Below are 72089 nucleotides of genomic sequence, written 5' to 3' on the forward strand. Positions count from 1 at the left end.
TAGAAATGGAGACTAGACGCCACTTACTACTTTTACATTTTGAGTTTATAGGAATTCACTGTAATCCAATCAATTTACTATAAAAAGAAAGGTAAATAAAGTCATATTAAGAACTAAATTGAGGGGCGCCTGGGTGGCTCAGTGGGTTAAAGCCTCTACCTTCGGCTCAGGTCATGGTCCCAGGGTCCTGGGATCTCACCCCACATCGGGCTCTCGGCTCAGTGGGGAGCCTGCTTCCACCTCTCTCTCTCTGCCTGTCTCTCAGCCTACTTGTGATCTCTGTCTGTCAAATAAATCAATAAAAGTCTTTAAAAAAAAAAAAAAAGAACTAAATTGAAAGATTCGATTTTTGTGTACTTGCAGTTTAATAGTACATTGTCTTGAGACTTATACTCAATTCTTATCACCAAGAGAAAATCATTATAATTGGTTTTAATTTTCCTCATATCCATGCTCTTCAGCATCAGCTTAACTAAGGAAGTGAAATACTTGTATACTGAAAAGTAAAAAAACAGTGATGAAAGAAATGGGTTATAAACATCTCTGTGCAGGTTTTTGTGTAACTATACATATTCAGCGCCTTCGGGTAAACATCAAGGAGTGCAACTGGTTGATCATATGGTGAGAGTATGTTTAGTTTTATGCAGAACTGCCAAACTGTCTTCCAAACTGGCAGTGCCCTTTTGCATTCCCACCAGCAACACATGAGAATTCTTAATTGCTCCAAACCTCTTTGCAATCTCATGTTGTCAATGGTTTGTATTTTGGTCATTTTTGTGTGTGTCATGCAGTCTCATTGTTCTTTTAATTTGAAGTTCCCCGATGACATATGATGCTGAGAAACTTTCCATAAGGTCATATCATCTTGAGTGAAATATCTGTTCAGATGTTCTGTTCATTTAATTTAATTTATTTATTTATGCATTTATTTATTAATTGAGAGAGAAAGCAAGAGCAAGTACAGGGATGGGGGAGGGACAATAGGATTAGGGGAGATAGAATCCCAAGCAGGACGGGGGCGGGGCGGGGGGACAGGCTAGATCTCACCACTCTGAGATCTTGACCTGAGCCGAAATTAAGAGTTGGTCACTTAACTGACTGGACCACCGAGGAGCCTGGATCTTCTGTTGATTTTCAAAATTGGGTTATCAGTTTCCTTCTTCTTGAATTTTAGCTGATCTTGGTATATTTTAGATGCAAGTCCTTTATCATATATATGTATTGTATTCTTTCCTGGTCTGCAGCTTATTTTTCCATTCTCTAAAGGCATCTTTCATAGAAAATGTTTAATTTTAATGAAGTCCAGATTATGATTTTTTTTCTTTCATGGATTGTACTTTGGTGTTGTAGCTAAATAATCATCACCAAACACAAGATCACTTAGATTTCTCCTATGGTGGCTTTCAGATATTTTGTAGTTTTGTGTTTTACATTTATTTTTTATTAGATTTATGATCCAATCTGAGTTAATTTTTGTCTAAATTGCAAGGTCAGTAATGAGATTCATGTTTTTGCATGTGCACATCCTGTTTTTGCTACACTAGTTATGGAAAAGACTATCCATTATCTATTGAACTGACTTTTCTTCTTTGTCCATGATCAATTTATTAAGTTTGTGAGGGTCTATTTCTGGGATGTCTGTTCTGTTTCATCGATCTCTTTTTCTATTCTTTTGCCAGTAACTATGCTGTCTTGACTACTATAGCTCTGTAGTAAACCTTCAAGTCAGGTAATATTAGGCCTCTAATTTCGTTCTTCTCTTTCAGTATTGCGTTGGCTATTTGGGGTCTTTGGTCTTTCCAATCTTTAATTTTTAAGAAATATTTTGTTTATTTATTTGACAGAGAGAGAGAGCATGTGCAAGCAGGGGTAGCAGCAGAGGGAAAGGAAGAAGGAGGTTTCCTGCTAAGCAGGGAGGCCAACCTGGGGCTTGAACCGAGGACCGTGGGATCATGACCTGAGCTGAAGTCAGATGCTCAACAGGCTGAACCACCCAGGTGCCCCTTCATGTAAATATCATGTCAATATCCACAACATAACTTGTTGGGATGCTCATTGTGATTGCATTGAATCTATAGAAAAATTTGGGAATAACTGACATCTTGCTAATATTCAGCCTCCCTATCCATGTGTATGTCCACTTACTGAAATCTTTGCTTTCTTTCATCAGAGTTTTAGAGTTTTCTCCAGATGGATCTTACACATATTCCATTAGATCTATACATAATTATATCAAATTTGGGGTGTTAATATAAATAGTATTGGGTTCTTAATTTTGAATTTCAAATTTTTATTGCTGGTACCTGAGAAAAATATTAAAAGTTGCATAGTAACTTTATATCCTGAAATCTTGCTATACTCACTTTTTATTTCAGGAGGGGTTTCTTTGTGTTTGTTTGTCTGTTTGTTTTGTTTTGTTTTTTTGAGTTGTCATTTCTTTGGGATTATTTACATAAATACCCATGTCATCTGCAAACAAACCAGTTTTATTTCTTCCTTGCTAATTTTCATATATTTTCTAGCCTTGTTTTGTCTTACTGCATTAGCTAAAATTCTCAGAGCAAAGTTGAATTGGAGAAGTTGAATTGGAGAAGTGAGCTGAGCACGAACATTTTGTGTTCCTGATCTTAGCAGGGAAACATTGTCTTTCTATGCAGCTATACGCTTTTTGTAGCTGTTCTTTATCAAGTGCAGGAAATTCTCCTGTATTCCTAGTTTGCTAAGAATTTTTATTACATATGGGTGTTGGATTTTATTGCATGCTTTTTCTATGTCTATTGATATGATCATGTGATTTTTCTTAATTAATCTGTTAATGTGATAATTTTTACTATAAGAGCAGCCTACATACGTGGAACAAAGTCTGGTAATGGTGTATGCTTGTTTTTAATCAGTATTGGATTCAATATGCTAATTTTTGTAAGCCTTCTTTTTTTCTCAAAACATATGTTGGGATTGTATCTTTTGCTACTGTTTAAACTTATGGGGGGTGACATTTTTATATTTGGGTTGAAAAATGGGACTTCATAGTGTTTAAATGTTCCTTAATTGTATATTCCACCAAAAATATTTGAAAACCCTACTTTTACTCTCCATTGCAACTGGATTACTGCCCATAAACCCTTCCTGTATAGAATTATAATCTTCTGTTGCTCCCAAGGAAAAAAAAAAAAATGCCTTTGTTTAGAATTGCTGATGACTTCCGGATGGTTGCACATCGTCTGTGTGAGCCAAATGAAATCAGCAGAAGTCCTGTCTTTGTAAAGTGTAGAGGAGGGTAAGCTTGAGACTTGGAAAGAATGGATGGGGTTTTCAGTTTAAGGGTAAACAGTAACATTAGATGACATGAAGTGAAGAAACATATATAGAAACAATTATAGTGTTTGCTTGGTTTCTTCTTTTAATGATAGTTTTCTTTTCTTTCACAGAGGTTGAAATTGTACTTTCTTCCTCTTTCTGGACTTGACACTGTCTTATGGAGATTATCTTACTGAGACAAAGTCAATCTATATGGTTTCCTTGTACCCAAAACAAATAATAGATTTCAGTCTTTTGTACTATTTCAAATAGGATTATTAGAGTTCCTAACTATGAACTGTATTAATTCTGCTATAGCTAGAAGGTTTGACAAGTGTTTTTTCATGAAATATGACATACCTTATTAGGTTTATTACTTCAAAAAATTGAGATATAAATGACATAAACCATTATATTAATTTTAGGTGTACAACATAATTACAACATAATGATTCTATATTTGTATATACTGCAAAGCAATTACCAAAATAAATATAGCTAACGTATGTCACCACACATAATTAAACATATTTTTCCTCGTGATGAGAACTTTTCAGATCCACTCTGTTAGCAACTTTTAAATATACAATACAGTATCAATTAATGGTAGTCACCATGCTGTGCACATCAGATCCCCAGGACTTGTTTCTTTTATAACTGAAATTTGAATTTTCCACCTTTGATCACCTTTCCACCTATTTTTCTCACCTCTATTCCTGACCTCTAGCAACCACCAATCTGTTTTCTGTATCTAGGAGTTCATTTTTGTTTGCTTGTTTCTCTTAGCTTCCACATATAACTGAAATAATAAAATATTTGTCTTTCTCTGCTTGACTCCTTTCCCTTAGCATAATGCCCTCAAGATTCATCCGAGTTGTCACAAATGGCAAAATGTCCTTTTTGTGTGTCCATATAATATCTCATTGTATATATGTAATTCTCTTTATCCATTTAACTGTCCATGAAAATGATTTTTGCATCTATATTTATGAGAGATATTTATCTGTAATTTTGCTTTCTTATAATGTCTGTGTCTGGTTTTGGTATTAGGTAATGCTGGCCTCATAGAGTAAGTTATAGAAGAATTATATTTTTAAAAGGAAAAAAAGATTAGATCTATAAATTCTCAATGATTATCCTTAGTTAAGCACTCTCAAAATTTAAAATATAATGACATACTCTTAAACTTATATTATAGATCAAGTAGTTATTAAATGTACTTAATCATTGATTATAAATGCATTTTAAATTTAGCTATTCTATCATGCTTTTAAAAACATAGATTGAATTAAAATCATATTCCTGTATGAGAAGTTTCAAACAAAATTAGAGTGCATAACCATTGTTAATTCCTAAGACCTGAATCAGCATATTTATAATTCTCTACCATAAACTTGTTCATAATAATTTATTTTTCTATTAGAATTATTAATTACATGTATTACTTCAAAGGGATTCATGTTTGAATTACTATAAATTTAACTAAAGTCTTTTTTATATAATTTTTAAAATTTATTTAGTTTTAGTATAACAGTATCATTATTTTTTCACCACACCCAGTGCTCCATGCAATCTGTGCCCTCTATAATACCCACCACCTAGTACCCCGACCTCCCACCACCCCACCACTTCAAACCCCTCAGATTGTTTTTCAGAGTCCATAGTCTCTCATGATTCACCTCCCCTTCTAATTTACCCCAACCCCCTTCTCTCTAACTCCCCATGTCCTCTATGCTTTTTGTTATGCTCTACAAATAAGTGAAACCAATATGATAATTGACTCTCTCTGCTTGATTTATTTCACTCAGCATAATCTCTTCCAGTCCCGTCCATGTTGCTACAAAAGTTGGGTATTCGTCCTTTCTGATGGAGGCATAATACTCCATAGTGTATATGGACCACATCTTCCTTATCCATTCATCCGTTGAAGGGCATCATGGTTCTTTCCACAGTTTGGCAACTGTGGCCATTGCTGCTATAAACATTGGGGTAGAGATGGCCCTTCTTTTCACGACATCTGTATCTTTGGGGTAAATACTCAGGAGTGCAATGGCAGGGTCATGAGGAAGTTCTATTTTTAATTTCTTGAGGAATCTCCACACTGTTCTCCAAAAGGGCTGCACCAACTTGCATTCCCACCAACAGTGTAAGAGGGTTCCTCTTTCTCCACATCCTCTCCAACACATGTTGTTTCCTCTCTTGCTAATTTTGGCCATTCTAACTGGTGTAAGGTGGTATCTCAATGTGGTTTTAATTTGGATCTCCCTGATGGCTAGTGATGATGAACATTTTTTCGTGTGTCTGTTGGCCATTTGTATGCCTTTATTGGAGAAGTGTCTGTCCATACCTTCGCCCATTTTTTGATATGATTGTCAGTTTTGTGTGTGTTGAGTTTGAGGAGTTCATTATAGATTCTAGATATCAACCTTTTGTCTGTACTGTCATTTGCAAATATCTTCTCCCATTCAGTGGGTTGCTGCTTTGTTTTCTTGACTGTTTCCTTTGCTGTGCAGAAGCTTTTGATTTTGATGGAGTCCCAAAAGTTCATCTTTGCTTTTGTTTTCTTTGCCTTTGGAGACATATCTTGAAAGAAGTTGCTGTGGCTAATATCGAAGAGATTACTTCCTATGTTCTCCTCTAGGATTCTGATGGATTCCTGTCTCACATTGAGGTCTTTTATCCATTTTGAGTTTATCTTTGTGTATGGTGTAAGAGAATGGTTGAGTTTCATTCTTCTACATATAGCTGCCCAGTTTTCCCAGAAACATTTATTTAAGAGACTGTCTTTTTTCCACTGTTTATTTTTTCCTATTTTGTTGAAGATTATTTGACCATAGAGTTGAGGGTTCATATCTGGGCTCTCTACTCTGTTCCACTGGTCTACGTATCTGTTTTTATGCCAGTACCATGCTGTTTTGGTGATCACAGCTTTATAGTAAAGCTTGAAATCAGGTAACAAGATGCCCCCAGTTTTATTTTTGTTTCTCAACATTTCCTTAGCGATTCGGGGTCTCTTCTGATTCCATACACATTTTAGGATTATTTGCTCCAGCTCTTTGAAGAATACCGGTGGAATTTTGATCAGAATAGCATTAAAAGCATAGATTGCTCTAGGCAGTATAGACATTTTAACAATGTTTATTCTTCCGATCCAAGAGCATGGAATGGTCTTCCATCTTTTTGTGTCTTCTTCAATTTCTTTCTTGAGTGTTCTGTAGTTCCTCGAGTACAGATCCTTTACCTCTTTGGTTAGGTTTATTCCCAGGTATCTTATCGTTCTTGGTGCTATAGTAAATGGAATCGATTCTCTAATTTCCCTTTCTGTATTTTCATTGTTGGTGTATAAGAAAGCCACTGATTTCTGTACATTGACTTTGTATCCTGTCATGTTGCTGAATTGCTGTATGAGTTCTAGTAGTTTGGGGGTGGAGTCTTTTGGGTTTTCCATATAATGAATCATATCATCTGCAAAGAGAGAGAGTTTGACTTCTTCATTACCAATTTGGATACCTTTTATTTCCCTTTGTTGTCTGATTGCTGTTGTTAGGACTTCTAATACTATGTTGAACAAGAGCGGTGAGAGTGGGCATCCTTGTCATGTTCCTGATCTCAACGGGAAGGACACAAGCTTTTTCCCATTGAGGATGATATTTGCTATGGGTCTTTCATAGATAGATTTTATGAAGTTCAGGAATGTTCCCTCTATCCCTATACTTTGAAGCCTTTTAATCAGGAACGGATGCTGGATTTTGTCAAATGCTTTTTCTGCATCAATTGAGAGGACCATGTGATTCTTCTCTCTTCTCGTATTAATTAAAGTCTTTTGACACATTTATTTTCTAAGCCTCCCTAAGTGCTGTTTAAGACACTACATTTTTGAATAATTTGTTACATAGCAATAGGCTAATGATACATTCCCTATGGCCATCTACTTAGGAAATTGTACCTACTGTTAGATATTTTCTGGTTTGGATACATTTTGTGACTAGACATGGAATATGGTAGCATGCATTTCTCTTGGACTCTAGGGACTGAAGATACATCACTACCCACCTCTACTTTAGGAGTAGCTTAGAAACACTTTTTACTAACACAAATGTCTAAAATCATTTATTTAATATGAATTCTGTAACAACTACAATATGCTTATAAATTGCCTGATTTAAAATAATGTGAGGTTGTGTGTTCATCTTTTGTAAACCTTCCTTTAATACTATTTGCTCATTATTTTACCAGCTTACTAATGATTTTCATTAATTAATTTATCGTTATAAATGTAGCTGTAGTTTCCTCCTTGGTTTTATTTATTTTTAACTTAAAACACATTTATAATGGTCAAAATATAATTTTTACATATATTAATTTATCAACTAATTTAATGTTCAGAAAGTCTTTTACTGAATCCAAGATTATCCAAATTGTACCATACATGCCTTTTTGCATTAAAATAAAAGGAAAATAAATAACATTTTAATCCTAGAATTGGGCGCAGTATATAATTTCTATAATTTAGATATTGGTATTCATACCAATACCCAGGATCCCAAACATACTCCCAAACACATACACACACATAAATTAGCATGTTGCCCTGTTCTGTGAATCATAGAGAGAACTTTAGGGAAGAGGAATTAAGAATGACCAAGGGGGGAAAAAAAAAAAAGAATCACCAAGGGACCTGACACCAGATTTTGCCCTTTGGAGTAAATTCCAAATGGCAACTAATCATAGCGATTGGTACTCATGAGAGTAAGTGTTTATAAGGTTTTGGAGGTGGTGGTGCTTAGTAAAGAGGAGAGTATAATATAAATAAATGATCTACTCTCAATGGAATAGTGCGATTGGGAAGATAATTTTAATATAGATATATTTAATTTACAGAATAAGGCCTACTATTAGTTTTCTTAAAAATCACAATTCATAGTTCTTAACCAAAAAAATATCTGTAGTAGAGCTAATTCTATTTATGGTAAAATCAGGAGACTTTCATAGTCCTAGAGTTCACCACCCACTTCTTGCCATTTCTGCATAGGGATGTTTGGATCTGGAATTGTGGCCTTGTAACATGCAGACCAAGAAGAGCTTTCACCAGCTGGGTTGGTAGACTGGATTCTAAAGATTTATCTCCCAAAGATTACAGTTCCCTTATTATACAAGTTAACGCTAATCTATCTACTGCTCTAAAGGAATTTTGCAGATTTAACTAAGGCTGCTAGTAAATTGACCTTAAAATGGTGATACCAGGGGTGCCTGGGTGGCTCAGTGCGTTAAAGCCTCTGCTTTGGGCTCAGGTCATGATCCCAGAGTCTTGGGATCGAGCCCCCCGTCAGGCTCTCTGCTCCGCGGGGAGCCTGCTTCCTCCTCTCTCTCTCTCTCTCTCTGCCTACTTGTGATTTCTCTCTCTCTGTCAAATAAATAAAATCTTTAAAAAAAAATGGAGATACAATCCTAGATTAAGCATGTAGGCCCAATGGAATCATAAAGTGGAAGAGGAAACAGAAGAGTCATTCTGTGCTCAAAGTGTCCGGAGAGATCCCAAGTATGAGAAACAACCAATATACTGACACTGGTTCTGTGATATACGATCCTATATGCCAGGACCTGGGAAAGATGCCTCTAGTAGGGCCTGAGTGGCAGCTAACCGATAGCCAGCAAACAAGTGGGGACCTCAGCCTCCATACCAAAAGCAGCTCTATGTGCTGACAACCTGAATTGAATTCTCAGAGTTGGCTAGTAAGAGCTCAGCTGCTGATATCTTGATTTTGGCAATGTGAAACCTAAAGCCAAATAACCAGCTGTGCCAACCTAAAATTTTGAACTACAGAATTGTGAGAATACATTTGTGTTGTTCTAATCCACTAAATTTGTGGCAATGTTTATGGTAGCAATTGAATATTAATATATTTGGTGATCTGGTGGTCAGGAGACATATGAACCCACGCCCCAATTATTTGATTCAGTTTTACAGTTCCTGCCAAAATGAGCCTGTTACTCAAACTTATCTCTACCTATAGTCCTTTTTGTTGTTATTGTTGTTCATTCAGGGGATAAGAAACACATTCTACTGATATCAACTGAAAAGATCATAAGAGAGAGTACTTATTAGCCATCATGAAGCAAAGAATTCTGCAGTCAAAGATTAGGCATTATTTGATATCGAAAGTAGATCATGGGAAGTTAGAAATAAAATTATTTAAGAAAAAATGACATTTTGGAAAACAATACCTCTTCCTCCTTAACTTCTCTGAAACATCACTTCAGAGGATAGAGCTCAGTCTTTTGTACTGAGAAACAGGCATTTCTCTGACTCTAATGGCAAGACTCATCTGCATTCCTATGCATGAAGACAATAGAACCAACTCTTCTGAATGTTTATGTAGCCATGTTTACACACTTGAAGCAGTCCTTACCAGGATCTGTAATCTAAAGGGGAAACTTGAAACAGACTTCCAGCAATGAAAGACAAGCTTTATATAGTAAGATATAGTAAGTTTCCATATTTCAGTGGCATTCCAGGTAATACAAATAAAGGGATTAAATATAAATTTTTAAAATAAGTTTTAAAGTTTTAAAAGATTTAAAGGATTTAAAGTTAAGAGATAGAAAGAAATAGAAATAACAAGGAGTAAGTATAAATATGTGTTTATGTGGGTTCTTCTATTCTGTGTCATTTTCTCAGTTATTAAAAAAAATTGCCTCCATTAAATAAATTCAAACAAAATAGAAAATAATACATTTAGAATATGGCATAAAATGGATGCTTACTATGTCGTTATCAAATAAAAAGCTTTCAAGGGAATTTGTTATGCATCATGGTGCATTAAAATGAGTGTCTCATAAATTGGAGCTCTAAGCTCTATCAATATGTTTTTCAAAAAGAAAGGAAGTGATGGCTTATGTATTCATTTGATTGTCTCTATGAAGAAAATTCAGATCCTAGATATTTCTCTTTTTTTCATTGAAATTCAATTAGTCAATGTATAGTACATCATTAGTTTTTGATATACTATCCAATATCCATTTATTTATTTATTTATTTATTTTTAGAATTTTATGTATTTATTTGACAGAGAGAGAGAGACCAAAAGTAGGCAGAGCAGCAGGGAGAGGGAGAGGGAGAAGCAGACTCCCTGCTGAGAGGGACACACACACACACACACACACACACACACTCCCCACACACACACCCTCCACCCGCTGATGTGAGACTCCATCCCAACATGACCTGAGCTGAAGGCAGAGGCTTTAACCCACTGAGCTGCCAGGCGCCCCTATTCAATGATTTATTAATTGTGTATAACACTTAGTGTTCATCACATCATGGGCTAGGTACTTCTATTAACCATTTTGCTTAATTCCCAAGTTCAAGGCAAATATATTTAAAACAGAACAGAAATAATAGCAGTAGTTTGCCAGTAAACATTATGCAAAAGTTATATATATTTTTCTTAAACTGTTAAAGTTTAATCATTGCTAGGTTTTAGATCTTATTAAATTTTATTTCCTTTATCATTGGAGATTGTCATTTTTTCCCATTAATATTAATTTTTGTAAGTTATATTGATAAATGTTTGAATGTTAAACTTTTTAAAAATATTAAGTCCAAATTTTAGATGATGCATTACTTACTCACTTACATAATGCTGGAGCTAGAATAATAACATTTCATGCAAAACTTTTTCAAAACAACCATGTGTGACACTAGTCTATAAATTTTCTTTTTTGAAACTTCACATCAAGGTTTTACCTTTAATGATATATTGGACTGTTTATTCATAGAAAATGTCTGTTTCTTTTTTAAAAAGAGGATTTCTCTCCCTAAGATTTCCCTTTTTTTTCTTTATAAGACATGCACACTTTTATAAATGATTGTAATAAATTTGCTTAATAAATATATAGGACTATTTATATTTTTCTGAATTCTCTATTTCATCTAAAAAAACTGGTTCTCTATCTGATATTTTATTTAACCAATTTCTGTCTTAATTTTATATTTACTTTCTTCTGCACTATTATGATTTAATTTGTCCATGTATTCTTAAATTGTTGAGATGTACGTTTAGTTTTCTGAATTTTATTTAAACTTTCTTTTTTTCCAATATATCTCTTCAGACCATGAAATTCCACCTAGGCTTGGATTTGTTGTACCTCACATATTTTAGCACATAGGAGTTTTTATTATCATCCACCCAAACCATTTTCTTTCTCTTTGCTTTAAGAGTTATTTAGCAGTATCATTCTTTTTCATTTATTTATTTATTTATGAGAGAGGGAGAGGGAGAGACAGAGAGTGTGTGAGCGTGGGGTTGGGGGGAAAGAGGGGAAGACAATCTCAAGCAGACTCTGAGCTAAGCATGAAGCCCTTGGATGCCTAACAGACTGGGCCACCTAGGCACCCCAGAAGTATTATTTTTAGTTTCCAAATATATATAGGTATTTTTTTCTTTGTATCTTTATTCCACACAACCGTGATGGGATTTAGACATAAATAATAAATTTTTGCTACATTATCTTCCCTGGGATAAAGGTACCTCAAGCTCATGTCAATATTTCCATAGGCACCTATGTTTTTCTACTGTCCCAGATTGCAATAAATCGAATTGTTTTTCCTTAATTTTACTCAAAGAGTGATACACAAATGGAATTTTTTTTTTACTTTTTACTGTGACGTCTTTTCCCCATTCTTTCTGAATTTTGTTTTATGCAGGCATATATTAATTTCAAACATGAAAAAGTATATATTTATATACATATATGAAGTTATTACTCATTAAATCTAATATATAATATAATTTACTCATGAATTTGTCCTAAATACTTCCTAAACACTAATTATGTCATAGCTTACTGGTAACTAATGAAAGTAAGTCAGGAAAGAATCTAAGTTTTATTAAATTATAATTATAGGAAGACATTGAAAGTCACAAATATTATTTTTAGATTTCTAATGAAAGAAAATCTGATGCTTCCTAACTAGCAAATATATTAGTTATGAGATAAAAGTGAATGAAGACTGAAGATTTAACCAAAGAAAAACCAAATGCTCAACCAATAAGCTTTGAGTCATATTTCATGTCACAAACAGTTGACTCAAAATTAATAAAAGAACATAGAGCACCTAAAAGTATGAAACTATAGAAAATGTATAGTAGAGAATCTTTGTGATCTTGTGTTAGGAAAAGATTTCTTAGCTATGGCTTCAAAAGCACTATGTAATGAAGAAAACTTTTTTTTTTCGTCTTTAAATTGGACTTCATTAAAATTAAAACTAGTGCTATTTGGAAAGACATTTTTTAAGAAAATAAAATATTGAGGCTCATACTAGAAGAAATATTTTCAGGTAACACATTTGACAAATGACTTGCATCCAGGATATGCTTTAAACTTTTTGTTTGTTTGTTTGTTTTTAATTTAATTTTATCTTTTCAGTGTTCCAAGATTCAGTGTTTATGCACCACACCCAGTGCTCCTTGCAGAACTTAACAACTCAATAATAGTAAATCAGTAAATAAGAAATGGACAAGGGGAGACAACATGAAGACTCAACGAGAAGGTAGCCATCCACAAGCAACGGAAAGAGTCCTCAGAATTAATCAATTGATAGCAACACCTTGCTATCAGACTTCCAGACTCTAAAATTGTGAGATAATTAATTTCTGCTATTTAAGCCATCCAGTCATTGGTAGTGTTAATGGCCGTCTCACAAACCAATATAAAGGTGAGACATATAATTAGCATCTTGATTGAAATGGTAGTTTCATGGGTACATAAAAATTACAAAACTTTTCAAGTTGTGTAGTTTAAATGTGCACCATTTAATGTTTGTCTTTTCTTCCATAAAAGCATTTAAGACTTTAGACATTGTAAAGAAAATCTTTCAAGTAAATAGCCTCCTCTCAATTTTTACTCAATATGTTAAAATTATCATTTAAACTTTTCTATAAATGCATTGATTATTTTGATAAAGCCATATGGAATATAAACTAAAAGTGAAAATCTAAACCTCTCCTTTTGCAACTAACAGCTAAATACCATCGTTATGTTTAAAATGTTATCAAATTGCCAATATGTCAGGATTTTTATGTACAGGGAATGAAGCACAAATTCTGGAGCCAACTAGGCACAGTTTCAAACTTTGGTCTTAACCATACTTTTTTATAAGGACCTGAACAAGTGATTTTTTCAGATTCCTCATCTTTTGTAACATGAAATGTAAAATGCCTATCAAAAACTGTTTAAGAAACTAACCATCAGAGGATTTGTTCTTGTTGCTCAATGATAGTTTCCTTTTCTTTTACTCTTTCTTTTTTCTATTTCCTCTTTTTCTTAAAATCTTTTTTTTTTCTTATTCTCTTTCCAATGCCTAATGTTTATGAATACTGATTTAATTTAATTTCCTCAGAAGAATCTCATTATATCTGCCTCTCTTCTGTTTTCTAAGCAAGGTACATGTACATCTTTGGAAAGCATCATATAAAGCATTGATTAATAAGGCCCTTAGACTTTAAAATGTCATTAAAAAAAGATAAGTGATGAGAGTGATCCATTTTTAGTTTGCAATGTATGGAAAGCATTTTAGTTTATTCAATAGTAATCAACAGTCTCTGCACTGTTATTTACTGATTGCCATTACATCTTCCTAAGGGGCCTGAGTAGAGATTAAGTGCTTCATAGAAAAGTTACACAGCCTGAGCCTGAAGGCATTTCATAATGAAGGTAAAATTAGAGAGACAGTATTTTTGACATCTGTAGGAATCACATTTTGCAAATATAGCTTAACATTCTGGGATTTTTTTTTTTCCTTCAAATTCAGTTTTGCCTCAAACCTCTGTAGATACTGTAAGAGTAAAACTGTCAGCATGGTTGGTTTTCTCAGAATAAATCCAAATCTCCCTTCTGAGTTTCTGACAGACATGTTTTTCATTTTCTCGTGGACTGAAATAGGTAGAAACCACAACACCTTTTCCCATTAGTATAAATGTTATCTGATGACTCTTGGGTTCACATCCTTCTTTAGCAAAGATAAAGAGGAGAAAAGGAATACTCTCAGGAAAAAATCCAAACTGAATGCAAACTTTCTATCTTTTTCTTGATCCCTGCATACCTTTTTAGAATAATGCAAATAACTATTATTTCAAAATCAAATGGAAAACTGGGGCAGGAAATAATCCACATGAACCCGAACGTCTTATAGTTCCAAAAAATAAGATCATACTCAAAAATAAAAATGAGAAAACAAGCATCTTTTAATGGGGGCATGTCAAAAGGTTTCATTTTCAGTTTAAAATGATCTATTAAGATTGCCTTACTAATTGATATAAATGAAACTTAGTAACATAACATTTTAATAATTGGGAAACTAGGTGAGGTGTATTTGGGAAGGAATTCTGCTATCTTTGTAATTTTTCCACAAATGTAAACTAGTCTAAAATTTAAAAGTTTAGTATAAATAGAAACAAGTGTATTTAAACACACAGATTTTTAAAAATAATGTTTGCATTGGGCTTATCGTTAAATCTAGTATTAGTCAATACATACATAAATTTTTTTAACTTGGGAAACAGGATTATACATACATATCCTCTACAGACTTAAAGAGAATATACCTGTAATTTTCAAGTGTTCCTCTAAACAAGTCAAATTCATTATTATTATTTTTATAAAGGAGCATTAACACTTCAAGATAGAGTAAATATTCTTTCTTTTGCCCATCATTTTTCATTTTTTGTTTTCTGTGTAAGAAAAGGATTATGATAATAGAAACATTCTCACTATTTATGGTTCAGAAGGACCTGCAGCAGAAATGAAGTACTAATAGGTAAAATTTTTCTGAATCCTCTAGGGCTTAAAATATACTCATTCATAGTGGTTTTATTCATTGTGGCACACTGAATAATGTATATGTAAAAAAGTAGTTGATTGGAATAGGCCATAAATTCAGTTCGAAAGCCTAATTTCAATAGTTATGGTCCAAACTCTGAGAAAGCTATGGAGACTTTATTATTTGGAAATAACAATATGATAAAGTCTAAGCTTTTGGAATGTGTAATCCATAGAACAGAAGTCTTCTGAAATGCTATATATTACTTTTTGGATATCAGAACCACATATTTTTATATGAATAGGTCCTAGGACTCTTACATTAACAAAATCTGTGTGTAACATTGTTCAGTCCAATATTTCCCAAACTGATTTAACTATAAAATGCTTTTTCACTCAATAGTTATTAACCTTGTACAAATATGATTTTCATGGAACATGACTGGAGAAATGTTACCATGTTGGAGAACTCATGGGCTTTAAAAACTGAGAGACTAGAAATGACATGTAATACCTTTTTGGAAATGAGAAATTCACTTACATATTCCTAGCGTTAGCTTAATCAGATGTAAAATGGATATAATAACACCTATCACAAAGAACCATGAAAATAATTTAATAAATGCAAAGATATGCAAATAAATTTATGTCTCTGTATGTCTATATATTTAAGTGTTACTTATATTAGGATTAATGGTATTTTTAAAAATCATATGTATGAAAATACATATACACTAGCATTTTGAAAGTGAAAATAGGATAGACATTCTTAAAAATTGTCTAATTTTCATGTATGTGAGGTGCCAGTATTTTATAATTGATATAGATTTTCCATCCTATTTAATTATCCTGAATTCAATATATGTATCTAGCAATTTTTCTTCTGTCTTGTACTCTAATGTTTATTGGCTAATTTTCCCAAGCTGCAGTGGTTTTTTTTTTGGAATTGATCATAATATCCAAAGACTCACCAATTACCTGGTGATCTTTGCCTTCTATTCTGTTAAACATTTCTTTGCATTTATGTGAACATTCTGTGTGAAATGCTTCCTGTGTTTCACTGAGGTAATCTTATCAATTACATTTGTGTCAGCCACTATGAGTGAAAATTATTGGTTAAAATAAATTTTTTTTATTTTACTACTTTGATTTATTTTTTTACTACTTTGATGTAGCTACTTAGCAAAGAAGCCAGAAATTGTAAACAAAACATATTGTTGGTAATTCTGAACTCATGAAAGTGTTGAGAGCATTTTGAGTATAATGTGTGAATGATAACAATATAAAAATAGCATAATTTTTCTAGTTCCCATTAACAAAAAAGTAAAAATACAGAGAATCCACAGGGAAAATGTATCAAAAGTGTTTTAAGATTACCTATAAGATTATCCTTCTACCTGACTATCCATCTATTATTTACTTACACATACATGAATGCATATGTATATGTGTATGTATGCATACTTTATACTTAGTTATATTTAGAAAGATATAAGTAAATATGTATGTACTTAACATTCTCCCCCTCTTTATAAACATTTCAGGATTTGGACTATTATAATGAATCAGATGGCTAACGCTGTCTGAGATTGTGCTAAATGGGGTCTATAGATATCAATTTTTGTTACAGCTTTTATAATTTTCAATTATTTAATAAATAACGTATTCTCAATGTCGCAAAAGTCACAGATCTAGAATTGGAGATTCTGTTAATTTTGATTACCCTAGACAAAGGAAATTGGAAGAAAAATTGTAGTAAACTAAAATGGCAGTGTTAGATGAAAATTAAAAAATCATCAAACGTATCTTCTATGAAGATATGTTTAGATCTTGATCTCTAAGTTTGTAGAAATAAAGATAACCTCAGTTATCTTGTGTTTGAATGTATCCTGGTCTTTAGGTATGTCACACTGAATTTATCCTATGTGGGTAGAGAAAATTACTATTGAGTTAGGAAAAAAAAATTCTCCATAATCAAGCTAGATTTTGTAACAGAAGAAATGATATACTATAATATAAAGATTTCAGTAAAATCCAGATGTGAATACTGTGTCTCACTTAATGGCTACATGTCCTCCATTAACTTATCCATCTAAACCTTCTTAGCATCATATTTAAAATAAGTATAATAATAGATTAACCTCTTAAAGTATGGCTGTAATGGTGAAAATAGACACAATTTAAAACGGGCTTAGCTTAATAAAATGTGTTGTATGAAATGAATTCCAAATAAATACCATTTCTAAAAATAATGGTGAGAAAGGTAAGTCAATTCAGCTACATTTTTATGAAATTATTGAAGGATAAGTATAGAAAGTGCTTTAGAGATCGTTTCATATGTGAATTCACTGTGAACTATAAAAATAACCAGGTATGATTAATCTCATAAGTCAATTTTACTAAGTTATGAGTTTTTTCAGACATTTGACTACATACTATTTTGGGGTGTGTCCCTAAAGATGCTTCCTAATTGATTTACAATTCAATCAGTGAACTCAGTAAAGTGGCATTTAATCCACTGGGTGGGGCAGTTGAGGGCCTGAAGTAGAGGAAGGAAGAATTCACCTATTGTTCTGCAAGACTTATTGAGCTGTGACAGCAGTCTGACCTCAGATTGGGATTTGAACCATCAGCTCCTCTGTTTCTTAAGACTTTGAGGTTTGAGAACTTTTGGGGTTTCTTTGGACTTGGACTAAATTTCACTATTGGCTTTCCTAGGTTTCCTGCTTGCTTTTTAGAAAGTTGACTGTGCGATTCTCAGCCCCCATAACCACATGAGCTAATTCCTTATGATACTCGTTCTCTGCGTGTATTCTGTTTTATCCTGCAGAATCTTGACTAATACAGATTTTGATGCCAGGAGTGGTTCTAGAGGAACAGAAGGGTAATTTTTAAAGTTAGGTTAATAGGGTTCTAGAATAGATGCTCTGATTAGAGTTAAAGAAGATAATGACTTTATTTTTAGTAGTAAAGAGTTCACTAATAGTCCATATCTGCATCTAACAATAAATATATGCCAAATGTCTGCATTGGATGCTACTAATCAACTACTTGTAAGAAGTAAGGAGCAGGGTAACTTTGTATATGATACTTTAGAAGATTTTTAGAAAACTAATATAAGTTTGGTTGTAATGGAGGATAGTCGGAAGAAAGGCTGACAGGGGCAAGGGAATCCATTCTAAGAGGAAACTACTCTTAAAAGGAAAAAGACCCCATCCTGTTTATTCTATACCACCCTGAAAGGAGCTCTCCATCCTTCCCAACCTGAGAGGTAGATGAGTGGGTGGACAAAGACCTGATTTGGTGACAGACACATGGAAAGTTAATCAGATTAAAGCAGCCCATCAATAATCTCATAAAAGCACTAGACTTAGAAAGACCCAAAGACAACCCTCTTAGGCCCCTTTCCTCCCTCTTTGGGAACTTTGTACTATATCCCAATAAACTTTGCTTTGTTGCCCATCACTCTTGGTCTGGTCGACCTCTTCATTCTTCAAAGTGGAATGACCAAGAACCATGGACACTATAGAGAAAAAAAAAAAAATCTTGAGACACTGGTGGCCTCTAATGTCACTGTACAGAGTGGTCAAGATAAGAATGAGTTCAGGGATTCAAATTCCCAGGTAAAGCACTAGTAAATGACTTAAGAGTTTCTATATGTGTCTTGAAGATCTTTACCTCCTATGTGGCTGAGATTGTTAATTATCAAATGCAAAAATGTCCCCTCAAGACTGGCTAAATGATAGGCCAAGTTGAGCTTCCAGCTTCACAGAGTGTTTATTATCTAAGTGAGGGCATTGACTGGGAAAGAATGGATCATTCTAGTTGGAATGGGATTTATCGGAAGACTCTGATGAGGCCAGGTACATCTAAATTCTGACAGTGGAAGAAACCTCTCCACCTTCAGTAGAACCAGCTTCCCCATCCCCGTCAGAAGTGATGTCCACAGCCTCTCCACTCTTCTGTTCACTGAAGAAACTGTAATGGCATCCCCTGAGTGAGTTACTTTGTAGGACAATGAAGATTCTTCACAGGATCCCTGCCTTACTATCCCTCTTTGTTTTTAGACCTTTTGTTTTGGATTCCAGTCTCAGCAAGCCCCTAAAGTTAAAGTACAAAATGTGACCCATAAAGAGTTGTTATACTTTCCACAATAACTACTTGAGTTTTCAAATATATAGAAGTTAGGAAACCAGGGACCATATATGGGGGTGGGGATATAATGGTGTGGTATGATCCTGGAAAGAACATAAAGTTGGATCAGGCTGAATTTATTGGTATGGTCTCACTTAGCAGAGATTCTGTGTTTAATGTTGTAGCTCTGGAAATTAGAAGGGCACTAACTATCTGGTTGGTTGGCTGAATATCGTGGGTCAAATGTGAGAAAACTGGAAATTTCAGACCTGCCTCAATTTGACATAGAAGAAGAGATTCAGCTTAATGAGATTGTAATGTTAAGGTGGACTTGTCATCTAAGGCCTACTCCACCACACTGGAAAGGTCCAGAAAAAATACATTTGCCACTGATAAATGGCACTGATTAAAAAAAAATACATTTACCAGTGATAAATAATTGCATGAGGGGAGCAAGTCCCAGAATCCTTGAAGAGTTCACTCTTCTCTGCAGGCCAGATCTCAAGAAGGTAACTGCAATCACTGAATTGGGAAAACAAAATGCAATAAAAGTAATTAGATCCCTAGGTATCAGCGGCCACGTGGTGAAACTCAACAGACATAGGCAGGAAGGATATGATTTATCATAATAGACAGCAGAGTCAAAGTAGAAATCCAAAGAGTCCAGCTCTCACAGACCTCTGGCATTTGGTATTTGATCATGGTATCCCAAGAAGTGAAATAAAAAGCTCACTAAATTATTACTTAATCTGTATAAGCATTAAAGTTCTATGTCAAGTGAGCAAAAATCTAATCTGAATTATAAAAGCAGTATCATGATCCCTGACTTGAACCAGTTTACCACCTAAATGTCCTTGAATGAAGGGAAGGCAAGGACTGTTAGAGAAAGGACCTCATTAAACTGCCAAAAATTTATACTGTTCATCTTTCTCCTAGCCTTTGCCAAAGACACCTACAGCCTTTACCAAGGACACTGCGCATTGGGGAAAAAGGAAAGAATCAGAACTTTTGGGAACAACTGGACATTATGAACTGAAAATAATTCCAAAAGACTCCAAAACATCACTGTGGCCCACCAGACAGAATAGGGTCTTAAAGCAGCCATCAGTGGAGTTTCAGCTCAGGTCCACCTCACAGTGGGCCCAGTGGTTTCTAAGACCCTTCCTGTGTTGTTTCTCCCCCTAGTTCTAGAATGCATAAGTGAACAGACATGCTCAGCAGCTGACAGAATTCCACATTGTTTCATTCATCTGTAGAGTGAGAGCCATTATGGGAAGGAAAATGAAAGCCACTAGAGTTCCTCTACCTAATATATTAGGTATATATAGGAAGGAATATATACCTAATATATTAGGTAGAGGAAGCTCTAGTGGCTTCCACTTTTGGATATATATATCCAAAAGCAATAACTTATTCCTGAATGGACTGCAGAGATTAGTACCAACTTCCAGGATGTGAAGAATATGACCCCATTTCCATTTAACTCACCTATTTGGGCAGTGCAAAAGACAAAGGAACTTTGGAGAATGACAGTAGGTTAACCAACTGGTGACTACAGTTGCAGTTGCTGTACCAGATATGTTTTCATTTCTTGAACAAATTAACACCCCCTTTCCCCCAGTATATGGCTTGTAACAAATGACCTGGAAAATGCCTTTTCCTTCATCACTGTCAAGAAGGTCCTCAGAAGCAGTTTTGGTTTCATCTGATGATGCCATCAATACACCTTTACTGCCCTACCTCTAGGATATATCAACTATCCAACTCTATGTCATAATTTAGTTTTCAAGGATTTTGATCTTTCTCTTCCACAAGATATCACACTGGTTAATTACATTAATGACATTTTGACACTTTGCTGATCAGATCTAGTAAGTGAGAAGTAGCAACACTCTAGACTTATCAGTAAGATACTTGCATGTTACATGGTAAGAAATAAATCCAACAAAAATTAATGACTTTATACTTCAGGTAAATTGCAAAGGGATGTCCTCTCTAAGTTGAATGAAAAGTCATTGCATAATGTCCCTCCTATAACCAATAAAAGGTGATAGTATCTCATGGTTGTCTTTGAATTTTCAGACAACATAGTCCTCACTTGGGCATGTTACTCTGTCCATTAACTGACCAAAAATGTTGCTAGTAGTGTGGCCCAGAACAGCAGAAGGGTCTGCTAGAGATCTATGCTGCTGTGAAAGCTGCTCTGCCACTGGGCCATAAGATCCGAAAGATCCAGTGGTGCTTGAAGTGGCAGTGGCAGATTGGGATGGTTATTTGAACTTTAGCTAAACCTTTGTAGGTGAATAAAATCTCAGGATTTTAGTTCAAAATGTCCCATGCTCTGCAGATAACCACTCTCCTTTGAAAAATATCTCTTGGCCTGTTACTATTCCTTAGTAGAAACTGAATGCTAACCATGAGCCATCAAGTTCCCATGCAACCTGAGTTGTTTGTCTTGAACTGAATGTTTTCTGACCCATCAAGTCATAAAGTTGGAGCAGCATTCCATCATCAAATAAATGGTGTATATGTGATCAGGCCCAATCAGGCTCTGAAGGCACAAGTAAATTACATAAAGAAATATCCTAAATATCCATGGTTCCTTATTCCTGCTACAAGGCTTCTCTACCAGCCAGTAAGCATGATCACATGGGAATTTCTTACTGGTCAGTTGGCAGAGAAAGAAAATACTCCAGCCTAGTTCACCAATGTTTCTCTGTGATGTGTGGGCACCACCCAGAAATGGACAGCTGCAGCACTACAGACCATTGCTGGGATACCTCTTAAGAACAGCAGTGAAAGGAAGTCCTCCCAGTGGAAAAACTTTGAGCAGAGCATTGAATGTTTACTTCCCTTGAGAGGATGAATGGCCAGATGTGGCATTATATATTGATTCATGGGCTATGACCAATGGTTTGGAAGGATGGTCAGGGAATTAGAAGGAAAATAATTGGAAAATTTTTGATAAGGTTTGGAGAAGAGAGATGTATGAATAGACCCTTCCGAGGGGGCAAAAAACATGAAGATATTTTTTTCCCATGTGAACATGCACAAAGGACTTATCCTAACTGAGGAGTATTTTAATAATCAAATATAGAATGCCCTGTTCTATGGATACCAGTCAGTTGCTTTCCCCATACTCCTCTGTCATTGCCCAACGGGCTCATGAACAAAGTGGCAAGAATGGAGATTATGTATAGATTTAGCAACACTTCCATTCACCAAGGATGGCCTAGCTAGCACCCAATACCATGTGCTCAATCTGCCAGCAACAGAGACCAACACTGAGCCCTTGATATGACATTATTTCCCAGGGTAATTGGTCTACCACCTGGTGACAAGTTGATTACATTGGAATACTCCCATCGTGGAAAGACAGCATTTTGTTCTTCCTAGACTGACAGACTGGATATGGATTTGCCTTCTCTGCACATATGGTTCTGCCAAGCACATGTAGCAAACTTAAAGAATGCCTTATCTACTTTCACAGAATTCCACAAAGTATTGCTTCTGAACAAGGAACTCATTTCACAGCAAAAGAAGTGTGGCAGTGGGTCCATGCTCTTGAGATTCATTGGCTATACTATGTTCCACACCATCCTGAAACAGCTAGCTTGGTAGATGGTGGAATGGCCTTTTGAATACTCAGTTACTGTAATAGCTAGGTGACAATACCTTGTAGGGCTGGAACAGTGTTATCTAGAGGGCTGCATGTGCTCTGAATAAGAATCCAGTATATGGTGCTCTTTCTTTTTTTTTTTTTTTTTTTTTTAAAGATTTTATTTATTTACTTGACAGAGAGAGATCACAAGTAGGCATAGAGAGAGGCAGAGAGAGAGAGAGGAGGAAGCAGGCTCCCTGCTGAGCAGAGAGCCCGATGCGGGACTCAATCTCAGGACCCTGAGATCATGACCTGAGCCGAAGGCAGCGGCTTAACCCACTGAGCCACCCAGGCGCCCTATGGTGCTCTTTCTTATAGCCAAGATTCACAGGGCCAGCAGTCAAGGGGTGGAAATGGGAGTGGCACTACTCAATATTATCATTTATGATCCACTAACAAAATTTTTGCTTCCTACTCTCCTTGCCTAGAGACCTTAGTTCCAGAGGGAGAAATGATACATTGAACTAAAAATTAAGACTGCCACTGGGACACTTTGGGTTTCTCACACTATTGAGTCAACAGGCAAGGAAGAAAGTGACTGTGCTGTTTGGATAATTGGTCATGTCTACCAAAGAGAAATTGGACTACTACTGCACAATGGAGGTAAGGAAGACTATACTTGCAATATAGGCGATCCCTTAGAGAATCTCTTAATATTACCATGCCCTATGATTAAGGAGAATGAAAAACTACAATGATCCAATTCAGACAAAGTTACTGAGGGCTCAAACCCTTCAGGAGTGAAGGTTTGGGTCACCCCACTAGAACCATGACCAGCTGAGGTGGTTGATGAGGGCAAAGGGAATTCATAGCTGGCAGTGGAAGAACATAGTTATAAATACCAGCCACAACCCCATGACCAGTTGCAGAAACCAGGATTCTAATTATTATGAGTTATTCCTCCTTAGTTTGTAATGAATACAATTGTGTGATGTGTGTGTGTCTGTGTATAAAACAAATAAATGCCTTTTTCTTTCCACTCTTACTTACTCCCCAATCATATATAACATTAAAGTATTAAACTCATATAACAGTTTTTAATATTATTTTAAAGATTCATTTATTTATTTATTTGAAAGAAAGAGGAAATGAGTGGGGTGAAAGGCAGAGGGAGAGAGAGAATCCACAGGCAGACTGCCTGCTGAATAGGGAGTCTGTCGTGAATCTTGATCCCAGGACCTGGAGATCATGACTGGAGCTGAAACCAAGAGTCAGCTGCTTAACCCACCGAGACACCCAGGCACCCCCAGTTTTTAATATTTTTAATTTTACATCATAATATTCAAGTTTTGCAATATCAAAGAAAAGAGTGAACCTCACAGAAGGACTTTGCCTTCTTTTCTGGATAAGGTTTTAGTGCATTTTCAGTATGTAGATTAATTGTCATGATAGACAAAATTATGACCTTGTTGTTACCTTTATTTGGAAATTAAGTATAATTGAAGAGGGAGTGTGTGGGCTCCAAGTTGAAAAGAAATAGACTTGTGACAGCTAATTTTATGTGTCAACTTGAGCAGGTTACAAAATACCCAGTTATTTTGCTAAACATTATTTCTGGGTGTGTCTGTGAAGATATTTCTAGATGAGATTTGCGTTTGAGTTTGGTAAACTCAGTAAAACAGACTACCTCTCCTGCTAGGGAATGGCGTCATCCAATCCACTGAGGGCTTGAATAGAATAAAAGGTGGACAAAGAGAGAATTTATTTTTTCTTCTGCCTAGCTAATCAAGCTCCAACGTCAGTCTTTTCCTGCTTTCGAGATGTGATTTACACAATTGGCTCCCTATTTCATAGACCTTTAGACCTGGACTGAATTACACCATTGACTTCTCTTGATCTCAGCTTTCCTTCTAGACAGCAGAATGTGAAACTTCTTGGTCTTTCATTATAATATAAGCTTATTTCTCATAATTATCCATTATCTGTGTATCTATGTATCTATCATCTATCATCGATCTGTAGATATCTCCTACTGATCCTGTTTTTCTGGAGAACACTGACTAATATCTACCTAAGGTACATGATAAAATGATTTTCCAGAATCTTTTCTGGTGGTTTTGTTTCAGAATACATTGAGTGGAAGCCAGAGATACATATTTTAAATAAGTATCCAAGGTGATTTTTATAATCACTGTGTATTCCAGTTGAGAACAAAAAATTAAGAAATAGGTAAATTCAACTATCAGATTTAGTTGTCAGAGAGTTGTGGGTAAAATTCAACTTACTAGATATTTGAATATGGGTATGGCACTAAATCTCTATATCCATAACATGGGGAAAATTATGCCTATTTTATAGAATTATTATAGGAATTGAATGAGAAAAAAGTTCATAGCGAGGATGCAATGAAAAATATTGGTGATTTGGTTCTTCTCTAACACAGAAACCTCTTTTTTAAATCTCTGTCACCTATCTATCTATCTTCATCTATCTACCTATGCTGGAGTTTTCTAACCATAAAAGTCCTAATGTTGATGTAATTGACTAAGAGAAGTAAATATCAGAACTCCATGTAACTAAAGGCGATTCATGGCATGATCACAAAATTGATGAATTGTATTTTTAGTTTCTCTTTAATAATAAAAGAAAAATTTACTGAATGAATCTTCAAAAAAATGATAGAAATCAGTCTTATTTCCATAACTCAGATACAAAAGTGTTAACATTTTTTTAAAATGAGTTTTCTCTGCTTGAATAGGTTGTGTTTATCACATTATTTTTTTATTTTAATTTTTGCCAAAAAGAGAATTTCCACAGCGTAACTGAGCAAGTGATTTTTTGCTCTTTCATTATTTTCTCCTTTATAACATATATTATGTACTTATAAATTTTAAAGCCTATTTATATGTATGTATCTGTGATTATGTACATTTATATATTATTTATAATTAAATTTACATCATTAACATACCAGCCCAAGCTGTTAAAATATAAGACAAAATTTTTGCCTTATTTGAAAGAAATGTGAGATATGATAAAAATTAAGTGAACTAGAAAACATTAAATATATTTGCTATATTAGCAATCAAAAATAAATACCTTCTTAAGTCTAAATTAATTACTCTTGGGAAAAATGATTTTAGCTGTCATCTAACTGAATGCATTACTGTTCATTTTCTTATTCAAAGATACAAGTTATGCTAGAAAGAAATAACTTTTATCAGCACATTGCAGTACAAACTGAAATTTGAAAAATACATTTTTTAAAGATTTATTTATTTATTTGACAGATCACAAGTAGGCAGAGAGGCAGGCAGAGAGAGAGAGAGAGAGAGAGAGGAGGAGGAGGAAGCAGGCTCCCTGCTGAGCAGAGAGCCTGATATGGGGCTTGATCCCAGGACTCTGGTATCATGACCTGAGCTGAAGGCAGAGACTTTAACCCACTGAGCCACCCAGGTGCCCCTGAAAAATACATATTATTAATGGTATGCTGTTGGCATTTGTTATTCCATTTTCAAATTCTGAAGACCTATTGCCCTTGAGGGACTTCGAATCAAGTAAGTAATCTTTATTATTTGATGAAAGTTTCTCTCTGAGTCTCTGCTTCTTCTGTAGTGGATTTTTTTTTTTTCTATTTTTCTCTTGAATCTACAATAAACAATAGTTTTCAGTATCTCCAAGCTTTTCATTCTGAAGTAGAGACCTACTGATTATTGGCTAGCAGAGGAGACATAGGTGACCACCAAGTGCTCTCAGCTACCTCTTACTTGCCCACTGACTTGGTTTAACTAAACTTTAATCAGGTTTTACTCTGGATGACATATACTTGGATTTAGATTGCCCTTAATTTTCTGGATTTTTCTTCAGATCCTATGAATCTTTCTTCTTTTAGAATTGCTCCTAAGCTTAAAGAAGAGCTAAGATACAGAACATTTTCCCTTTACAGCTCATCCTGAAAGCAGACTGATTCCAGGGGGAAGAAATCCTGTTCAACATCCCTCATAACACCATCTGTTCCACCCCCGACCAGCTATAAAGTTCTACAAAGTTCCTGTTAGCCCCTCAGAAGGCTACCCTACCCTACATTAAACAAAAAGTCTTTCTTTGCTTTTTTTTTCCATTGTAAATTTATTTATTTTTTTCTCATCTTATTTTTTAAAAATATTTGATTTATTTATTTATCAGATAGAGATCACAAGTAGGCAGGGAGGCAGGCAGAGCGAGAGGAGGAAGCAGGCTCCCTGCAGAGCAGAGAGCCCAATGCGGGGCTCAATCCCAGGACACTGGGATCATGACCTGAGCTGAAGGCAGAGGTTTTACCCACTGAGCTACCCAGGCGCCCATATCTTCTTCTTCTTTTTTTTTTTTATTTTTTTATTTTTTGTATTATGTTATGTTAGTAACCATAGAGTACTTCATTAGTTTTTGATGTAGAGGTTCCATGATACATTGTTTGTATAAAACACCAGTGCTCGTTGCAATACATTCCCTCCTTAATACCCATCACTGGGCTAAGCCATCCTCCCTTATCCCTCCCCTCTTCGCTTTGATTTTGAAACTGCAGATCTGTGGTCAGAACATTCCTCTTATTACTACAGCCTTTCTGAGTAAGTCTTTCCTTTCTTGAGTTCAAACTCATTATTTAATTGACAGTTCAAAAACACAAGATTAGGATAGAAAAATAAACCTAAAAATAATTACAGATATGGGTAATGTGAGAAGAAACCTCACAAAAAAAGAGAAATACCATTATCTCTAGAAAGAGACAGAGAAAGAGAGGAAGAAAAGAAGAATGAGATCTCAAATGCCCAGATTCAAGTGAAAGCCTTGAAATGTGAAAGTTTCGTAAGTAAATATTTGCATTGCTTTCATTTTATTTTACATTTATTCATTAATTAAATGCTCACAACAGCTTTGTGTATTATGGACTATTATTATTTCATTCTCTATACATGGGTTAAATGAGAAACAGAGAAACTAAGTAATTTGCTCAAGGTCACAGTTTTGAAATGAGATGGAGTTTGAACCTTAGCTGCCTGACTCGGGGTCTCTCCTTCCAAACATTCACATTCTCCACATCATTCTATTGGTGATTTAAAAAAAAAAATCCAAGTTTGAATCATCAGAACATGGCAACTGATTATTTCTAAAATAGTACACATAAAAATGGAAGCTAATTATCAATCGAGTGGCTCAAAATCCCTCCATAAACTTTGTCTCAAGAAAAGTAAGGAGATTTTGTACTTGATGCAGCTTTCATTTAAAAAGGGAAACACAATCATCTCTTATGATTATACCTACTTTTTTTTTTTTTTGGTCAGTTTTTTTGGGTGCCCAGTTGCTTTCTTACTACCATTCTAGACTTCTACATCATCATATAATTAGTACTGCCACATTGAAAGCATTATCTATAAGTTATTAATGAACTTATTTTAATTTCCTGGACCACTAATTCTTTTGAAATAAAAACAAAGAAAATGTTCTGTATAGAATCAATGCTCCTGAAAACTAACAATCTTGACAAAAGCAGATGTTTCCATCTCATTCTTAATCCCTTTATAAGTCAATTCAAATGTTCCTGATTCTCTGAAATTCCAAAAATAATTAGTAAAAAAAAGTGCTTGGAAAGACATCCAACTTCGATAATATCATAATCTTTCTCTTGAGATAAATCTGACTAAGACTGGATCCGAACAACAACTGGCAATCAGTGACACATTCTGTATTTTCATAACTTAAAATGATGTCAACTCTTTTTGTAACTGAATTTTAAAAATAGTAATTGAAAATGGCAGACATTTATTTTTTACTATTCCTTTTGTAGGTTTGAGTTTAGGAAGTCAAATTAAAGTACTGAAAATCAGCTCTTATGATCACAATTCCTTCAATTTACATAAATAGTTAACACTTATCATTAGGATAAATTTCTCTAATATTTAAACCAGCTTGCATTTTACTTCTGAGTAAAGCGCTTTCTTAGTTTAGCATCGTGTCATGTTTCTGTCTGAGTAGTAGTATGAGAGTATACCTTATACTTTATTGAATTCTTCTTTCTCTCTTTCCCTTTATTAACCACTTGACATTTGCAGATATCCTGCCACATTATATACTTTAGAATGTATCTCTAGAAGACTATTACCATATCATCATAATACAATTATTGCACCAGAGACTTAATAATGTTAATAATATAATCTTGGAGTGCCTGGGTGTCTCACTCAGTTAAGCGTCTGGCTCCTGATTTTGGCTCAGGTCATGATCTCAGGGTCATGAAATTGAAATCTGCGAACCCTGCATGGGGCTCCATGCTCAACAGGAACTCATCTTGAGATTCTTCCCCTCCCCCTCTACCCCCTGCCGCTTGTGTGTGAGTTCTCTCTCTCTCCCTCAAATAATCAAATTGAAATCTTTATATATATATATATATATATATATATATATATATATATATATAATCTAATGTATAGTCCCTTTTTAAATTTGCTCAGTGTATATTTTATAGCTGTTTCAGTTTTGTTCACTTGACTTTTCAACCGAGAACCCAATAAAAATTCAAACATTGCATTCAGTTATGTGACTTGAGTCTCCTTTGATATTATATGCCCCCTCTATTATTTGTGTCTTTCATTATACTGACAATTTGGAAAAATCCTGTTGGCTTGGTAGGTTTGTGTTACCATCTTTTTCGTGGAACATGTCAACATGTCTTAATTCATTTTACCACTTTATAACAGAGAATTTGTGTTAGCCCACAGAATTTTCTGACTTTTTCCAAAGGATAAGAAGGAATTAACATTTATTGATTGCTTACAATTTACCATGGAGGGGTGCATGGTTGGTGCAGTAGGTTAAGCGCCAGACTCTGTTATTCTCTGCTCAGGTCATGAACTCAGGATCTTAGGAAAGAGCCTCCCATGGGGCAGAGTCGGTTTCAGCATTCTCTGTCTCCCCTCTTCCCTCCCCCACTTGCTCACATGCTCTCTCTTTCCAAAATAAATAAATCTTTAAAAAAAGCCCATGTAATATATTTTCTCAAATTTTGTTACTTATTTGTAAGTATATTATTTATATGTATATGCATATATATTTGTGTGTGTATGTATATATGTGTGATATATATGTACATATATACACAAAAAGAGCATAGCATGCACATATGGATTTTTTTTTTTCTTTTCTCACAAATGTTCATCTGTAGTAGTTCTTTACAGGTAAATGGTATCACTATTTTTGTTATGAGATAAATGGAGCTTAGAAGTAAGCATGTTATTCAAGACCACTTATATGTAGAAGCCAGAGTTTTACCTCAGGCTCTTTTCATGAAAACATACTGCTTACTCATTGGGCAGCATGTTAAGAGAGAAAATCTGTAAAGTATCATTTTTATGTTTTAAATCAGGAGTACCCTACTGGGGAAATGAGATACAAAATATCCTGTAGCTGTTGGGGCAACTAAAAGTAGGGATGGGCATGTGCAGGTGAGCCTTTCTGTTAAACAAATCCTACTCACTTAACCTTTGTCACCAATCTTTTTAGAAATACTCTTTTCAAAAAAGAGTATGCCCATTCTTTTCAGTTTGATAACGATGATGGTATCAAGTATTATAAGTAAATCGTCTCACTTCTGTAATGTATATAATTGAATGGAGTAATCTTTTAAGTTAGAAGTATCTCAGCATTATTTTACAAACGTACATCAATACAAATGTATTTATATTCTGAGACTTAAATGCCCTCGAGGTATGTCCTTACAAATGTATTTATATTTTGAGACTTAAATGCCCTCGAGGTATGTCCTTCGATGAAGTGAAATCAGTTTGCAACCAATGTTTGCAACCAGAACGTAGAGAAGAGTTCATGTAGCTAGACCTGCTAGTTGAAACTCTGTTCCAGACTGAGTAGGAAAAAAAAATAATAATAATAATGTTTCTTGTCTTTGACGTTGCTTCTGAGTCCTGATACAACTTTTTAATCCAAGGTTTCTAATTAGAGAATGGATTTTTTTAAAGATTTTATTTATTCATTTGACAGACAGAGATCACAAGTAGGCAGAGAGGCAGGCAGAGAGAGAGGAAGGGAAGCAGGCTCCCCACTGAGCAGAGAGCCTGACGCGGGACTCGATCCCAGACCCTGAGATCATGACCTGAGCCGAAGGCAGAGGCTTTAAGCTCCTGAGCCACCCAGGTGCCCCGAGAATGCATTTTTAAAGATGTGTTTTTTTTTAATTTTATTTTTATAAAAATTATATACATTTAAGATGTATACATGATGCTTTATTATACATCTACATAGTGAAATGATTACTATGGTTAGGATGATTAATGCATCCTTTTTCCACATAGTTACTTTTTTTTTTTTTAATTTAGGAGAACTTGTTGAATTTGTTCAATTTGTTTCTTCAAAAACTAGATGGAAATGTGGCCTTCAAAATTTGTCTTTAAGAACTACAGTAAATTGAGAATCCAGCTTCTCAAAATAGGCTCACTTGGATAGACTGCGTCACAATCACTTAGGATGTAAAAGTGGAAGATTCTAGGCCCCAAATCCAAGTTTCCTTCCTCCTCCTCTGAAAGTCTGGAATTTGATCCTGATATTTGTATTTTAAAGAACAACCTCAGCGTTTTGGTCAGCATTAAAATTTAGGGACTATAGGATTACAGGAAGTTGCCCCCCTCCCCACTGCCCCAACCGAAAGAAAAATACTTTCTGGGTTCAGAAGATGCACGTGAAAATGATTTCTTAAATATATATCTTAGGTCAGAAAAAAATCACTGCAATGATTTTGGTAGTTTCCAAACTCACAAATTCTTGCACAGTTCTACGGAAGCAAAAGTGCCCATCTTTATGGGCTCAGGACAAATAGGAAAAAGATTAAAAGATAAGTTTCTCCAGCTCTGAGTGGTGGACAGAGAGTATTTAGAGATTCTGGAAATACAGCTGAACAAGGTTGCTGTCACTGAGAAAAGGGAAAAAAAAGAACCGAGTTTTGGAAATTAGAGAAGTTACAGGCTGGCATTTCCACCGACTTGTCAACAAGGTAAGGTTGTACAGCTGGGATAATGTCAAGTATCTGGTTTCCAAGAGCCACTAGTAAAAGTTTTCTCAAAAACCAGAAAGAAGATTAGAACAATAACATCTCCAAGAACTAAGCACTATTTATAATGTGTTTCTACAGGTTTCCTCATAATTATCATGTTTGGATCAGCCAAAAACACAAAGTGGTAGCATAGTCCCGCCATTGATGTCTGCACATCTCTTTACCTCTGAGATCTAACCATAAGAACTTTAGATGAGCAACCTTCTCATGTTCTGTCTGTCTGAGCACATCCTACCTTCTCTTCTTTTACCGGTTAACTAATCCTCAAACTAGAGGGTACCAGTTCCACTGAGGGCTTTCATTTGATGGCTGTTTGTTTTGTCACACACCCACCATTTTTACTGCAAGAGATGGGATTGATATTCCATTTGATCTGTTTTTATCCAAGTACAATTGTAATTGCTATTTTTACCTAAGAAATTCTAGTATGTTGAGGCTTTTTGCATTTCACAATGAGGACAAACATGCTCTCACTTTCCTTTTGATGATTCTCTACCACTATAGAGAGCACTTCTAACCTATTGAGTAAGAATAATAGACAAGTAAACAAAAGAAAGGATGGAAAGGAAGAAGGAAGGTAGGGAAAGAGACAGTTGCTACTTGACTTAAAGTGTTCCTTCATATTTTATAACCCTCCTGTTGTGTCCAGTATCCATGCAATAAACTGTCAAACTCTTGGTCTGTTAGCAATTCAGAATTTCCGTATAAAATTCTTTCTCATTGAGTCCAATTATAAGACGCAGCAAAAGTCGTAATCAGTTTTATCACTTGTCTTGCTTCCACCATCAAAAACTTCTCACGCAAACATCCCATTCCCTACTTAAGAACTTTTATCCCTCCATCTTGTTTCACTCAATTTCTTCAGTCATTCTCTGAGCTTGTGCAGAGCATTCTGCTTTCATTACATCCATTCGCTTTCTTTAAGTCCTTCATTATTAATCGCAGATTTCTCGGTCCATCACTTCAAAGATAGCTTCCTATTAATCCAAACTTTCAAACTGCTCTGCCGTTTTGTTCCACAACTTAAACAAATCTCAAATCCTTGCTGAATTCAACTTTCTGTTCTCTTCATTTCTGGACAAGAGCAGCCTACGTGCTGCTGGCAGAAGTCACACATGAAAAAATGTTCATCATCACTAGCCATCAGGGAGATTCAAATTAAAACTACATTGAGATATCACCTTATACCAGTTAGAATGGCCAAAATTAGCAAGAGAGGAAACAACATGTGTTGAAGAGGATGTGGAGAAAGGGGAACCCTCTTACACTGTTGGTGGGAATGCAAGTTGGTGCAGCCACTTTGGAGAACAGTGTGGAGATTCCTTAAGAAATTAAAAATAGAACTTACTCATGACCCTGCCATTGCACTCCTGGGTATTTATCCCAAAGATACAGATGTAGTGAAAAGAAGGGCCATCTGTACCCCAATGTTTATAGCAGCAATGGCCACGGTCACCAAACTGTGGAAAGAACCAAGATGCCCTTCAATGGATGAATGGATAAGGAAGATGTGGTCCATATACACTATGGAGTATTATGCCTCCATCAGAAAGGACAAATACCCAACTTTTGTAGCAACATGGACTGGACTGGAAGAGGTTATGCTGAGTGAAATAAGTCAAGCAGAGAGAATCAATTATCATATGGTTTCACTTATTTGTGGAGCATAACAAATAGCATGGAGGACATGGGGAGATGGAGAGGAGAAGGGAGTTGGGGGAAATTGGAAGGGGAGGTGAACCATGAGAGACTATGGACTCTGAAAAACAATCTGAGGGTTTTGAAGGGGCGGGGGGTGGGAGGTCGGGGTGCCAGGTGGTGAGTATTATAGAGGGCATGGATTGCATGGAGCACTGGGTGTGGTGCAAAAGTAATGAATACTGTTATGCTGAAAATAAAAAATTAGTTAAAAAAAAAAAAGAAGTCACACAACTGAGAACGTGGACATGGGGCTTCATATATGTCTTTATTGGTGATAAACTAATCCTATAAGCCTATTAATATTCTTTGATGAATATACTCTCCTATAATCCCCTTTCATCACTGCTTTGTACAAAGAAAATAGAAGGAATCTGATTGAAATTTACTCATTTCACAGATGCTAAGTGTACAGAGCTTTTTGCTTTTTTCAGTTGTTAAAACAAAGATAGCCCTATTTCTATTCAAATATCTTCTAAGTATTTTAGATTGCATCAGTACCAAATCTTTTTACTTTGTCTTACATATTATAAATTGAAACTCCCCCACTCTACTAGATTTTTCTTACATGTATATATATTTTAATAAAAGTAGGGAAGCAGACAAAAATTAATTGAGGTATGCAGTCTATGCAGCATTTCAACAACAAAGGTCACATAAGGATAACTGTGGGAGTCTTCTTACCTGTGTCTCCAAGTATTTGATGATCTAGAAATATATTGCTCAACTCATTATTTTATCCCACATGATCTCATAACTAAAATTAGCTAAAAAGTCTCATCCTGTTATTAGAATACAGATTGTGAACCAGCACAGAGGATTATTATTAGAAGTATAAGGCAAAATGAAAAATTCAATAGAATATTAGAAAAAATTATAAAATGCTTACTATATGTTGCTATTATACATTTGGTGTCTACAGATTGCCTATATTACCTATTATTATATTGTATTTTAAATGAAAAGTGAAAAAAAAAAACCAAGGAGAATTCATGAGGATATGGGGATATTTAAAAAAATAAATAAATAAGTAGTCAAGCCAAAGTGAAGGTGAAAGAAATGGTATACCAGGGAGAGACTGGTAAGATTTCAAATAAATTATTAGTGATTTTAAAAATGTAAATGTCCTGCTGTATATTGAGTATAATACTTTCATAAGAAAAATAAAATGGAAAAATACCCTAAATTTTTCACTGTTAATTCAAATAGAAATAGATTTTGAACTGATTTAATGAAATTGAAATCTTGTGCCAATAGCATCTTAAATATCATCATCATTACTATTACTACTGTAATGATTTTTTTTCAAGAATGCCTAAATATTTACATAATAACATTGTACTTTTAAACTTTTTTCTTATTGTTACCATAGTGAAAATTTACTCTATATAATTTAAGAATATTTTGTTTTGTTGTTTTAAGGAAACAGATAAACTAGATATTCTTTTCCATAACATTTTTTAAAAGGAGAGACTAATCTATAAAATTAAAAGAAAACATTTGTAAAATTGCATTCTCTTTTATCTTAATGATTATTACAAGCTTATATACATCATCATAGTTTTAAGTACCTAAACTTTCTAAAACTAATTTAGACTCTTTTAGTAATATGCATACTGAGTAAGAACAATGTGCACTGAATGTTCTATGAATTAGAAATCAGTGCTGCAAAGACTGTGCTCAAAAAAATAAGCAGCCATAGAAACAGCTGGAAAAAAATTATGCTTATCCAGCCTTATGAAATGTAGTTTAAAATGAAAGAAATGAGGAAAATGTTATTCATAATTTCTTTTAGACACAAAAGAATCATAAAAAGGCTCCCAGAGGACTAGTGTACTCAATTCCCCCAATGCTAAAGAACAGATTCCAGAAAAAGTCTCTAAGAATATAATAACATGACTTGTCAAAACTGGACTTGTTTTTAGTTCTTACAATTTAGAAAAAAAGATGTAAAGTCCTTGTTCTGAAATACAGAACAAAATTGAAGTTATAATTATACAAAAGACCACACAGTGCAGCTGCAAAATCCCTTATATTACTCCCTAACTTTAATTCCCAGAATTAATCCCGATCTTATTGACTGCCTTATTAGCTGCTGTAAATAGCAAAGCAAAGTGTGTTTGTGGGAGGAAGTTGGAGGTGTCTGAGTATAGGGTGACGAATAACATTATGATAATGTACTCTCCGCATATAGAATGGTATATTCAATTCCCAAGTATCTGAAAATGCATTATCAAAATATTGATAATAATATCAAAATTTTATTGCTTTCATAATTAAACTTGATATATTTAATATATTTTTTTAATTTTACATGGACTCAGAGCATCTGTTCTTCTGATCTGTTAAAGAACACAACAGAATATAATTATTGTGATTTTCTCCCCTGGTAATTCTATCCTAATTTTTCTTGTGTTAAACTAGTTCTTCTTTGCTTTTCAGGTACACAATGTTAAGTGCTCACAACTATTGATTATGCCTTCTCCAAAAACCCTGTATTTTCATTTAGCTTATGTTAATCTATCATTTGATTATATAATATAGCACATTCATTTGCTTTTATTACTGCTTTGGGTGTCTATTTTGGATCTCTCATAGTTTCGCATAGTAGCTATTTTAAATATGTATTCCTAAGTATGTTCCTAATACGTATTTCATATATGGTCTGGAATAATATAGATTGGGGAACTTGACATGCTCAGGAATGGTCCATAGTTAGTCATAGCCGAACATTACAATTGCACACTCTTACCAGGGGGTAATTTAGGGAACTAAGTTTACATAAGCCAATATAGGCCCTATATCTCTCTTTCTAATAGTCATTGGTTCAGGAAAACACATGAATGGGTTTGCAAATTTTGACTATTTTGAAATGTCAAATTTGATTCTTCAGGTTCTAATAATTATAATTCTTCATTTCCCATTACTTTACTAAAATGAATACTAAGAACTGAATAATAGTTGAAAACCACGGGAGTCTCTTTTTTTTTAACTGAGATAAAATTGATATATATACCATTATATTAGTTTCAGATGTACAACATAACGAATCAACATTTATATATATTGTGAAATAATCACCATAATAAGTCTAGTTAACATCCATCATCATAGTTCTTATATACATAGTTAACATACAAAGTTAAATATTTTTTCTATGATGAGAAGTTTCAAGATTTACTCTCTTAGCAAGAGTCAAATAAGCAATACAATATTATTAACTATTGTCACCATGTTGTACATTTTATCCCCAGGACTCATTTATTTCATAACTGGAACTTTGTATCTTTTTACCACCTTCACCCACTTCACCTACCCCCCCAACTCCCATCTTTGTCAACCATCAACCTAAATTATTTAATCAAAATTATAAAGAAGAATCTTAACATAAGTAACTATAGCTAAAGAAATGCATTTGCAAAAACTAAGGAAGAAGTTTTTCTTCAGACTATATTCTAATCTATTTCACAATGACTTATTTCTGCATCATTCTACTGAACTTACTCTTACAAAAACTATCGATTCATTGTTGCCAAAATATGAATACACCATTGTCCTCCTTGTACATTATCTATTTGTAGCATTTAATGCAGCTGACTTTTTCCTCACTAAAATATTCTGATGTGTTCTTCAGTTTTGTTTCTAGATCACTGGAAACTCCTTTTTACTGTGTTACACAAACCAGTTGTTGATGATGAAAAGTCAGTTCTCATTCCCTCTTCTCTACATGTTTTTCTCCTTAATTTTATTACTTTATTTGTTTACAATTCCCAGATTTATCCTTTACCCTGTACTCCAATTTCTTCTATCCATTTGCATGCATAGTTTCCCACTTGTGTTTCTAACAGTATTTGAAACCTAACAAGTTACAAAAACATCAATCATTTTCTTTCTTCTAGAACATTATCCAGCATATGCTCAGTTCTCCTCTACTTCAGTACATGTCGTCATCAGCCATCCATCTGCTTTATCCAAATTCAGGAGTAAACCATAATTTTACACTTCCCTCACTGTCCACATCCTTGAAGCTGTGGTTAAAATGCAATAGATCAACAGAACAGGATTCCAGAAATAAGCCAACAAATATAAGTTTGATTATCAGTTCATTAAAGAAAGGACAGTCGTACAACATATAGTTCTAGAATAACTGGGCAGTTATATGATGAAAAATAAACTTTAATCTATAATTTGCACTTCATAAAAATTAACTCAGTATATCATAGACAAGTGAAAAAATGTAGAGCTCTAAGAGCAAAATATAAGGGAAAATCATTTTAGTTTAGGCAAAGATTTCTTGCAAATCTCATAACAGAATAAATTGATAAAAATTGATTTCATGATGTTAAAATTGCTCTTTCAAAAACAGTTAGAAAAAGGTAATAATCAATTTGGAAAAAAATATTAACAAATATTTTAAAGTTTGTATCCAGAATACGTAAAGAACTTTTGAAAGTCAACTGTAAAAATGCAACCATTTAAAAAACTGAACAAATAATTCAGGCAGACATTTCATCAGTGATGATATACAGGAATGCCAAACATAAAAAGATGCTCAGCACCATTAGTCATAAAAAATATTCAAATAAATCAGCAATAAGATAAAAATACTAACTTCTAAAACAGTTGAAATTAGATTAACCTTAACAATTCTTGCAGAGGAAGCAATTTTCAAAGCCTACCTATTGGGTTTGAGTTTCTTATTATACTGAAAGTCTTCCAACCAATACCATTTAGAAACTTCTCAAGCAAAGCTTAAACTTTGAAATTATACTAGTAATTCTTATACCCTTATAAGGTAGGTGATCTTGGCAGAAACACTTTCTTGAGAAACAGGTGTTGAGGTAAAGGTTCTTGAAACTGGAGTCTGTGACACATGAGCCTATAGAAACCTTATAGGATTGGTGATGATATAAAGTCAGTAGAGTAGGTAAATATGGTCTTTCACAGCAAGAATACATAACAGTATTTGAAGATCAGATAATCCTCCTAAAAGATCTTAGTTTAGGAGTTGCAAAGAGATAAAGAAAGAATCGGTAGGTGAAAAATGACAGATATCAGAAAATGAGTTTTAATAACTAATTATTCATTCATTTAACAAACATCTTGAATGATTTATTTGTGGCTGGTATTGCTTATTGTACTGAGGATACCAACGGAATAGTGTCGGACACCTTCGCCCTCATAGACTTATGTTAAAATAAATCTTCCATGGTAAAAACAACACACAAGTTGTCTCTCATTACGCAGATCCCTTTCCTGAAAAAAGTGCAATTTTTTGAGGCACCTATGACGAACATTATTACTGCACTACAACTAAATTACATTGCTAACTTATTAAGAATTGCTCTTAAACCTGGATATATATCCAAGTTTGACTACAAAATATTGGAATATATTTTCTTTCTTTCTTTCTTTCTTTAGATTTCATTTATTTATTTATTTATTTGACAGACAGAGATCACAAGTAGGCAGAGAGGCAGACCGGGGGACGGGGGAAGCAGGTTCCCCGCTGAGCAGAGAACCCAATGTGGGACTTGATCCCAGGACCCTGAGATCATGACCTGAGTCGAAGGCAGAAGCTCAACCCACTGAGCCACCCAGGCGCCTCTTGGAATATATTTTCAATAACACAAAGTCATATCTTATTGAGAAACAATATGCATTTCATTCAGACAAATTAGACACTATACTTTGGAAACATAAGTTTCAGCATTTGATAGGAAGCAGCATTGCAACAAATGGTCAATGGCTATTAAAATAAGGGGCACCTGAGATATTCAATTATGTTTTATATTAAAAATGTAGAGTATCTCAACAACCGGTGCCAGTCCAAGAGGTAGTCCAAAATGCTGCTTATCATGACTTAAAAGACTATCAAAGCATTGCAGAAACAATATTATATCACATAATTTTACACTGACCAGGTATTAATGATTTCATAAAATCTACACTTTCACTTTTCACCACCCCTTGGCTGGGTGGTGGAAAGCCGTGAAGTTTGGTTGAGGAATGATAATGAGGGATGGTGGGCCATGGTCCTCTGCATGGTAGGGCTCTTCATTCCCTGCAAGTTGCTTTTGGTTGAACTCCTTTGCCTGAATCTGTTACTTGGAAAGAAGCTATTAAATTAATGAACCAAGTTAGGATATGCTCACAAATATTTTATATATGTAAATATAAATATATAAATACATATACATGGGGTTTAGTCTCAGGTAAGAGATCAGGACTGATAAGAATACAGTGTATTAGCACAAAATTAATGTGTAAGCCAAGAGAATAAATGATATCCCTAAAGAAATAAGAACAGGTATTTGAAACAACCCAAAATGGGCACCTGGGTGGCTCCGAGGGTTAAAGCCTCTGACTTCAGCTTAGATCATGATCCCAGGGTCCTGGGATGGAGCCCCGCATAGGGCTCCCTGCTCAGAGAGGAGCCTGCTTCCCCCTCTTTTCTCTCTGACTGCCTCTCTGCCTACTTGTGATCTCTGTCTGTCGAATAAATAAATAAAATCTTTAAAAAAACAAACAAATAAATAAATAAAAATTAAAAAAAAAACAAACTAAAATTATAAAAGAAAGAGGGGAAAAAAAAAAGGTTGCTCTCAGAGAAAACAGAACAAAAACACAAATTGAAGAGGTGGGTTAAAATTCAGCATTTTAATTTTATAAACCAAGAAGACATATTTGAAGAAAAGAAGATTGTGGTTAATGCTAATAGCTGCTGTCAGTGGGCAGAAATCATGCTTGCTGATTTTACACAGCTCTCACTAGAGACAAATCCAACTGCTAAAATCAGCATCACAGAATTACTGATCTATATGTGTTTTGCACCAACCAAAATATTTTATTGGTTTCATTATTTGTTCAGCTATAAAGGACTCCAGGAAAACTAGTTTTAAGATAAAACTTTGAGGAGTTTGTATGTCTAGTTCCAAAAAAAAAAAAAAAAAAAATCTGCAGAAAATGTTATTGAAAATTCAGGGCCTAGGCAATTTTGTTTTTAAGCACAAAATTAAATTGTAACATTTGTCTGGATTATGAAGTCTCTGGTTAGCTTTCAGGGAAACCTAAACAATATAAGGAACAATATAAACTAACACATATAGAGATGAGAAAGGGATATTCTAAAACAATTGGATTAAGACCAATTGTAGGTTAAAACTAGATTTTCCCTCATGCTAAAATTGTATATCTCTTCTGGATTAATCATTTCCCTATCATTTTAATTTGAATCATTCACCACAAAGGAGCTAAGGGATGAGATATTTACTCAGACTATAAAACTTCAAATCATGGGGACTGAATAATTTGCCTGAATGAAATGTATACTGTTTCTCAATAAGATATGGTGTTGTGCTGTTGAAAATATATTCCAAGATTTTGTAGTCAAACTAGGATGCAAATCCATGTTTAATAGCCATTCTTAAACTGTTAGCAATATAATTTAGTTGATTAGTGCCAGATAATGTTTGCCATAGGTGCCTCATAAGACTATAGTAAAAAGTATCAAATGCATTTTAGATGTGCAAAACTAATATATGGTACTATTATATATAAATTGTCTTATGTTTAGAAGTTTTACGTTTTTGCATTGTTTGTTAATGCCCTTATTATTTATGAAAAAAATCAAGACCTGATTTTCTATTATAGATTTGACATTATATTACAATTACATTAAAAAAAGAAATATCCTTTGGGATGCCTGAGTGGCTCAGTCGGTCATGTTGTCCTGATTCTTGATTTCGGCTCAGGTCATGATCTCAGGGTCCTAAGATGGGGCTCACCCTGGGCTCTGTGTTCAACCCTCAGCTGGGAGTCTGACTGAGATTCTCTCCCTCTCCCTCTAATCCTCCCCCAGTTTTTGTGTTCACTTGCTCTCTCTCCCAAACACATAAATAAATCTTTAAAGAAAAAGAAAATAAACTCCCACATCTATCCTAGATAATTACATATGATTGACAAACATTTGTATGATAGTGAATTATGTCAAATTTCCAAAGCTCAAATGTTATTTCTTATTATTGTTTTAAAATTTGCTTAAAGAGGGGGTGCCTGGGGGGCTCAGTGGGTTAAAGCCTCTGCCTTCAGCTCAGATCATGATCCCAGGATCCTGGGATGGAGTCCCGCATTGGGCTCTCTGCTCAGCGGGGAGCCTGCTTCCCTCTCTCTCTCTGTGCCTGCCTCTCTGCCTACTTGTGATCTCTGTCTGTCAAATAAGTAAATCAAATCTTTAAAATAAATAAATAAATTTGCTTAAAGAGATTTGAAGAACTCAACTGACTTAGTGACAGTTTTTATATAAATTCATTATCTCATCCATTCAATAAATATACTCGAGACCCCAGAAGTGCTGTGCTGAGAACCAAAAATCGAGGCAAAGTATTTGGTCATAAGGAACCTATTTTATTTTAAGTAGAAAGAAGCAATCAATAAATAATATGGATAATTGGAAAAGTTCGTATAAAATGTGAAATGCACTAAAGATGTGACCAATGTGACAAAGATGGAGATTAGGGGAGGCACCCTCATACAGGGGTATTCAAGGAAGGCGGTTTCTGAGGACTTAACATTTTTTCATACACAGGGAGCCAACCTGGAGATAACAGGGCAAACATCTGGATGTTTGGTTCAAGGAGATGCCTTGGGGGAAAGAGCAGCCTGCTCCTGATGATATGAATAAACAAGCAACAGTCAGGGGTTTGTGGTTCAAGAATGGCATAAACTGCAAAACCCTGAAACACAACTATTTACTCTATCTATAAGATCCAAAAAGAGTTAAAAATCAGAAACTAGAAAATGTCAGCTATTAATTTTCAAGACTGAAAATTTAACTCAGTTTAGCTTAAGCAGAGAATGAGGGTAAGCTACCCATCAAAATTTAGCATAAATATTTATTCAAATGGAAAACAGAGCCTAGAAATTAAGAATACTATTAACAAACTCTGTTCTACAATGCTGGAAAGGATATATTAAACTGAAAAAAAGAAAGAAACAGCATGTTAGGAAAATAACTAAAACAACAATAAAAAAGGCAAAGATAACATTTCTATGTATTTTATGGTAAATAACAGCATTCATCCAAACATAGAACAATTTAGAACATACAGAATAATCACCTCGACTATCCAGATGGCAGAATTGACCTTTTTATATATTCTGACAATTCTTTGAGTCTATATTATTTTTTTTCCAAATCAAGCGAGAATTTCACAGTAATATAACTGTATAGAAATCAGAAATTCTTAATATGTATGTTTACTTCAAAGAGTGGGGCAAGATTGTTACTTTCTCTGTCAATTGTAGTCTTTAATCTCCACCTAGTAAATCATTTATATTAGTGTATTTCAATCCCAATCTACATCTACAAGAGGTGGACAACTATTGTCCATGAAACTCATTCATAACTTTTAAAGATGATACACAGATCAATATTAGGATGATCATTTTGCTTTTTAGAATTCCACAATATGCCAGAAACTTAGACTGTAAAAGCAGGAGATGATTCTTTTTTTTTTTTTAAGATTTTATTTATTTTTATTCATGAGAGACACGCACAGAGAAAGAGAGAGAGAGAAAGAGAGAGGCAGAGGAAGAAGCAGGCTCCCCACTGAGCAGGGGGCCCGATGTGGGACTCAATCCCAGGACCCCAGGTTGATGACCTGAGCTAAAGGCAGATGCTTAACCATCTGAGCCACCCAGGCGCACCTGGGAGATGATTCTTTTGCTATCTGTTCAACATTGTAAATGCTTCAGGAAAATTTTTATAAAGAAAGAGAAATGGTTTCTTCATAATAAAAAATATTCAAAATCATTTGATATTACATAAAATTAAACATAATCTAAGGAAATACTGGTTATAGCACCCACTAAATCACACGCTTTATAAATGCCTTGAAAGGCAAAGTAGCAACAGCATAATTTGGAAAAATAAGGATTTTTTTTTTTCCTGAGGCTTTATAGGAATATAAAAGTCTTACCTCTGTCAATGATACTTTATATATCATCAATAAAAGCAAATATTTTTTAAGCATTGTGAGGCATTGTATTTACAGGTCAGACCTTGAATTCTTGACAGATTTGTGATCATTTGAGACAGGAAATCATTGGGTAATTTTCTCATCTATAAACAAGTAAGCAACTATTACAGCTGCTATCCAGGCTTTAGAGGATGTTATAGTTGAAATTCTAATAATTTAAATGATTAAATGACTGCAACATAGGCTACATAAGAAATACATGAAAGCAACAGAAGCATCATCCTTCATGAAGAAATTTTCTAAATGTGTGTATAAGTTTCAACTCTTTGTGAGGAAATCAGGAAGTTGTCCAAAGTACTTAGCATCATAGAATACAGGGATGTTTACCCTTCTCTTTTTAATAATGTTCTTTTAATTACTTTGGTTAGTCAGCTCATATTATTTTGCTCTATCCATGGGTGTTTCTGTAGTTCATTTGGTATTGTTACTGCTATTGACGTTACTGATGTTGCTTTACTGTTATTATGTATTATGCTCCTACCATAAGCCAGAAAATTTTCTGTGCATTCCATCAAATTGCACATAGCTTAGAACCAAAACATGTGCTTGTCTTTTACAGAGTCCAAGACAGTATCATCAATCTGTGTTGCCTCTTGGTGTAAAGCATGTATGTGTTGGAAGTATTTTACCTGAGCTACTGTGTCCAAGAAGACGTTACACACAGAGTAATATGTAACAGCTATGAACACTAGAAAATCACTACTATATTGGCTCCCTCTCCACCATCTGGGAGGGGAAAATAGGTTAATGTTCAGAATAGTATGATAGCTCCAAGCATAATACCCAGCCTTCCTGGGGTTCATAAAACAAACAAATGCACTTGCAAAGATGTTGATGAAATAAAGCCTCTGCATTAATAAATTGTTGAAAGATACACTTGAAGTAAACTTTAAATATTTACAGGTTATAACTAATAGGGGACCACCATTAGAGAAGTGACCATTTTAGCAGTGTAGAACCTGAAAAAAAGACACTATGAAAGGAGATCAAAAGATGGAAATCCAAGGGAGACAGTCAACCAACCTATAAAAAATGCATAATATATGTGAGAAATTCCCCTGAATTTTATAACAATTCAAAGAAATAAAAATCTCTCTAGTTGTCAAGGAAATACATAATTAGAGCAACAAATGAGCTTAACTATACAATTGAGAGTAATCAGAAAAATGAAAAGACCAAAAGACCCACTGCTATGGATGGAAATGAGGGGAATAATCTTATAGATCAATGATGGAAATTTAAACCGTTAGAGCTTTCTTGTAAAACAAACTGAAAAAACACACAACATGAAAACATATATATGCAAATGTAAGCTTGTATGTGTATACATATATGTACATCTATATATGTACACACAGATGTGTGTAGCAGTTTGTAATAGAAACATATTCCATATGAATGTTGTAAATGATTGACTATATTAATAAGTAGCTAATGTATACCATACAGTATCTCACAGATATGTAGTTAGGACAGATGGGATTTTGTCTATTATGAACTAAAAAAATTTATATAATAAAATCCCATTAAAGTGAGTGAGAACAGCTTTTCAGTATATGTGATTATATATTTGTTTATTATGATGAGCATGAGAAGGCTTTGGGATAATACAGAAATGACATAAAATGGGAAGAGCTTAGGGACTTCTGAAAGGGAATAAAACAGGACAAGGTGAGTTACAGTGAACAAAGACCACTCAAACATACATCCAAAACTAAATAGCATAGAGATCTCACTAAGTTTCACAACTTAAACCACCTCTTAGTTTTGGCACACTTGTAATTTGTGTTAACACCCCTAAAACTTCCTCTGAATTCCAGGCTCTTATATCCAAATGTGTTTTCAATTTTTATTTATCTAATAATCATCATACATTTGATATGTTTTAAATAACGCTCTTGATTTTTCTCTACAAACCTGTTTCTTTTCACTGTTTCTTCATGAGGAAAGAGGAAAACCAATTTTCTAAATGAATCTTAGAGCTCCTCTCTGAAAGTCCTCCTCCTATCCTTAAAGTATATCCTGATTCTGATTCATTTCACTGTCTCGTACAAGCAACTATGCCGATCCAAAGTATCATGATTTCTTTCCTAGGTGATTGCAATCAATAATCTCTGAGGTTGCCCCTCTTTGCTTCTCTAGGGTCAATTCAAAAGCACAATCACTTTGCTAAAATATAATTAATATATTAGTGTTCTGCTAAGCTTGCTATAGTTTTCAGTCTTATGTTGAATAGTACCCACAGACCTGTCCAAGTCTCAGAAGGTCAGCTTCCAGATTTCCTCTCTGATCTCATCTTCTAAAGCTTTTACTCATTCTGGTGTAGCCATTCTGGCCTCATTGCTGCTAATCAAACTCATCAAGCACATTCATTCCCAAACCACGGCCTTAATTCTTGCTCATTACATCCACTGTGTTTTTCCTCCTGATATTCATGTCTTGTTCCCTCACTACCTTCAGTTCTCTGTTCAAATTTCGCTTCATCACATGTTTTTCCCAAGTGACCTACATAAAATGAAACCTCCACACCAACCCTTGTACACCATCACTCCATCCATATCACCACCACTTCAAACACCCCCTAATGTGTGAGTGTGCATATGCGCGTGCACACACACACACACACACACATACACATGCACACACACGTCATAGAAAAAAGAGAGATGAGAGGGAGAGAAATGAAAAGTGTCCCCAACCATTTCTCTCAGCACCATGTCTTTGAAACTTTGTTTTTAGAAATGAACATGTTTAATGTTAGATTTATTTAAAGAATCAAGGTATTTTATTACTAAAAATGCCCAGTTATTTTATATTTTTCAAAACATTCTCTTTTTCTGGTTGCCTTATCTTTTCACAAGGGCAATGTTAGTATAGAAGCATCTTCTCTGTCTCCTCAATGCAGATGTAAGCACCTCTTCTTCATTAGATCACACTCAAGTTTGCAAGGTGTCAGCATCTTTCTTCTCCTTTTTGTTCCCACTATCACCACTGTAGTAGAACTAGCTCTTGTTCTGTGTCTCATGGATTCCATAGATCCCATCTATTTTCAGCTCATGAACATATTTGTTACAATTTCCCTAACCACTTTGTAAGGTCTAATCATATTTGCAACATACAGTATTTTTCACCTTGATTTTGTGGCTCGTTTCTCTATAAATATCATAAGGTGTCCCCAATTTTTAAATTCTATGCTTTTTTCAAGGATCCAGTTGAAATGCCTATGTTATTATATTTCTTCTTCCTTATATTCCTTCCTTATATTTCATTCGAATTGACCTGCTACTTGAACTCAGAGCATTTTAGGCTTTTATCCCATCCAACATGATATAATAGTTATTTGCATATATCATAAAAGCAGGTACATCTTTGAAAATACAGATTGTTGCATTCTTCTTTACATATCTAAGAGGTTACTGGGCTCAAAGAAATAGATATAAAGTGTATCAATAAATACCACAAAATCCTATGATAAAATTAAAGTTTAAATAATAAACTGAGTGATGTGTTACCATGATAAGACTACAGAATGGTAATTTTATCTACTGAAAAATGGGAAAGAAATGAGTGGTACATTCAAAACTGCTGGATGGGTGATGAGCATGTTAAAAATACATTGTTTAACAATTCATGAAAATGGAACTTTCATTTAATTTATTTTTCTCTGGCTAGACCCCTCGTGTATCTATAACTAAAAGACACTATCACTATTGAGTTGTTTGTTTTAAATTGGTTTGTTTGTTTGATCATGTGTTTGTCAACAGTCTGGTCAGTATTAGCACCAGCTCAGAGTTACAACAAGGAAGGTGCTGCCTCAGGATGTCACTCGTCAATTGCAGGCCTGCTTTCACCTAGCTCCCACACTAAAGACCTTGTTCAGCAGAAGCCATTGGTTTCCTTTCCACTGAACATGGACAGTCTGTACATGGCACCATTGCTAACATTCCTCCTTCTCCTGAGAAAGCTTGCAGAGATTTATAGGACAGCCTCCTCTCTATCTTTCTGTGTTTAGATACAACTATGTACTCTGAGACCAGCTTGACCCAAGAGAAATTTGACGTTAGGATATCTGACAAATGGGCATCTCATCTCTCCTGACTGCATTTTCTGGATCTCTTGCTTCTTTAGTAGGAGTTACATAACAAGACATACATGGGAAAAAATACTCCAGTTACGCAAACAAATCTACCAAATGACTCCAGGTTTACAAACGTAATGTGATGGGTATAACATGTACCTGCCCATCCTATTAACTTATGGTCCTATTTCTATAAAACATTATTTGGCATAGATACAGGAATTCATGAATCTCCTAATGTACTATATATTATATATGTTCCTCTAAATTATGGAGTATATTTGGCATAATTAAGCTTCCTAGTACTCTCCCCATGATTGAAACACATACATATAGAACTCTAGAGATACTGTCTAAGCATTTCCCCTTTGCTTTTCCTTTAAGAACTGCTGCATGTATATTTAAAAATGTTCAGGCATACCAACTTACAATTCAAAAGAATTAAATGTTGTCACTTGTTTTGTCACAGAACACATGCAATAGCCATAAAGAACATGGTTCACATTCAGCAACTGAGATACCCGAAAAGAGATAACATGAAAACTCAATTTTATGTACTAGAAAGTGAATAAAATGCAAAAAAAAAAGTAAGAGAAGAAAAAAATAAAATGAAATATTTTTTACTTAAAAATGATTTACTTCTTTAAATAGACATTCTTTTGTGAAATTACTAAAATTGTATTCTTTTGGAGGGGGAGGAAGGGTGGAGTGTGGGGTTTCCAGAAAAGGCAAACAGGAGCTTACAGGGTGTGGTGTGTGGGTTCTGGTGATTGTGGGGAAGAAGTGTGGTCCTGATGGGAGGGGCAGTGAGAAAATGGGGGGCTCTGAGCCTCAGAGGGTGTTCAGAGAATGGTGCAATCAGGCTGGAGGCAGAGGCAGTAGCACTGTACCACTCTTCCCAGAGGATGCTTAATCGGGCAGGACCTCAGTAGTTCTACAGGGGCAGCAGCCAAGTGCTGTCGTGAGAAACACCCAGAGGTCCCTTGTCCCAGACTCCTCTAGAATGAGCTTGGCTCATGCCACTATCAAACTAACCTCAGTCGTTGGTGATACCTCCCCTCGCTGAACATTACAGATCAGTGTTCAAGGAGCCATTCAATATCTACCGAAAAAGTTTTTTTAAAAAGCATATTACTGCAGGAAACAGAGACACAAATAAAAATAAATAACTACGAAAGTAGGAAAGCTGTGATTTTAAATTGGCAGACGACAAAATTTGAAAAAAAAAATAAAAATATTAGTTAATTATGAAATCTAGGGTTATAAAATGGAAGTATCCTCCATAAAAATACAAACCATTGAACTTAAAAGCAGTAATACACACATATATATTTATAGATATTTATAGATACATAGATCATTTTCACAAAATGTACCACAACAAATATACAGAGAGGAGCGTAGGTGAGAAATACCATTAGCGAATTATTTATGGTATTCTAAAATGTGGAATCTATGTGTGCTATTTCATTGCTGCATGTTAATCCTTGAAATATCCAGAGGGATCATACAAAAATGAAAAGACTATCCTAGCAACATATAAGAGAAAAAAATTATAAAAACAATGAAAGTGGCAGAAGATCAAGGAATCAAACAATAGTATATATACATTTTCACCGTTTCCACTATTACTTGATCCAAAGTCCATCAAGATTACTGCAAGGGTTTTACTGTCTTCCCAAATCTCTCTATACCCTGACTCAATATAGCATCTAGGATGAGCCTTATGTGTTATATCATTTTAAATTTCTTGTCTAGTATGTACACTGCAATAGTGTCTTAAGTCACTCAAAATTAAAGTCAGTCATTACCACCACCAAAAAGACCAGGTGATTTGCACAATCCTAGTCTTTCTATCAAAACTTACCTACTCTTCCTTTCACTCCATTGAAGTCAAAATGATGCTCTTTCATTTCCTTCAGCATTGCCTGACAACAGTGTCCATGCTGTAATTTCTGAGCTCTATCTTACATAGCCATAGCAGAAGGATAGAAAGAAAGAAGAAACAATTTTTATGGTATAATATAATCCTTAAAATAAATTTGATAGAAATAGTGAAAGGAAAATAAAACTAGACGTCAATCTCATTTATAAGCTTGGACATGAACATTACTGGTAAATATTCTGTGTTTTATGCTCCTTCCACATTTCTAAGAGCTTTCTCACAGGGTGTCCCACTGGTGCCTCCTGCAGTGTGACAGGTGCCTCCTGATCCTCACTGGTGTTATTCTAGTATGCACATCTGGTTCTCCAAGCCTGTTCATTGCCTCTGTTACCACCCCTACCACCCTCCTACTGTCCAGTCTCGACAAAGCAGGACATATTATTATGCTAAAGCTTGGGTCAGTTTATGTCCTTTCACTCTTCAGAACTACTTAACTAATTCTTAATTCATTCAGTAAATTTCAAAATCCTGATGTCCTGAAAGACCTAATGAGGTCCTGAAAGACCTTCAGGATTTGCATTCCACCATTTTTCTTATCTCCTCTTCCAATGCCTTTCATTTATTCACTCCACTCCAACCACACAGGGCTCCTGCTTCTATGCCTTCACTCTGGCACTCTGCCACCTCATGGTCACATCATACTGCTTCCCTCAAAACTCCTTTCTTTTAATATCCAGAAGCTTCCTCTCCCCTAAGTATAGCTTATTTCCTTTATATCTCTTCAAACGTTGTTTTTCAGTGAGGTAACCCTAAGACTCTCTATTTCTTCTCTTTGCTCTTTTTATATGAATGTTGTACAATTTTTCTATAGCAATCTTCAACACTTAGGGTAGTACCTGGTGCCTAAGTGGAGCTCAGTAAATGTTTGCTAAATGAGCAGGTGTTTTTGTGTCGCTCTTTCAGTGATTTTAGATGCTTGAATTACCTTCACCCTCATTAATCCTTTCCAGTAATGTCATTCTTACTTTGGCTTGGTCCTAATTCTATTTATCTAGTTTTCAAATACTTTATTATAGAGACTTAAGTTGTACAATCAGGGAAGCGAGTCATTGAGACTACTGGCCATCTAAGCTTTAGAAGGGCTAAGAGGAAAGTAAGTCTTGGATAAGTCATTGCTTCTTAGAGAAAGGATCTTAGATTTTCCCAGCATCTTTGTGATCCCTTGAACCAGTTAAAGTGGTTCTCCATTAAAGCATTATGTTTCTACAAGTATAAAATGAATACTCAAAAATGAAGAATTCATGAAGTATAAAGTACAATGTAGATTTCATTTAGGTAACCTTAACTTAGATTATGTGGGCCACTGCTCAGCAAACATAGCTGAGATATTCAGTTGATGTCTCTACTAACAAAGTGACATTTTATATGAAAAATGTCATGAACCATTGGGAGGATTTGTTATTAGTTCTTCTCTTAATTTAGAAAATTACACTATGAATTAATTTTCCTTAATCTAATTGTTCTTAATAAAGAAGGTATACTATTCCTTCACTATTCATTTGTTGATGTCTTTATTAAATGAAGAAATAATTGTCAAGCATTTATTTGTGTCAGTGGGGTTTTATAAGGTTGAAGCTCACCATGGGCTTTCAGTAATGAAACCACAAATAACCCATTTAACTAAATATCAGACATTTTATGGAGAACTTAGGATATAAATGAGAAGAATATTAACTAAGTTGTTACTTCAATTCAATATTTAGCGCTAATACTCCCTTTTACAAATGGGAAACAGATGAAATTATTTTTCCAAAAGCCTAGAGTCTACTTTCTTGAAGATGAATAATAATTACGATTCCTGTTGCCAAAGACTTCATAGTATAACAGAAAAGATGAGAATACAAAATATGTAATATTACGGTGTAAGTTGGTGTAAGTGCTATAATAAAAGTTTGTGTGGAATTTTACAGAAACTCAGATTAACATGTAATTTTGCAAATGTGTAATAGGTAGTAAAGCATGGAAAGCTAAAGTGTGACGATAAGCTAACTAAATCTGAGAGATCATTTAGCAAGGATATCTAGTCCATTCCAGCAAAGAAGAAAAAAAATTATGACAAATTATTAGATGAGTTTGTGAGGTCACTTACAATTCTCTGTGAGTTGTTTTTATCTATTTCTGTCTCCACAAAACAGCTATCTTTATTACTCTGAGGTGTGGGTATCTATTCTTGGAGCACTTAATTTTATAAACACTCGAAGACGGGAAGGGAGAGTACTAGCATTCATTAGATGAATCCTTTATTCACTGTTAACGTGTCTCGTTTCTCTCCTTCTAAATACAAGTGGTACCTTTCAATTCCACATACAGTAAAAGATAATTGGGTACTTGGAAATAACATAACCAAAGATGAGATCCATGAACATCCCATTGTCAGTCTGTCGCATTAATAAAAGTGCAATCATCTTGCTTTATTTTAAATATGCTGTGTGAGAAAATTAAAAAAAAAAAAAGAAATTCAGCATCCCTGGTATGCACCGTTGTTATTTTTATTGCCAGGTTATTCTCTAATGCAAAAATCACAGATGTTGACCAAAATTAAAGTAATAGTTCACTCTCATGAAACTAGTGCTTTACAGATTGCTTAGATAATGTGATACCATGAGCATGGCCATATGCTTTATGTCCAGCTATTAGAAATGTTACTACATTTATTTGATTTAAAACTTTACATTGCATAATCAACCACTCAAAAAGTTTATCTTAAAATATTTTTAAAATGGTACTTTATATTTTTAACTTTGAGTATTATCCTACCCATTTTCCGTTAATCTTTAGGACAGCTTGAATTACTGAAGTTCTCTTTGTACATATCTATTTCTGCTAGCCACACCACTGAAACATGTATTTTAGTAGCGATGCAAAGTAATGAAATGTCTCAATATTTAATTTTTGTAATTAATGAAAATTAAGAGAAATTAATGTCATAATTTAGCTCCACACTGATTTTAATCTAAGTCTAGGCAGATAATTGTTTCAGACAGGTCAAACATGAATTCTACAATTTGGTATTGTGTTTTCACTTTATGTTGGTGACCTTCTGGGTACTGGAAATGCAGGTGTAAAAATAATATGGAAATATATGTTCATAGAAATAGACAATTATACACATAGTCAAATGTAATAATACCATTTAATGAGTTCTGCATAGAGAGTAAAAGAATAAGTAAAAGAGACAGCAAAATAGAAAGTTCTGCTGGGTTTGTTTTGGAAGGGTAAATGTGTTGCCCTTACGTGTGTATGTGTGTGTGTGTGTGTGTGCACATGCGTGAATGGTCTCCCTGAGAAAATAACATGTGAAATAATATGTTTTCTGTATGAAAAATCTGAAGTACACTTATACACCATCATTTTATTTTCCAATTAGAAAACGTTCTAAATTTGTACCATGACAAAGGAGAGTCAACAAGACCAGACCAAGTCAATTTCTGGGAACTCTTATAATACCATTTTGTTCCTACTGTACTCGGACACACTGATCCCTTTTCTGATGTTTTGAAGCCAGAGCCATTACATATGGATTAAATACGGAAGTAGAGCAATTGCATATGGCTGTAAGTGAAAGACAAAGAGAAGTGTAGACCTCCTAGGGTTTGGGCTCCAGTACCTGGGAGACTCTCAGAGCCCTTATGAAAGAACGATGTTTCCTTCCTTCTTCCTCTCCTCACTCCCCTCCGCTCTTCTCCTCACCTTTCTTTCCCTTTCCTTGTTTCCTTCCCCTTCTCTCCTTCCCTTCATCTCACCTCTTTCCCTCCTCTCCTTACCTGCTTCCTTCTCCTCTGTCTTTTTCTCCTTCTTTCCTTCCTTCCTTTCTTTTCCTCTTTTTTTCTTTCTGGAAGGAAAATTTCATTATATTAATCTTAAACTAATTGTAAATACGACACTGGTTCTCGATACCCCTTGCCCACTCATTCCCATCTCTGTGTGTTTCAATTTAGTAATATTCACTTTACATTAACTCGGCTTTTCTGTTATTTATATACATATTCTCAATAATATACATATGCACTTATTAATAAATGTACATATTTTTAAATGAAGAGATTAAATAGAATAATTGCAGGGTAGAGATGATATTTGTGGCTCACAGAACTAACAATTGTGAAGAAACCAAATTTAAATTTAATTCTATATAAGGATGATCAGAGAAATGAATTGGCCTTTCACAAAGGAGGTTACGCCTGTGGCTAAACAATCATGAAAAAAATGTTTACTTTCATTAATAATTAGGGAAATCCCAATTACAACCACAAGAGGAAACTAACATAAACTCATAGAATGTCTAAAATTCAGAGATTGACAGTTATAAGTACGGAAGGGGAGGTGAAGTAAGGGAATCCCTCAGAATAATCTCAATGCCCTGGTAGGATTTTTACATTGGTGTGTTTGCTTTGGGAAAACTGTTCAGTTTATCTACTAAAGTTGAAAATTATTATATTCTGTGACTCAGCAATTCCTTTCTAGGCAAGTACCCAACTTGAATGCATGCACAAGTGAGTCAGAAGACATTTATAAGAATGTTCATACTAACATTTTTCATAGTAAACTAAAACTGAAAACTACCTATGCTTGTCTACTGTTACTTAAATTATGGTTTATTAATATAGTGGAGTACTATAGGTGCCCACATCAACATGGATGAAATTCACAAACATGGTATTAAGAAAATATTTCAATAACAAAAACACGCAATGTAAAATACAGGGACCTGACACTTTATTCTGTTTGAAAATGAGTTTGGCTTGATTTTGCATTTTAATTGAGGTTGATCACCTAACCATAACTATAGTTGCACCAAATTAATATTTGACCTGAACAACCCATTTTGAACTGAGGGTTAATTGTTTCATTGACCCATTAAATAGAATGTGCACCTCAAAGATTCAATTCCAGAAAGGAAGTATTAAATAGGTGACCAGTATGAAAAGGTTCAAATGGTATGAGAAGGTCCAGATTTCTATTATACCTGTTCCTACTTGTATTGGTTTGCTAGGAGTACCATAGCAAAACACCATAGACTGAGTGGATTCAATAATAGAAATCCGTTTTCTGATATTCCTAGGAGCGAGAAGCCCAAGATCAATGTGTCAGCAGATTCGTTTTCTTCTGGGACCTCTTTCCTTGGCTTCCAGATGACAGTTTTTTCACTGTGAACTCAAATGATCTTTCCCGTGTGTGTGCATCCCGGATATTTTTTTGTGTGTTTCTGAATTTTCTCTTCTTATAAGGACGCCAATCAGATTGGATTAAGGCCCTCCTAATGGCTTTATTTGAACTTAATCACTTATTTCAAAGTCCCATTTCAAAATACATTCGCATTCTGAGACACTAAGATTTAGGTTTCAACACGTGTATTTTACACGGACACAATGCAGCCTACAACATTACTATTTTGTCATCACATCCTAAACTCATGATATGGCTTCATGGTACCTATGAGTACTGAAAGAAATGAGAAATAAACATAGTCTAATTTTCCGATTAATTATCATGGAATGCTGCTTATGGACATGTGGTAATTCACCGACAAAGGCAAATATTTTGGCCTGCTGTTTACACACCTGAAAAAAAAAAAATTCAGCAACAGAGTGTGAAGATGTTGTTTCTTTTTTAAATACCCACCAGAGGAGGGTATTTTATATATATATATATATATATATATATATATATATATATATATATAATTACAGAGGAGGATCTAAGTAAAAATGTAAATGTTAAGACCCATCTTTTTCAAGGTCAGTCAGCTCCTTCTCTGTTCAGTGAAGCCCCTGCATACCTACCTAGCTGTCATAATGACAAGGATCAAGGTCAGTGTGGGGTTTAGCAGTATGAAATTCCACCCACCAACTCTAATTTCATTATCACCATTGCTTAGTGCCCTCCATTGCAGAGGCTAATGCATAACTCCTGATGTGACATCATTTCATGGATGTTGTTAAAAGAATAGCAGTCAGATAGGGCTTTTGTAGCAAAATAACACTAGACACCTTTGATCATGGAAGGCTGGAGCTTTCTCAATACAGGAATAGAGATACATATCAAGAAACAGATTTGTGTTTTCTGACTGAAGCACTTCTGCCAGCACTCACTTTCATGGACATGCAGAATATTTTATTCATCCTACATTTATTCCATACAAGGTATTTTCCATCTAGATAATCCATTTTGTGATTATGGATTCCTGTCTAAAGAAATAATTTATCCTGGAATCAGCTAATTTGATAGGACAGTGAAATGACTGGATGAAAAGTCAGCTACCACACCAACTGGAAAATAGAACCCTAAAAACTTAGAACAGCTATCTCAGAGGTTAATTTCAGATATGTTTTAAAATGGAAGCCAGTGTTTGGTGCCATCTTTGTCGTAGCAAGGAAAAAAAGGATAAAACTAATAGTTTTCTCATCATAATTATCATAGTCTCTCAGCATTTTCTTTTCTTCTTGCACCATGACCTTGAACTCATTTGTTTTGAAAGCACCAGTGACCTAAAGGAAGGCTTCTAATTGAATATGGTCATTCTTCCATTGAATCTGAAACTGAGTCTGTCCTGGGGCTATTGGTTTTCTATTGAGTAAGCAGATAGGGGTGACACTGGCTACGAAATCCTAATTACTATAGGTAAAGTGGATTGCTGTTAGACATTGCAGGAGTGGAAGATCATATCAGAAATCTAAAGGATTCACTGAAATGACTTTTAGTACTTTCTTGCCCAGTGATCCTGGCCAATGGATACCTAAGGCAATAAAGGTTGGATAATTAGACTCAGCCTCTATAAAATTAAAGATTTGAATCATTCCACCAGATAAAGAGCCCTGTTAGATGAGGTGCTGATAGAAGATAAATAGAATATGGAAAAGCTGGTAAAAGGAGACAGCAGTGATTACCAACTTAGACTCAGGAATAGTTGCAGAAATGAGAAAGTAGAAGTTGCCTGTGGATGTTAATTATCATGCCTTTTCTCCCTTTGCTGTGTCATATAAAGAGGTTGGTGGTACCTAACATTTTGTGGCTGAACCATCATTATATCGAGATACTTGACAGTTGATAGGCTTTTTCGTGTTCTCTGTTATACAGTTTTTCAACCATGAAAGGATGATAGTGGATGCTGTGGGGCAAAAGGGATGTAATGTGCAGGATATTTTCTATTCATCTAGCTTCACTTTTGTTCCTGAAGACTGACAGACCTTGGCCAGATCAAAAGGCTCTCTTGCTCTCTCTTCTCTGGTGACTGATAACCAAAATAGGTACCAGCAGGACAAATAAGGGGAAAAGGTGAGTGAGGTTGGGATATTTATTGTCTCAGCTCCATCTGTGTGGGTTTATTGCATTCTGATGGTATCCTCTTATGAAGTCACTGCTGTGTATGGTAGCTCTCTTTAAGCAGTCCTTTCTCTGTGTCCTCATAATACCTCTTCCCCCCCTTTCTCTTGCTGCTTCTGATCCCTGGTGGGTATATCTCCCCACTGTTAATAGCTGTAGGAAACTACCCTGTTCACACAATCATAATTAGGCCATTGTTAAACTCTTCTAAAGTTAACATAACTTACTGGTTAACTTGACTGATGGAGATATTAAGAATAAAATATGTTAATAAAGACTTAATAAGTATAATTAGTTCCATACGAATATGCCTGCACAAAGTCAATGAAATTCTCAAATAACCTTGAAATATTTTTGAAATTTTCTCACATTGGCATAAAGCACTTTCAATTCACACCTAAGACTATTCCTATCTATTGATAGGCAGAATTGGCTACCAAAAGACTATTAATGTACAAAAGAATCAGGCAAAGAAAAAAGTGCCATTTTAGGAAAAATTTAGTAACTAATGGCACTTTGCCAAGCAAGAAGCAGATGTTTAACTATAACTGTCAACAAAACTTGAATAGGAAAAGAAATAGCATCATATTATGGAAGTTTTAGTTTAGAAAGTATAAAAACTGAAACAAATAAACACTGAGATAGGAAAGCAAAGGTGTAGTGAAACCAGTCACATTCTCTATGATGCTTCTAAAGGAAAAATGGTTCCTTTTTAAATTCAAAGACCACTATAATAAGAACAAATTCAAAATCAGTGAATTTGATGGTTCACAAGAATTTTTTGGAAAGTTTAGAATAAAACTTCTGGCAAGTAGTGAGAGCAAAGTTCAGTGATGTGGCAGACTATATTAACATTTGGAACAAATATGGATAGAAAATCCAGGAAGCCGTGTACCAGTTTGTAGAGCTCAACAAAAACCATTGATCTAGAAACACCTGTTTTATGAAAACAGTCTTTCACCAGAGAATTAATATCTTTCACCAGTGAGTTTATTCAATAAAATGAAAAAAATCCCCTTATATGAAAAGTGTCAGTTCAGAGATCCTTCTATGCTCAGTTTACAGATCATTTCATGGGCAAATGTCTAAATCTCTTTTCCCCTTGGCCACATAGCATGCTTTCATTATGCTTTCATGGACATTGAATAGTAACTACAAAATGGTTATTCCTCAAAAGGCTTAATTTTATAGTTGGTAACATAACCGTGCCAGATTTACAACAGATATCTTATAAACATAGCTAAGTTATTTATTATATTGATATGTAATGACCCTTAATTTTCATTTTTTGAGCACTTCTAAATAATAATAATAATAATAATAATACTGAAGTGCATGTAGGTGTGGAAATTTGTATCCAAAGGCAAAACCAGTGTTTTATGTGATAACTTTTGAGAATAAAAAGTCAAAGAATCAGTATATTTTAATGGTTACTATACAATACAAACTCACAGGTATGATTGCACACTGTTGTTTCCAGTAATAACCAGTGTTATACCTACAGTCTACTCCCTAACAGATGGCGGAACAGATCATGTTATCCTCCCGTGGCTACACATCTGATTCTTTAAAGAATAATAGTGAATTTTTAAGAGAAATACAAACTGGCAAGCTTCTCTCCATGCATAAACATTTATTTGAGTTTAAATTATCCAGTTAAAATGGTAGTGCTATTTTTTTGTAAAACACTGTTAGCAGCTTTAATGTTTACGCAGGTGTGTACTTGAAGTCTAAGGGGATTTTTTCCATTCTGTTTAAAATGTAGTTAAGAATAAGAAGTGAAATATACCTGGTATAATTTCAATCAACTTGTCAAGCTTTATAACTAGACTGTTTATAGAGGCATAGGGTGATTTAAAAGACAATGGAGACAACCCAGTCTATTGCATTTATTCTATAAATGTGAAAACTGAGTCAGGTAGCTTAAGCGGCACGTGAAGGACGCAAGGCTAATGAATGACAGAACATCACTAAAGCGCAAAATCCTGTTTTCCATAACAGCTATACCAATTTTACATTCCCACCAAGAGTATATAAGTGTTCCCTTTCCTCCACCTCCTCATTAACAATTATTTTTTGTCTTTTTGGTTATAGCCATTCTAGCAGTTGTGAAGGAATACCTCATGGTGGTTTTGATTTGCATTTCCTTGATGATTAGTGAAAAAAACACTCAGCAGAATCACTGTATGATCCAGCAATCCCTCCTCTGAGTATATATTCAAAAAAATTGATATCAGAAACCTGGAGAGTTATCTGCACTCCTGTGCTTACTGCGGCATTATTCACAATAGCTATAATATGGAAATAAGTTAAATGTCTGTCAATGGATAAATGGATAAAGAAAATGTGGTGGAAAAAATTTTAAAAAGAAATAAAATGTGGTAAATATGTACAATGAATATTATTCAGCCTTAGTAAAGAAGGAAATTCTGAGGGTGCCTGGGTGACTCATTTGGTTAAGTATACAACTCGTGATTTCATCTCAGGTCTTGATCTAAGATTCGTGAGTTCAAGCTCTGTGTTGAGCTCTAAGCTGTGTGTGGAGCTCACTTAAAAAAGAAGAAGAAGAAGAAGAAGAAGAAGAAGAAGAAGAAGAAGAAGAAGAAGAAGAAGAAGAAGAAGAGGAAGAAGAAGAGGAAGAAGAAAGAAAGAAAGAAATTCTGGCTTTTACGATAACGTGGATGATGAATCTGAAGAACATTATATTAAATGAAATAAGCTAAACACATAAATACTGCTTGATCTCCCTTATGTGTATCTAAAATAGCCCAACTCATAGAAGCAGAGAGCAGAAGGGTTGTTTTCAGGAAATGGGGAAAGAGTAATGGAGTGATGTTGGTCAAAGGATATGGTGATTTTAGTTAACAATATTGTATTGTGTATTTGAAATGTCCTAAGAAGGTCAATCTTTGTATGTACCACATGCAAAAAGAAGAAAATGATAACTATTTGAAGTGATTCAGTATTAATTAGTTGGATTGTGGTGATCATTTCATAGTGTATACATATACCTAAATATCAGGTTGTATACTTTTAATATAGACAATCTTTATTTGACAATTATACCCCCAATAAAGCTTAAAGAGAGTACAATGTTTTGGATCACAGTTAATTTTTTTTAAGATTTTATTTATTTATTTGACAGACAAAGATCACAAGAATGAGGAGAGGCAGGCAGAGAGAGAGGGGAGGAAGCAGGCTCCCCACCAAGCAGAGAGCCCGATGCGGGGCTTGATCCCAGGACACTGGGATCATGACCTGAGCCGAAGGCAGAGGCTTTAACCCACTGAGCCACCCAGGCACCCCCACAGTTAATTATTTTTTCCATACTACTCCACTGTTAATAATTTATGTGACATGTTACAAAATTGATATGTCTTTAAAATACATATATCTTTCATAGTACACATGCCACTTTAGGAACTAAATACCTAAAATATTTTTAATCTACATAAACATGAAAGATGATTTCCGAAAATATGGGGTAGGAGAAAGATTCCACTAATTTCCCAGTTATTCTGAGAAACACATTAACAAATACAGAACATCCACGGGATGCTTGTTATTGAATATGTGATAAATGGTAAAAGATATTTTGCCTATTATAAACAAATCTCAAGCTTAATTATTAATATATAAATAAAATACTGAAGAAAGTGATCATTTTCATATGAGCTAGTTGGTATTATGCAGTCCTATAAACAGAAAAAGATTTATACCTCAGAAAGAGATTTAAAAACAGTAAGATATTGAGCCTAAAAGGGTGAAGGAATCACTAGTCCTGTGTGAAGCATTTGTTTATGCAGGAAGATCTGTTGATTAGAAAACAACTATTCTCCTGACCACCTCCCCTCAAACACTATCACAGGTCACATTTCACTGCAGCTGGTGAAGTCATAAAAAGCACGCTTACTCTACCGCTCAAATCATACCAGTTTGTGTTTGTTATAGGGCTTCCCACACTCAATCCTTCCAGAAGACCAGTGTAGAGGCAACACTATATTGTACCTGTGTCAGTTCTTTTCAATATCAATTAGACCCCATCTGATGTCCTTTATTGAGATCCAACCACATTTACTTCTGGAGTCTTCAGAGAGAAGGTGCTGCCACACCACATAGCAGATGCTTCTCGTACCAAGTGTACATTGAAACTGTGTGGGTCAACTGTCCTGTCTGGACAACAATCTTTTTTAAGTATCACAGAAATATTCATTTGGATTTTGTCTCTTTTCTGGTCACTTGAGTTAAGTGTAACAGGCATGCACTGAACGAAAAACATGTGCCTACCAAGATGCAAAAAAATCCACTAAATGTTGTCTTCTTTCTTACTGGTAGGATCCTTCAAACAGGGTCTTTTGTTTTCCAGTTCTTGGTAAAATCATATAGTAATTTCCTAAAATTTCATACTGATAACTGGCCTCTGGATTTAGCTCGTTGCAGAATGTTATCAACCAACTTCCACATGTTTTGTGAAAAACAATTCCTAACAAGCCACCTATTTAAGGCAAGCTAAGTAAATATGTTGTGTTTCAAACACTAAGTTTGTGACAATATGTTATGTAAGAATACATAACTAGCACAATAAATGTGGATGATCACATCTGATTAGTTAGTGTTTACCAAATAAACCCTTGATAATAGTGTAACTCTTACAAAGTTATTAGACTCCTAATCATTTCTTCTGAGAATTAAAAATAATAAAGACTCTTCAGACATCTTTCACTATTTTTCTGTGTATATTCTAATTATTTTACACTATAGTCTTTAGTTTCAGTAGATAATGCTTTATTCTTACACTGAGTCTGGGCAACTGTAAATTTCATTATTAAATGTCTCATGGGCTAACACTGTGATTATGATATTTTCCAAGTCTCACAAAAGCATTGGTTTGGCAATGTGAGCCAGCTCTTATTTCCAATACTAATCTTAAAGTAATACAATTAGGGCCTCCCTCTTCTCTGGTTATTGAATTTACTTTTGCCAATGTTTTCTGAAGCTGCCGGGAATAGCATCATTTGTAATTTCCCTGTCACTTTGGCTTTCTTTTTCTACTAATTTAGCCATTTACAAAAGGATCATATGGATAATCTAAATTCCATTGATATTGTCTGTCACATGCCACTGACTTTCATTAGCTCAAACTTGGATCAGTTGGCAACAATCCCAGCATAAAAAAATATTGAAAGTACTTCCCTCCTTATCATGTTTTACATCCAATAAACCTTTTTTCCCTCCATTCTTATGGGGGAGAGGATGTTTCTGCATCAGTCTCACTGTTGTTATTAGTCTGCATGCTACATAGTCAGGAACTCAGTATCAGTTGGCTTTATGTTCAGAATTTATAAAAGTATCCAAGAAAATACTTAACTTGAATGTTTACATAGCAAGTAACGAGAGTTTGAATAATATTCCAAGTGTAACTTCCAGGCTTCTCAACAGCATAGTGAACATTTCATTGTAAGGAGGAGGTAACAAGATGGGAACAATTTCAGATTATAGATTCAGATTATACTATACCTTCAATTCGCTACCTTTCTTTTTTTTACTGTGCTTATTATATAACCTCTCTGAAAGTACATACTAAGATACACTCTTCTTTGTGTAGCTTTGTGTCATAAAAGAGTAGAGAATAATCAATGCCCAAAACCAAGTATAACCCGAATGTTCCATTTTCGTGTTAATTTATATATTTGGAGAGCAGTATTCCAATTACTGGTACTGTTCTAAAAATGGAAAGGTAGATGGCGCCTGGGTGGCTCAGCTAAGCTGCTGACTATTGATTTCATTATCTCAGGGCCCTGGGACGGAGGGAGCCCTGAGACTTACTCTGTGCTTAGCGGGGAGTCTGCTTAAGGATTCTCTCTCCCTCAGCTCTCCCCCTGCTCTCTCTCTCTCTCTTTCTCTCTCATATGAATACATAAATAAATATTTTTAGAAAGTGGGAAAGGGAACAAAAAGGAAACAAAATTTAATGGAATGATAGCTATGAAATATAAAAACTAAACAAAATCTGATATCTACAATTTTTTTTTTCAAAACAAAATGTTTGTAGTAGGAACTAGTAGAAATAATAAGTATGTCAAAAAGATCAATGTATATTTATTGTCTATCATTAGCCTATCATGTTCATAGATTAAGTGAGAAAATGTGAAAATTCAAAATTTTAAAGATACACTCAATACTAAGATCATAAAGTTTATAGGCATGTTTATTTGTGCTTATGTCAGTTAGACTTTCTTTATCAAAGTTCTTTATAAGAAGTAAGAAATAGAGGCATGCTGTAAAAGCATTGGCACAATTGGAATCCTAAAATGTAAGTACATACAATATAACAAATAGGAAAACAATAAAATGATACTCATATATTTTAAGCTAATGGTTTTCCCAAATAACACTTCATCTTTAGAAGGAGAAACAGGATACAGCTAAAATACCTATGGCATTATCTATGGATTGGGCCTACTTAGTCACCATCCTAAGGGTAGAGCTTTGGGTAAAAGGAAAACATGACAATTTTCCTATAATGTGTTTCTCTAACTCTCTTTAGCCCTAGGCTGATGTAGTTGCTACTACAAACAGCACTAAATGGGAAGAACATCTGTCTTTTTGTTTGTTTTGGTTTAAATAACAAACATCTATTTCTCACAGTTCTATAGGCTGGAAAGTCCAGTACCAAGGTTCTGGCTAAGTGACCTCTTGGTGAGAAATTTCCTTCTATCTTGCAGAAGGTCACCTTCTCGCTAATGTCCTCCAATAGAGGAGAGAGATCTCCACAACAGGCACTGTGTTGTCTTTTCTTAATAGGACACTATTGTCATTATGAGGGCCCTACTCTCATGATCTCATATAAGATCATGCGTCCCCAAACTTCATTCTGAAATGACATAATACTGGAAATTAGGACTTCAAAATATAATTTGGAGGAGACACTTCATTCCATAGCAGTATTTTTAAAATTGCAAAATTACTATAGCACTGAGCTGCAAGAGAGTCTGGGAAATACAGTGCTTTCACTTGATATTTTTCAAACTCTGGAATGCGGGAGGTACATTAAAATGAGATTAGGGGATGTTGACACCATCCCTTGGGCATCACCTAAAGGCAACATTAAGGACCACATGGAAGCTGATCCATTACCCATAGACACCTTAACCATCTCGCACCAAGAAGAACCCCTATTGTTACTGTTTTGTAGTTCTTGTAGACTTTTAATCAGTATCTATTGACAACCAGAAAAATAAATGGGATTATACTCAACAAAGAGCTCTATGACTGTTTATCCATTTGATATATTATTGAATCTTTTCTCATGCTCATAAACATACACCCAACAATTTTAACAGCTCCCTGACATTTCACAGTCTTGATAAATCATACTTTATTTCACCAAATGCCTAATGTCAGAATTTTTAAGAATATATGTAGATTGTTCCCAGATTTCCCCTACTAAAACCAAAATTATGTAGAAACATTTCAAAAGTGAAATCTAATGATAAGTGTCTGAAAGAAAAACTGGTTAGGAAGTATAAACAGTTTTAGACTTAGTATATGCCTTACTAAACTGTTCTCAAGACAACTTACATCAAATTAGACCTTTGAGTAGCATTAGAAAGTGTTTGTTTCCCCATGTCTTCAACAATCCTATGCATGAGCATTGATATATTTTTTCCCATTTGATAGGGAACAATCTTGGAACCATGCTCCTCTTTCTTTTTCTTTTTTCTTTTTATTTATTTATTTATTTATTTGACAGAGAGAGATCACATGTAGATGGAGAGGCAGGCAGAGAGAGAGATAGAGGGAAGTAGGTTCCCTGCTGAGTAGAGAGCCTGATGTGGGTCTAGATCCCAGGACCCTGAGATCATGACCTGAGCCGAAGGCAGCAGCTTAACCCACTGAGCCACCCAGGCACCCTCCTCTTTCTTTTTCTTAATTGAAATATAATTGACATATAACATTATTTAAGTGTACATGTTGATTTGATACATTTATGTACATTGCAATATGATTACCACCATGGTGTTAGCTAGCACTTCTATTAGTGGCCTAATTATAGTTTCTTTTTTGTAGTGAAAACATGTAAGATCTAGGGGCACCTGGCTGGCACAGTCGGTTAAGCACTGGACTCTTCACTCAAGTAATGATCTCATGGATCTAAAGATCAAGCCCCACATAGGGCTCCATGCTCAGCAGAGAGTCTGGCTGGGGGAGTCTCTCCCTCTGCGCCTGGCCCTATTCACACACACAAACACATTATCTCTCTTTCAAAAATAAATAAATAATTTTTTTTTTAAGATTTTATTTATTTGGCAGAAGGAAACACAGCGAAAGAGGGGACCCAAGCAGGGGGAGTGGGAGAAGGAAAAGCAGGCTCTCCACAGAGCAGTGAGCCCTATGTAGCATTTGATCCTAGGTCCTGGGATCATGACCTGAGCTGAAGGCAGATGCTTAATGACCAAGCCACCTAGGTGCTCTAATAAATCTTTTTTAAAGGAAGCCATTTAAGATCTAGGCTTCTGGAGACTTTAAAACATACAATACAGTACTGTTGACTATAACCACAATGCTGTGCATTCAATCTCTAGAACTTGTCCTTTAACTGCAAGTTTGTAGCCATTGACCAATATCTGTTTTTGGAGCTCCTGTGTTTGAAAGATGAGTCAGAACTGGAGAGGATCATTGCAGGAAGGTGATATGAAGTTGATAATCAGGGCATTCTAAGACCTAAGCCTCTAACAAAAGCAATAAATAATTCTAAAACCTCATATGGGGATGACTTACACATGAAAAGAAACTAAAGATAATATTTACATATAGATGAACTTGCATATTTTAAATAATATGGTTATTGAGGGGCTCCTGGGTGGCTCAGTGGGTTAAAGCCTCTGTCTTCGGCTCAGGTCATGATCCCAAGGTCCTGGGATCCAGCCCTGCATTGGTCTCTCTGCTCAGTGGGGAGCCTGCTTTCCCCCTTCTCTCTGCCTGCCTTTCTGCCTACTTGTGATCTCTGTCAAATAAATAAAAAATAAAATGCTTTAAAAAAATAATATGGCTATTGAACTATCTATCATGAGATAGCATGTACTATACACTTAAATGTTCTAGGTAATTTACATGTATTAACAACAACTTCATGAAGCAGGTAGATCAATATCCACCCTCTCTTGATGAGAAAAATAAAGTACAGGAAAGATAAGTAACATGAACAAAGTCATTTACAGAGGTTTGAATAGTCATCTAATTCCCAAGTTCACACCCTTAACCATGGAATTATTATGTTGCCTTCTCCAAAAACGTGGTGGGGGAATAATGGTCACTGACTGAGAATTAGATACTGGAGACATGGCAGTATTTCTATAAAACTGAAGCATTAACCGGAAACTGATTTTTTATTAGTTTCATGCTATACTAAGTGTATATACTTTCCCACACGTTCTAAGATACATACATACACACATAGAAAGAATTTTATGAAAAATTGTTGTTTTAATTAATTAATGTTGCTTTAAGTAATTAAGAACATTATTTTTAAAAGAGCACTAGAAAAAACTACAAATTAGTTGACAAAATGGAGAAGTAGGTAAGAGTGTGATAAGGATGATGAACAAAGAGGTCAGTTCATGGACATTAACAAGCTTCTTTATCTGTGTGGTCCAAAAGTCTATTTCTATAATGGTGTGATATTACAGGAACACTTTGTATGTGGTTATATTACTTAAAATTTTATGATTTTTTCCTCTTTTTATATCCTATTTCTAAGTAAAATGTTGCATTTTAGATTTTTGAAATCTGAGTTTATGAAAAAAGGTATTGTAAAATTAAGTCTGACTTTTCATATAACCTTACAAAAATATTTTCATAGTTACATACCTTTTTTACAAACACCACAACAGAGACCGATTAATACCAAAGCTGTTGAAATGTAAATTGGTTATATTTTTAATAATGAAATAATAGTGAAACCAATGCTTTGTATCCTCTCTTTTTCTCATAGGTTACCATTTAACTGTGAATCTTATCAGATTTTGATTTATCTCTTTATCCATTCTTGTAGCTAATGGGGAACAAATTACTTATTACTCATGAAAGACACTAACTACCTAGTGTTGCAGAAAAAGAGAATATTACAATTTACATTTAAATGAGATTTGAAATGTTAATGAACAGATCCAGTATTCTAATTATCTCTACAAATACTTTAAATTAAGGTGAACTTTTGTAGATGGATCATTCCTTGAGTCTTAGTCTAGAGTGCCCTACAGGGTTGCTTGATAACATATAAAGTGTATAGCATACATATTAGATACATGTATTATTATAATATAAATTATATAGTCAAATAGCTGTGATTATTATTAATGAATATATAATTTTACTATAACAAATGATCCTAGCCATATAATGTATTTTTAAATCACAAAATTATGGCAGTATTAATTTGGGGGTTTTATTCATTTATTTTCTTCCAGTTAAAAAAAGATACATAATTGGTTAGAAACATATTTTTGGTAAAATTGTCCATACAACATAGATATTTCCTTCTTTTCACAACACAGCACTTTCTACAATGTATCAATGAATTTGTAAGCAGTAAATAAGAACACATGGAAAATAAGGTCATATACAATTTTTCAGTAGTTCACTGTGCTTTAAGCTACCAAAGAAGATGAATTCAACCTAAAACCTTCCATCTGGCTAAATGTAGTGACTCACAGGGAAAAACATAAACTACAAACACGCCATAATTTTTTTTTCATATTCTTATTTAAATAATTATACTCTCCTAGAAGAGAACATTGTGTTTCTCCCCAAATTTATGCAATTTTCTTGATACATGTATTTGATGAAGCATCCCAGGATACAAGAACTCAAGTAGTGACCTCACAAGAGGGGTCCTAAGTTTGAAGAGAAGTTAATAAAACATTATGAATAAAAAAATAGAGTAATAGGCCTAAAGGAGTCTACATTGCTCTTTGGTATTAAAAGTAAGAGTGGCAGAAACAAGAGCTTAATACATCAAGTTATCATAGTTATTATCTGCTTCAAATGGGATTGAAAAAGTTGCAGTGAATGAAAAGTAACAGTGACAAGGCCTGGCACTGCCCGATGTCACTTCATGGTATTCTGTCTTCTCTGGGCCTGTGGAAGAGCTTCTTCTTTATCAATGGAGAAAACAGGCACACCAAACATCAGATTTATGTTTTAAATCCAAGCAAAGTGAACCACAGTCATTAATCCTCCTGACCTTACAAAATTTCATCTGGGGCATGATGATGTCCTGTATCAGTTTGCTGAGGCTGCTCAGACAAAATGCCATAGGATGGGTAGCTTAAATAACAGATATCAGCCTCTCACCGTTTCAGAGGCCCGGGATACCACCATGGTCAGGTTCTGTTGAGAACCTTCTTTCTGGCTTACAGAAGGCTGCCTTCTTGCTGAATCCTTATATGGCAGAGAAGAGAGCTCTATGGTCTCTTCCCAGAAGGGCACTAATCCCATCCTGAAGGCCCTACCTTCGTGACATCATATAACCCTAATTACTTTCAAAGTTTTCACCTCCAAATACCACCATGTTAGGGGTTAGAGCTTTAACAAACAGATCTTGGAGGGACACAATTCAGCCCATAGTATGTCACCAGTTCTGTGTTCCCAAAATACAATGGTGGGACAGGCAGAGGATAGACATTCCATTCCAAAAGGGAGAAATAGGAAAGAAAGAAGAAAGGATGAGTTCTAAGCAAGTCCAAAACAAAGTAAAGACAATTCTATGAGATCTTAACACGCAAAAATAATCCTCCTCGGTCATTGTTCTGCCCTCCAAACCCACTGGTGTGGCAACTGGCATAGGGAAACCAGAGAGCCAGCCCCACTTCTGAAACTGAGGAATTAGCCTTGCCCAGCCCTGTCATGGGAGTAGCAGCCCCAAGATCTTTGAATTGCCTTAGGCATCATTCCTTCCTTTTCTTGGGGAATAATGCCTATTGTTATCAGGATAGTTCTTTGTCTTGGAGAATCCAAGACTTCCAGTAGCCTTCCTTCATTCTTTGTCTGTTTGATCATCCCCTTTTAGTAAAAAGGGAAGTGTCTTTGCTAGCATCATCTATTTCTATTCTAGTCTTTGCTAAAATAGCTGGTGAAATTCATGAATCCCATCCATAATCTCAACCAAACCAGGGCTGCTCCACACCTTTGCAGTTTTTTAGATTAAGATTTCTCACTTTTTGCAGTGTAAGTAGACTGGTTCATTTTGGTTTAGCAATTCCATATTCAATTTAATCTCCCTCTGGTCTCATTTTACTATAATCACTCAGGACAGACCAAGGTGCTCCTTCAACATTTTTGCTTAGAAATGTCCTCAAATTATCCAATTTTGTTTCTTCCAAGTTGTACCTTACACTAAAGCTAGGACACAATTCAACCAAGCTCTTGGCTACTTTGTAACAAGAATTGCTTTTGCTCCTGGTTTCATAGCATCTTCTGCATTTCCTCATTTCTGGCTGAATGCCCTTTACTGTTGCTATTTCTACCAACATTCTGTTCATGATGATTTATGTATTCTCTAAGAAGATGGTAGATTTCTGTACAGCTCTCTCTCTCTTTCATTTTTTTCTGATATCTCAGCAGAATCAACTTTGATAGTCCCTTCCTGGCAATCTCAGCTTTCTCTGACATGCACCTCAAAACACTCCCAGAGAGTGTTTGCTCCTAGAGAGCAAGATGGAGTCTCTCATGTCAAGCAGAAACCTGTGTCAAGCAGTGACACAAGCAGTTAAGGTACTGCTGCTAGGAGATATCACGGGGTACAACGTCAGCTGACCTTCCAGAACTGGTAACCAGCAGAGGAGATCTGTAAGGGCCTGAAACCAATTAAATCCTTTAAAAAGGGGAGCATTTTGGCAGCAAACTGCCAGTATCTTCAGACCTGACCCCTCTATGTCTGACCACTTAAAAAAGGTGGCTGCCACCAAAGGCTCTGCTGGATTGATCTCTGAAGAGCACTGAGATCCTTCGCGGCTTGAACATCAGAAGCAGTTAAGTGCTGAGAGCCTACCAGGAGCAGACCAAGGCCTTAATCAAATTCATGCCCACAGACCGACTTTGCATTTTGTTCATTAACTTCCTACAGCCTTCTGTTATCTTGTTTTTTGTGTGGCTTGTCTATGCGCTGCTCTGTGTGCTGTGTAAGAAACCAAGCTGAATCACATGTCATTGAATTTGGAATCCTGAACCTGCTTTAACTGTGATTTAACTTTGCCCTATGATTGAATAAACCTGACATTGTAGAAAGACACAACTCATGCCTGAGCCTTCATAGTTTCTCATGACACAGTGTTACCCATGACTCAGTTTCAAAGACACTTCTAGTAAAAAATATTTTTATTTATTTATATTGAGAGAGAGAGAGAGAGAGAGAGAGCACAGTGGGGAGGAGCAGCGGGGGAAGGGGAGAGAGAGAATCTCAAGCAGATGCCTGGTGAGTGTAGAACAGGACACAGGTTCGATCCCATGACTGTGAGATCATGACCTGAGTTGAAACCAAGAATTGGATGCTTAACGAACTGAGCCACCCAGGCACCCCAACATGTCTACATTTTTTGATATTTGTCATAGCAGCACTCTACTTTTGGTACCAGTTCTTGTCTTAGCTCAGGCTACTATAACAAATACCACATAGTAATTAGCTTAAACAAAACACATTAATTTCTTACAATTACGGAGGTTGGAAGTGTTACAGTAGGTATTTAGTTATATTTTTACAGGATGTCTGGAGGTTAGCAAAGATGAAGTCATGGCCAACTATGAGGAAGTCACAGGCCTGTTGAGCAGGACTCCAAAGCAAAACCAGAAGAAACCAGATTAAACCAGAGAAGCTCAAGACAGATGACAAAATATGCCAAAGTTCATATTTTTTTTTCATTCCATGACATTATCATACAAAATCTCCTCCCTAAGGATGCCATGACAGAAACCCCTGGCCAAATAAGGAAGAAAAAGCATGTAACCCTGTTTACGAGAAATCTCCACCTCAGGTACTGAATATCTCACTCCTTGTTAACAACTGTCAGTAAAAGAGAAACCCACACCCCAGGGACACAGCTCTGCCTTGAACTCACCTGCTGTCATATCTTCAGAGCATACTTTCACTTTAAAAAATTTTCCTGTTTGTTGTACTGCTCATCGGCTATGCTAGGTCTGTGAATTCTTATTAGAAGACCCAGAGCCTTCACTGACATCTTTTGGATTGGCTGGGTCAAGGCCTCAGGACTCAGTCTCCCCAGTTCACCCAGCAACAGAAGTCCAAGATTAGGGTACCAACCTGGTTGGGTTCTTGATAAGGATACTCCCTCTTTCTAGATTGGTTTTTTGTTCTTGTTTTTGTTTTGTTTTCCCTTTTCCTGTGTCTTTACATGATAGATAAGTTTCTCCTGTCTCTACTTATATGGGCAGTAGTCTCATCATGAGGACCCTACCCTCATGATCTCATCTAAACCTAATTACTTCCTAAAGGCCCCATCTGCAAATAGCATCATCAAATGATTATTTTGAGGGCATACAACATTAAGTCCATAACACCTTCTTTCTATCTTTTATCAGTAATTCAAAAACCACACATCTCAACCACATTGACCTCAACAATGGAATTTCAGTTCTCTTACTTAGGTTTTGTGCTATAATCATTGTAGTACATTGCTCTATTTATTAAGAAACCAAGATATTTAAGACTGGTAGAAAAGTTTCCTTGGCTTTGTAGTAATGAAAAGACTGGGGAAAAAAGTGGAATGAACAGTCTCAGATCTACTATGAGCATGAGGCTATTGTAGAAAAAAATAAAGAAAGAAAAAATAAAGAAAAAAGAGCACATATACAATGTTTACCCCAAAAAAACAAAAAACAAAAATAAAAACAAAAACACAACAAAAATGAATTTGACTTTCTAATCATCAAACTAAAACTCATTATTCAATTTACCTTTAAATTTTAATTAATATAAGTTAATATATAAGTGAAAATCTCACATATCAATTTATACAAAAGAAAAATGGAGAAATTCATAA

General features: G+C 34.9%; 1 long non-coding RNA gene across 1 annotated transcript; it reads left to right on the forward strand.

Moving 5' to 3' along the window:
• The first annotated feature begins 19029 nt into the window (after nucleotides 1-19029).
• LOC309860908 lies at nucleotides 19030-44474 on the forward strand. The gene is made up of 3 exons (XR_014309701.1): nucleotides 19030-19114; nucleotides 23341-23515; nucleotides 44247-44474. It is a non-coding gene; the product is annotated as an uncharacterized lncRNA (long non-coding RNA).
• The last annotated feature ends 27615 nt before the right edge of the window (nucleotides 44475-72089 follow it).

The sequence above is a fragment of the Mustela nivalis genome (assembly GCF_964662115.1).
Source record: "Mustela nivalis genome assembly, chromosome: 3".
NCBI lineage: Eukaryota > Metazoa > Chordata > Mammalia > Carnivora > Mustelidae > Mustela > Mustela nivalis.